This window comes from Lactuca virosa, chromosome 5 (assembly GCF_052849685.1).
Source record: "Lactuca virosa cultivar CGN04683 chromosome 5, Lactuca_virosa_CGN04683_v6, whole genome shotgun sequence".
In the NCBI taxonomy this organism is placed as follows: domain Eukaryota; kingdom Viridiplantae; phylum Streptophyta; class Magnoliopsida; order Asterales; family Asteraceae; genus Lactuca; species Lactuca virosa.
The window spans coordinates 308879334-308951422 of NC_136430.1; the positions used below are offsets into that span (position 1 = coordinate 308879334).

The window sequence follows — 72089 nt, forward strand, 5'->3', positions numbered from 1 at the left end:
AATCTATTTAATATCTATTTTGCTGGAACTTTTAAATAATAAATATTATTATAATTATTATTATTATTATTATTATTATTATTATTATTATTGTTGTTGTTGTTGTTGTTGTTGTTGTTGTTGTTGTTGTCTATTATTACTACTACTATTACTGCTATTATTATTATTATTATTATTATTATGAACTTATACATACATTTTGAAATACGTTTTGAGATGTGTAAATATGTTTTTAAAGATAAAAATACGATTTAAAATAATAAATATATTTTTAAAGGTATTTATATATTTAAAAAGCGTATTTATATATTTAAAAAGTATGTAAACATATACCAACGTATTTATATATTTGAAAGCGTATGTATACCTTCAAATACACATTTAAACGTATAAAACTTTTTTATACATATAAACATGCATCGAGACGTTTTTATATGTATTCAAATAATAATAATAATAATAATAATCATAATAATAATAATAATAATAATAAATGTAACGCCTGCAAAATCGAGCTAGGCATTTAAGATATAATATAAGTTTCATATTAAGAAAAATAGGAAAAATCAATTGAATCGTCTGTAACTAATAAAAATAAGTGTGCGCCAAAACATATATATATATATATATATATATATATATATATATATATATATATATATATATATATATATTATTTAGAAAGTACACGTCGTTCCAAGCCCGAAAATATAAATTTTGTAGAAATCCGACTCTATATGAATTAGATATGATTTTAATAAGATATAAAAGTCACTCGCGCACAAGGAATGTGTGACGTTAAAAGCTACGAAGAGAATGGTTAACTTTTAGATAAAGTCACCAAAATGAAAATCGTAGTAATCTTTAAGATACGAATTTTGAGAAAAAGAATGCCAAAAACGGAGTCTGTACGAAAAAGTTATGATTTTAGCAAAATCATTTAATCTTATAAAAATATGGACGAAAAATAAAGTCAGAAATAGCTGATGGAGTCTAAAGGAAAGTTGTAGATCTCGTCGAGAGCTTTCCAGAATTATAAAGAACTTCAAAAACGGAATTCATATGAAGAAGTTATGGAATTTACAAAATCTGCGATATGCGTGCCAGGTGCGCGACGCGCGCTTCTAGAAGGTGAAAACACGGACCACGGAGAGGCTGACACGTGGAACAAAGTGGTTAGGGATACATAGCCTTAAAATGCGCGATGTGCACCCCTTTTGCACGTCGTGCACCCCAAAATGGCTATAAATAGGAGGCCAGGCCTCATTCCCTTCCACACCTCCCAAGATCTTCTCTCTCAAGTTGCTTTCGATTTTAGCTCGTTTCCCCTTAGTTTTAGTCTTCAGCAAAGCCCTATGAAGCCTGAAGTAGTAGTAGCTAGCGAGTAGAAGCTCTGACAGTGAAATTTCATAACTTTTGTTAGGAAGAACCTCTGTAAGTTAAGTTACACTCTAGTCTTTTCAGTGTAACTTATATTTATAGTCATAAGTCATTATTATGAACCTATAAATAAGATTTATCAGTAATTCCATGTCAATATACTGATCGATCTACTTGCATGAGAGGTGTCTAGAATGGTCACATTATCTTGGTTGTTGGATTTTAAAAAAGCTGTTATGCTGAAATGGTCCTGCCTCCCAACTGTACTGCCTGGTTGATCCTTACTTGATAGATCTTGATGTAGACATTGGGATTAATGAAGAATCTAGACTATAATTATTATGGTCACCAGGATTACGAAACTAGACTAAGGCTTAGTACTCTATGCATCTAGGTCTTTTCAAAGTACGAAACGAAACTCCGTCAGAATCGTTAGTCATCCACTTTATCAAGTGAGTTCATAATTACTTTCAAACTTACACATAGATACAAGTATTATAATTTCTTAAATGTTATGTGCACTATTTTTGTTGTGTTTAATATATTTGTACAATATGATATGATTGTTACGTGATCTAATCATATACTTAATAATATAACTGGGTAGTAAAGGGTTGTGCGTAATAATAAATGAGAGGCTATGCTAGGGTCGTTTAAGTTAGTGGTTGTGATAGGTTAAGTGAGAGTTGTGAAAATTAGTAAGTCGTGACCTGTCATGCATATCCAAAGTATTATTATACTGTCGTGTCTATCCAAATACTATTGTACTGTCGTGCCTAGCCAAGTACTATTGTATTATCGTGTCTATCCAAATACTATTGTATTGACATGCCTATCCAAGTACTTTTGTATTTTCGTGATTATCCAAGTATTATTGTATTATCGTGCCATCCAAGTACTTTTGTATTGTCGTGCTTACCCAAAATGTTATCATATTGCCCGATAGAGATCCTTTAGGAAAGATCTCTTGAGATCACCATACTAGGATTAGAAAGTGAGGATAACAAGAATGGGGTAATGGGATTATTTGAATGCTGAAAAATATATAATTAAATATTATAATATTGAAGGTTGAAAACCCTATATATCTCACTAGGTTTCCCAACTTAATCCACTCAGTTACTTTGTATCACATGTATCGATGCGAAGATACATTACACTGAGAGATTAAAGGAGATGTAGATCATTAGTGTAAATTAATATAAGTTCTGCTTATGCTTATGTTTTGTATCAGTTATGAAATCACAAGTTTTTAAAGAATATCAATATCGAATGTTTCTTCGGAAATGTTTAATGTTAATATTATCTCACATTGAAATAATATTTTTAGGACCAATTTCGCACCAAAACAAATACTTTATTTTAAAATAAGCATAAATAAAAATTTTAAAATGACCGAAAAATTGGGGATCTCACAATAATAATAATAGTAGTAGTAGTACTAATACTAAAAAAAACTAAAATAAAATAATAATAATAATAAAATAATAATAATAATAATAACAATAATAATAATAATAATAATAATAATAATAAGATGAAGGTCACCTGCACCATTAGCACGGGTTTGAATGGTTAGTATATCAAAGCAAAAAGGTTTTTTTGGATCCATTGAATAGAAAGATTGGATCTAATATGTAAATAATGGATTAAAATCTATTAATTACGAAATGATAACAATGGAAACATAGTGTTACCCCCCAAAAGTTTCAAACTTTTTCAAACTTTAAAATGCTATGGTTTTAACAAAATCATTATGGGTAATAAACCACATTTAACAAAAATCGGTCCCACAAAACATTTATGATTAAAACATTGGGTGTTACCATTAAGCATCATACAAACCATAACAAGAAAATAAGAATTACATCAATAAAATACATAAGGAACTTAACAAGTTCCACTCCATTCTCTATCTCATAACTTCTACTTCCACCTATCATCCTCTTTCCTTAACTGTAACCTGAGATACATGGCATTAAAAGTGATACGTAAGACAATAATGTATCGTGAGCTACGTGGGTTTCTGACCCAAAACATTTATCATATTTTCATCAAAAAAAATTCATCTTTGCCAAACATAGTTTTAGACAATAAAATATTTTCCATCTCTTTCAAGGAAAACTCTTTTTATACACATCGTAAACATCATTTCATATCTTATCATTTCATTTCTTTTCATTTCATTTAAAAAGACATCTTTCCACATTTCATTCTCTTTTATCATTAAGGGCTAATTCCGGTATTAAATCGTTGTCAATTTCTACTTAGGGTCTACGTTCAATAAAGGAACCACTCCCAAGTCTAGACCAATGTGGAAAGAACAAATCAATCCACCAAGGCATCATTTCCATTGGGACATCTATCTCTCGAAGGGGAGGCATCTCCCCGATAGATTCCTCTAGTGCCTCTTTTGAGGTATCATGGCCCGGCCAGTTTTCATTTCATTACTTTCCAATTCTTTTCATTACTTTCCATTTCTTTTTATTAATTTCCATTTCTTGTCATTAATTTCCATGCTTTAGACATTTCATTCATTAATATCAAAAACTTATTTCAAAAGTAAACAATCTATATTTCAAAATCTTTCAAACACATTTTCAAAACATTCAATCTTCCAAAACGTTCTTTACTTTCAAAAATATTATTCCCTTCGAGGCATTCTTTCAAAATATCTTTTCCAAAAACATTTGACAATCTCTAAACATTTTATATATCAAACATTAGTGTTTCTTTATCATAAAATCATTTTTCCATGTACTCCAAAGTGGGAAAAATGCCAACACGTACTCACATCAATCACAAATAGGTTAGCTAGTGCTCTTTTAGTTCCTTTCCATAGACCAATCCTCTTCAAACACTAACTACACCATATATGGACATAAGTCATTAAAATGACCAAAATACCCCTCCAAGGTTTAAATACTAAATTTTATTGCTTCATACTATTCCTCATGAAAAATCATGAACGTGGGCGAAAACCGCACGTAAAACCGAGTCTATATGCAAAAGATATGAAGAAGACAAGTATCTTCACAGTTAGAGATTTTCACGGCCGTGGAAATTAAGGTATGCATTTCCACGGGCCGTGGTTACATGCTTGGACACACCCAAGACTCTATTTTTCTCAAAATAACACCCTACTTTTCATAGTTATTAAATACCCTTTTCCAAATCACTTTGTACCATTTATTTAGGTCCGCACACATGATTAGGAGGTGTTTTACCATCCAAACACACCCCACTTAATCCATTAAGTGCTAATTGAAACCATTAAGCATATGATGATCCTTAAATTCAAATGAAAGTCTAACTAGACCAATTTTCGAGTATACATTCTAAAATTCACATAGTTTGTTTCTAACTCATTGAAACTCATATGAAAGTTGTCAAGTACATGAAACCACATTTAATCTCATTGTAAATACATAAACTAACCATGGAATCCTCAATTCCATTCCATGTTTCCCAAATTTCCCTTTAGGCTAAAATGATCACTAGAACCATTTATATATCAAGAGATACTTCATGTTTATGTTTCAATTCCATCTCTAAAGTGTCAATTCATATCCATGAATTTCATTCACCTCTTAGATGTCAATTAACATGTAGTTATCCCTAAATTTTCCAAAATGCCCTTATGACCAATTATTCCATACATTCATTTAAAGAACATTCAAAACTTCATGTTTTTAATCCAAATCATTCAAAAATATCCATTCATGACTATGAACTTCCTTTACTCATCCAATACTTCAACTACAATGGATTCCATTGATTTCATCATGGTGTCCCCAAATCCATTTTAATCCAAGCTTATACATGATTCTACCATCATGGATGAGTTTGAGCACTTCTATTGGATTTGTTGTTGTCAAACATCATCTTGGTCATAGAATCTAATCCAATTTCATCATCAATTGCAATAACCCAAATTTTGAGGTTTCTAGGGTTCATGAGGGTTTTCACCCAAATTCTCAAACTCATCAATGGGATGATTGGATTGAGATTGGGAACATCAAAAGAACTCAAGGGAGGTTAGAAACCAAAACCCTAATCAATGAATCAAACTAATTTCGACATTGGGGTTTTCCCCAAACCTTGAATTCAAAATATAGAGTTAGAGGATGAGAAATTATACCTCTCATGCTTGATGTTGCTTCATATCTTCAATTCCTAGCTTGATTCCTCAAAAACCACTCTAAATCTTCTTTTGCTTCATAGAAATTGCCATTTCCCTCTTCCCTTCTCTCAATCACGTTATTCACAAGCAAATAGGAGAAAAGACCCATTAACTAGCTTTGAACTCTCCCAACTTGCCACTTTTGATTCTTCTTTGCAAAAGCTCTTTCAAAATAACTCCAAAATAAATTAGAAGCTTCAATTAATCTCCAAAGTGGTCCCTCTCCATCCTAATCTTTTACAAGATTAGTCCAAGTTATTAAGTTGGTCAAATATCTAGTCATACCTAAGTTTCAAATGGTTGTCACAAATGTCCCTTTAACTTTTAAGATGTTAAAATTTTGACTTCAAACTTTCTAAACTTCATATCAACTAATGATATGTTTACTCATTGATGCTTTAAATATATACATCATCTTTTTTTATTCGCTTTATTTATTTAAGAACGAATCTTAAATTTTAGGATGTTACAATTATATACCCCTTAAAATAATTTCGTCCATAATTACTTTATGAGTCATCTTATTATGATTTAATCCTATCACTTTTCAACTTCCTTGGTGTCCATATCACCATGGTCATTTTGTCACAATTTCAATCAGTCGTAATAATTAGTAATACATCATTAGGGGTTATTAACCCTCTTGGACATTTTTACCCTTTTTGTCCCTTTTTGAACTTTTAACAACATAATGCAATAAGGTTATCCAACCTTAAGTCAACATTTGTCTCTTTCCTTACTTAGGTATTCTATATTTCCTAAGCATGTACCTTCGTGCTTAAGCACATCACCAATATTCCATTGATTACTAATTTCATTAGTAAGTCATTACCCTAATTTAGCTTCAGATATATCTTTTCTTATTGTCCTTTTTAACCTCCTATGGTGTCAAAGTTTCAAATATAAAGTAGTATACCTAACTTTGGTTGAACACTTGCCAAAATATGATTTACATCCTCTACCTACTGACATCTCATATGACATACATGACAGAACATATTATGGTACACATACCATTTCATTTTTATTACCATAATCGTAGTCAAATCGTTGTTAGATTTTATACGTAGAGTTTAATCACTCTTTATGCCCTCTCATTTCTATACTTTCTTTTATATATGTATTGATTTCCAAGTCATAATATTGACACTTGACTTTGAATATATATTGCCAGTTCATCTATACTAATGATTTTCTCTTTCTATATTCACCCATATGATAACTTAACCATATATATCGCTCTAAATCTTATACTTTTGTACCAACATGTACTATACTGTAACGCCCGCAGATTCGGGCTAGTCACTTTAGAGACAATAAGCGTCAAAAATGACTTTTTATAGGAGATTATTTAGAATGAACAATCTTAACCAAGTTATATTATATGTCACAAGGGTTCCATACATATAAAGAACGCTGAAATCCGAATTATAACGAAGAAGTTATGGTTCGTCGAAGTTTTACGGCGAAACCGGCACGACACCGCGTAACGTAAAAAGTGAATTTTTGATAAACTAATTTTTAGCCTTAGATATCTAAATGAAAGTTGTAATATGCGTTAAACCAAGAGTGTGCATAAAAAGAACGTCAAAATCTGACTTCGTATGAGGAAGTTATGATTTTTCTATGATTTGGCATAGCAGTGCACAGCCCGAAATTCAAATTTTAGATCGATCGATTTTTGGCCAACGCAACCCAAATAAGAATTGAAGATCTCATTAATAGTAGCGCAACGGTAAAAAGACAGACGAAAACGGACTTCAGGTGAAGAAGTTATGAATTTTTAACGGACTTTTCCTGTCCCGGCCTGTTAAAAATATAACTTTAAAAATAAAGTCAAAATTAGCCGACGGAGTCTAAATGAAAGTTGTAGTGTACGTCTCCACCTACGCGTGTATATAAAGAGCGTCAAAAACGAAGTTCGTATGAACGAGTTACAAATTATAATAGCATATTTATGTATTAAAATAAAGTATAAATCATATATACGTACACATATATATATACAAATGTATATATCATTAGAAAGGTATCGACGATACGGTCATTATAAGACTAGTGTTGAGTACTTTCGACATTAGTTTAGTACACATATCGTTAAATCTATTTAAAATAGTATTATGAAGGGATGTTTAGTCGTTTATGTAACTATAAGGTCATTAAGTAATTATGGATGGTAGTTTTTGTAAATTCAATTACTATAAATAAGAGCCTTGGGCTCTCATATTTCTTGCACCATTCTCTTGATTCAAGAGTCTTTCTCTTCTTATCCCCCGAGCATTTCGGTCCCTCGTGATTCGACTTCTCTTTTTGTAGTTTTAGTATAGTAAGGTGAGCGTTGAAGCGTTGCACGAATCTTTCTTAGAAAGATTCAGTGACGAAGTTCTGCCCCTGCAGAGCCCGACTCCTAGCTAAAACCCCCTTGTAAGTAAGTTATGCTTACCCTATTTTAATATAGCTTATATTTAAAATTAGTATTGTTATTATGAACTTATAATAAATATTTGGGCTATTATTATGACTTATATAAGTGTCGTTATAATATCTTTTTAACTACTCGCGGTACGGGGAATCTGGTTTAAAGGGTCGCATAGGGTTGTTGGATTTCAGAAGTGCTATATGCCAAAATGGTCCTGCCCTCCGGTGTTTTATGTCTAGCCCCTGTCTGTACATAGTGGTTGGAAAATATTGTTTAAACGCTTATATAATAATAATAATAATAATAATAATAATAATAATAATAATAATAAGACTAATAATTAGTCACGGTAAATATTAGACTAAAATCTAGTGGTAATAATACTAGGTTTCGTCGAAGGAAATTATATTGTTAAGAAGCGAAGCGTTGTCCGAGTTTGGAATCATCACTTTAACAAGTGAATGCATAGTTACTTTCATCTTACACATATATATGAAGTATTTTATATAAATTACGTACTATGTGTGCATATTATTTGAATACTTGCTTTCTATGCTGGATGAATGATTTTATACATGTTTTAAATGATTTAAACAGTATATGTATTTTATATCTACCAATATGATGGGTAAAACATGGGTAAATGAACCATGAGAGATAAAAGATGGTATGAGTAAACATTGGCAGCTATAGACTTAGTGCCTAATAAATAACATCGGCAGCTATGGACTTAGTGCCTATTGGATAAACGCTGGTAGCTATGGACTTAGTACCTGCTAGATAAACGTTGTTAGCTATGGACTTAGTACTTGTTAGATAAATGTTGGTAGCTATGGACTTAGTACCTATTAGATAAACACTGGTAGCTATGGATTTAGTACCCGATGAATGAACTTTAGCAGCTATGGAGTTAGTGCTTTACGAACGAGCATTGGCAGCTATGGACTTAGTGCCTGTCATATAAACCCTGGAAGCAATGGACTTCGGAATGAACGAATGTAGGATAAATGACTCTTAGGGTAGACCTTGAGAGTAAGGAAGATAATGGAGATGGGTAATTGGGTTGATTGTTTGATGTTTAAACATAATAAGTATATTATTGTGGGTTGAAAACCCTATGTACTCACCAGGTTTCCCAACCTGACCCACTCAAACTTATTTGTATCACAGGTGTCGATATGAAGCTACTTTACACTGAGAGATTTAAAAGAGATGTAGATCACTAGTGTAAATGAATGTAAGTTCTGTTTATGCTTATGTTTCTGTATTGACGATGACATCCTAAGGTTTTGAAAATGAATAAAAATACATTTCTTTGGAAATGATTTGATAACATATTTATCATGTTTTTCTGGGAACAAATTCCGCAACATTTTTATTAAAAGAGGTACTCTGATTTTTATAAAGCATAAACAAAATCGGTCTTTTCTGTCCGTAAAAATGGGGATGTCACATAGACCATCCATGTTACCAAAGGGCCAATGGCCTAGCGGTATGGAGTGACCATCTCATATGAGAGGTCGGGGGTTCAAGTCTCGGTGGAGACATAGGTGGTTATTTAGGAGTAGATTAGTTAGTTTGCCGTTTCAAAAAAAACATATACCATCCATGTTCATTCACTTTATCTGTCGAGTCAAACCCAAAATCTTATTTCATGGGTTAACTCGCTTCTTAGGCTTGCAATCCTAAGCACACTATGACAAGAAGATCCAAAGCACATGGTGTTGTTTCAACTCTTCAAAAATCTTGTTCGGTCCAAACTGTCTTGTCACTTGTAACTTGATTCTTTCCAACTATCTACCCCTTAAAAGAAATGAAGGCATTTCTTTTAAGGTTAAATCACAAGATGATCATCATCGTGTAGCAAGATGTTTTTTTATTTTCTTTTGGAAATCTTGTTACCTCACATTTACTCCATGTGGTATTTTAATTTCACATTTTCTTTACACCATTAATAATCTATAGCTTCTGTCTAAATCATCGTCATTCATGTGTCCTTCAATAAATATGTTCGAGTAGTCAGATCTTCCATTCATTACTTAGCCAGTTTAACTTCTCAAGTATCATGATACTTTACTTCTTTCTATTTCTTGTTCCTTACTTGTGATTGCACAACCAGGTTTTATATTAATGGGTTTTCGCATCCTCTGGTCACAGTCAAGTAACTCATAATGCTCTAAGTCAAATTCATATCTTCTATGTGAACTTATAACATAAGATCTCACTATCATAAGTCTACCCACTCTTCGCGTGGTTGGTGAATCCAGATTAGCAGCAATACCCAAACGTGCTACTCAATTGTACTTGAACGTGCTCGGTCCGTATCATCAGGTTTCACAACTTAGGAGCTATAAATCTTGTATCTTTGGTTCGTTCATTTCACCTATATTTCCAAGCGTCACATGTTGTCCTTACTAAGCCCCCAGAGTACTATGAGATCTTGTAACATCGCATCATCACATTTCCATATCCTTCTTACCATCTACCCCTTAAAAGTAATGATCGCATTTCTTTTAAGGTCCAAATTACCCTTTAATTCTCACGTAGTAGTAGTTCTTCTTTCTAACTTATTCATGGAAATTTCAAAAGTTTCCTTTGCTCAAAATCTTCTTCTTGACATCCTTTTTCAATAAACTTCATGTGTTTATTCTTTTCCACACATTGTTAGTACTATAAAATTCTTGATATTCAATTTTCATTCTTCTATATTCCATCATGTGAAATCGTCTTCCTACTTCTCGATCACATAACACCTTCCAGATACTGCTCCTTCATCATCAAACTATTACACATCGGAGTCTTATTTCTTCTATCGCCCTCATCACATTCTATGTGTAATTTTAACTTCTCATCACAATTTATAGGACTTGTAAGTAGGGCTTACAAATTTCCTCCTGCTAAATTGTTTATCACAGTAGTCTAGTACCTTAGGGTAAGGTACTCTCATATACTCGTCATCATCACTTTGGTTTCTATTATTTGCATGCTTCGAGGCAGTCTTCATCTTGGTTGTCTTCCTTTCAGGATCGAGAAATACGCCCACGTATCTTACATTATTCTTCTTTCCTTGTAGTGATTTTACTCCCCAGTCTAGTGCATTAGCTTAATGCACCACTATTGGCCTTTTACTAGTGTACTGGTGTCACCAGGTCACCCTTCTTCCACAGCTACTATCACACTTGAAACTTGATAATATTGTCATCTATTTGTCAACTCCTTAGGATCCCAAAAGATTTCATTAAGTCAACAGTAACACCCCAAAATTTTCAAACTTTTTCAAAATTTAAAATGTTATGGTTTTAACAAAATCATTACGAGTAATAACCCACATTTAACAAAAACCGATCCCACAAAACATTTATGATGAAAACATTGGGTGCTACCATTAATCATCATACAAACCATAACACTCTATCTCATAACTTTTACTTCCACCTATCATCCTCCCTCCTTAACTGTAACCTGAGATACATGGCATTAAAAGAGATACGTAAGACAATAATGTTTCGTGAGCTACGTGGGTTTGTCACCCAAAACATTTTTCATATCTTCATCAAAAACATTTCATCTTTGCTAAACATAGTTTTAGACAATAAAATATTTTCCATCACTTTCAATGAAAACTCTTTTCATACACATCGTAAACATCATTTCATATCTTATCATTTCATTTCAAAAGATATTTTTCCATATTTCATTCTCTTTTATCATTAAGGGCTAATTCTGGTATTAAATCGTTGCCATTTTTATACGTAGGGTCTACATCCAATAAAGGAACCACTCCCAAGACTAGACCGAGGTGGAAAGAACAAATCAATCCACCAAGGCATCATTTCCATTAGGACATTTATCTCTTGAAGGGGAGGCGTCGCCCCGATAGATTCCTCTAGTGCCTCTTTTGAGGTATCATGGCCCGGGCAGTTTTTATTTCATTAATTTCCATTTCCTTTCATCAATTTCCATTTCTTGTCATTACTTTCCATTCTTTACACATTTCATTCCATAGTATTAAAAACTTATTTCAAAAGAAAAGCATCTATCTTTCAAACACATTTTCAAAACATTCGATCTTCCAAAACGTTCTTTACTTTCAAAAACATTCTTGCCTTCGAGGCATTCTTTCAAAATATCCTATCCAAAAGCATTTGACACTTCCATTTCAAAACATTTCATATATAAAACATTAGTGTTTCTTTATCATAAAATCATTTTTCCATGTACCCCAAAGTGGGAAAAATGTCAACACGTACTCGCCTCAATCACACATAGGTTAGCTAGTGATCTTCTAGTTCCTTTCCCTAGACCAACCCTCTTCAAACACTACCTACACCATATATGGACATAAGTCATTAAAATGACCAAAATATCCCTCAAAGGTTCAAATACTAAATTTTATTGCTTCATATTATTTCTCATGAAAAATTATGAACGTAGGCGAAAACCGCGTGTAAAACCGAGTTTGTATGCAAAAGTTATGAAGAAAACAAGTATCTTCACAGTCAGAGATTTCCACGGCCATGGAAATTAAGGCATGCATTTCCACAGGCCATGTTTTCATGCATGGACACACCCAAGACTCGATTTTTCTCAAAATAACACCCTGCTTTGCATAGTTATTAAATACCCTTTTCCAAATCACTTTGTACCATTTATTTAGGTCCTCACGCATGATTAGGAGGTGTTTTACCATCCAAACACACCCCACTTAATCCATTAAGTGCTCATTGAAACCATTAAGGATATGATGATCCTTAAGTTCAAATGAAAGTCTAACTAGTCCAATTTTCAATTGTACATTCTAAAATTCACATAGTTTGTTCCTAACTCAATGAACACTCATATGAAAGTTGTCAAGTACATTAAACCACACTTAATCTCATTGTAAATACATAAACTAACCATGGAATCCTCAATTCCATTCCATGTTTCCCAAATTGCCCTGTAGGCTAAAACAATCACTAGAACCACTTATAGATCAATATATCTTTCATGTTTATGTTCCAATTCCATCTCTATAGTGTCAATTCATATCCACGAATTTCATTCACCTCTTAGATGTCAATTAACATGTAGTTATCCCTAGATTTCCGAAAATGCCCTTATAACCAATTATTCCATACATTTATCTAAAGAACATTCAAACCTTCATGTCTTTGAATCCAAATCATTCAAAAAGTATCCATTCATGAGTATGAACTTCCTTTACTCATCCAATACTTCAACTACAATGGATTCCATTGATTTCATCATGTTATCCCCAAATCCATTTCAATCCAAGATTATACATGATTCTATCATCATGGATGAGTTTGAGCACTTCAATTGGATTTATTGTTGTCAAACAACATCTGGGTCATAGAATCTAATCCAGTTTCATCATCAATTTCAATAACCCCAATTTTCGGGTTTCTAGGGTTCATGAGGGTTTTCACCCAAATCCTCAAATCCATCAATGGGATGATTGGATTGAGATTGGGATCATCAAAACAACTCAAGGGAGGTTAGAAACCAAAACCCTAATCAATGAATCAAAATACTTTCGACATTGGAGTTTTCCCTAAACCTTGAATTCGAAATATAGAGTTAGAGGATGAAAACATATACCTCTCAAGCTTGGTGTTGGTTCATATCTTCAATTCCTAGCTTGACTCCTCAACAACCACTCTAAATCTTTCTTTTCTTCATAGAAATCGCCATTTCCCTCTTCCCTTCTGTCAATCACGTTATTCACAAGCAAATAGGAGAGAAGACCCATTAACTAGCTTTGAACATTCCGAACTTGCCACTTTCGGTCCATCTTTGCAAAAGCTCTTTCAAAATAACTTAGAAGCTTCAATTAATCACCAAAATGGTCCCTCTCCATCCTAATATTTTACAAGATTAGTCCAAGTTATTAAGTTGGTCAAATCTCTAGTCAAACCTAAGTTTCACCTGGTTATCACAAATGGCCCTTTTAACTTTTAAGATGTTAAAATTTTCACTTCAAACTTTCTAAACTTCATATCAACTAATGATATCTTTACTCATTGATGTTTTAAATATATACATCATCGTTCTTTTATTCACTTTATTTATATAAGAACCAATCTTAATTTTTAGGATGTTACACATAGATAGATTTGATACAACATTGTTATAATTTGATAAACTTTTCAAAATATCAAATGCTATAAGCACATAATACCATGTTATCTACTAAGAGTTGCATTGAGAAAACTGCAGCCTTCGGTCCAAAAGTTGGATGGAGGAAATAGATTGCATGTCTGCATATATACACCAAACATTAAAGAAAATTGATACTTAATTCTCTTTAACCAATGGTTTGATAAAAATACATGTACTTGCTAATATTGCCTATGTGAAGATTATGTTGACTTTTGCTACCAAGTATTTGTTGTTATTTCCTAATTCATCCTAGATCTGGTTGCTTTAGTTCCACAAAGTTGATTTACAAAGCCAAAAGATGGTGTCTTGTACACTATAGCTCTTTCAGCAGCAGACTTTGAAGTGTTGAAGCACTTTCCACAAAAACAACTGTTGTATATTGATGTAAGTTCATTTGCCACCATAACCAAAACCAATAGTTAGATATAATTCCACAGGTACAACCAATTTTAATAACTATTTGATTAATTAATGGAATTTCATTAATATTTGTTGGTTTTTTTTAATTTTTTTTTTGTCTATTTGTTAGATATATAAATTAGAGAATGTTATAATAACCTTACTTCCAGATAAGTCAATTCAGCTCGGGCTAGATAAGTCAATTCGGCTCAGGCCACACTTAGTTAAATTATTAATCAACACTCAGTTCAAAAGGTTAAATACAAATAAATAAAAGTAGGATACTATAAAAACCAAATCAAAAGAAGTATATTTCCATTTCTTGCAATTACATAATCAAGTGAGAATTTTTTTTGTTCGTATGCTACTTAAAGTATAGGCTGTTAGCAGAACCCATAAGTTTCCTATTAAAAAGTAACCACAAAGAATTTGGAAGTTGAAATTCAAAGTTTAAATTCATGTTGCTCCTTAAGCATAATAACAATGTAGTTTGGCAATAAGGCAAAGGAATGGGTGACCTCGTTGATTTGTCGTTCCTAACGTATAATATCCAGATGGTCATAGCCGAAAAGTAACCCTAATCTACAAAAATGAGGGAGAAGACGAACCACTTTGTGAGCCACTTTTGTATTCCTTTTTCCTTAGTTAAGTTTAAAATGGGAAAAAAAAAAGAAATTAGCGTTTAAAACCTTGTTAATAGCCTTATTTGAATGCTTCTGCATATTTCAAACATTTAAAATTAATCACAACACAAACCTTTTGCGGATTTAATTAATATTTTGAGTCATTTACGTCATTCATTGAGATGTCAAATGCTCTTGGTTTATAATGATACACGCCACAAATTAGCCAAACATTAATTCAGACAATCACTCGAACACTTGAGGTGCCTGTTCTAGAACCTGCAAAAAAGAAACAAAAATCTAAGGTTTTGACATCCATAAACTAAAATATAACAAATAAATCCATCTATCTGAGAAATTCATCACAATAAAGTACACATGGATCTTAGAGTCATGAGGATGTAGGGGTAGCCAGGGTAGTATATTGAGACCAGTTCAGTCACGAACTATTGATGAACTCAAGTTATGTACCAGCAACTTCATTCCCCAATTTCTCAGCAACCCACCATCATGCTTGACCTGAAACAACATAAAAATTACATTTCTATCAACTCTAATAACAAATGTGAGAAAAAATATGATTTGTCAGTATCATAAAGAAGAGAATTTGTGCAACATACTTACGCCTGCCCTGTTCTTACATCTTTAGCTTACTTCGTGCGAAGTAAACAAAAATACTTTAAGAAGTAATCTAATCTAATATACCTGAGTAAAGCTGATAAGGAACTCACGTAACCAGTAGAAGTCATGTAACATCCATAAAAATTATGAAAATTTTAAACTTTTAAAACCAACCCAAAAATCATAAATTGTTTACAACATAGTTTTCAAAACATGTTCCATATCAGAGTTTCCCAAAATCATAAGTCAAACGCAAGGATGTGTACGGTCACGCCTTCACATTACCGCGATTGTCTGAAGTACCTGAAACATAACCCAAAACTATAAGCCCAAAGCTTAGTGAGTTCCCCCAAACTACCAACACAACACATAATCATAATAACAACAGCAAACAACATGCATATGGAGCCTTTCAGTCTGAACCGGCCTACAGTTTATCTAGTACGCTCACATAACCTTCAGCATGACTGATACGCCTCACCAGGCTTTCAGCCTATTTGGAATGTTTTACGGGCCTTCGGCCTGACGGGTATGCCTCTCAGGTCTGCAGTCTATCCGGGACGCCCTGGGTCTCTCAGCCTTCAGCACATAGCAGGGCCGCCTCAACCCAACATACCATCACATATCAACATATACCATATCAAACCCTAGCTAGCATATACAGACAGTCATACAGATCTAACAGATCACTAAGCATAGCATCATCCTATATATCAGGATACAGATCTAACAGATCACTACAGCATACAATCATGCGATAAACCAAGATAACAATCCAAATGGGCCGGCCTTGGTGCCTTCGACCCAAAAGTACAGTGAGGGAAAACTCACCTCGCAAATCCGTAAAGGAAGTAGAAAAGAATATCGGTCCCCAAGTCCACTCTACATGTCACCTATACACAGGGAGAAACCCGATCCTTAGGCTTCATAACAAAATACCCAAAATGCCCCTAAGGTCAAACTAGGTTAAAAGTCAACGAAAAGTCAACCTAGCTGAGTACGCCAAGCGTACTCAGCTCCTACGCCCCGCGTACTCATCCCTTGACCAAAAACGGGCAGTTGACCACGTACGCCCAGTGTAACCCATGGTACGCCCAGTGTATGCAGCGGCCATGCAAAACCTCCATTAAGTGCTTAATTCAACAAGTCCAAACGTCCAATTCTAGATCTAAGCCTAAAAATGTGTTCCAAACCATGAAGTTTCCAACTTTATGGTTATGCATGCTTTAATAAGCCCCAATACCATAACCCTAGTTTGTCTTAACCACTTAAGACTCTATAACTAGCATGCAAGCACCAAGATAGCATTTTTATGAATTGATGCACCTCAAATCTTCTAAAAGGACAGGTCCTTTGGTCTTAGAGTAGCTCATACTCATCAAGTCCAAGAAAATAGACTAAAAACTCATAAAACTTCTCATGGCAAGGTCTTAAGGAAATACAAGTCAAAATCAAAGCTTTATACCTTCTGAAGCTTCCCAAGGAGGCAAGATCCCAGATCCACAAGCTTGCTTCCACACCAAGGCTCCTCAATATATCTTCTTTCTTCCTTCAACACACCAAGAACACACACTTTAGCTCAAAACACACACTTAAAGGATTAGGGTTTGCAAAAATGTCTCAAGGAGAGTGGAGGTTGAAGAGGTGAGGGAAAATGAGGCTATAAGGATGGTTATATAGGGGCTCAACCCTAAAATTTAGGGTTTCCAAACCTGGCGAGTACGCCCCGCGTCCGCTGATGTACGCCCAGCGTACTAGGGGGCCCCCTAGAACGCTAAGCGTACGCACGTACGCATGGCGTACTCCCATTCTTCCAAATTTATAGTTTTGCCACTAGGGCTTCCAACAGACACATTCTTCTACTTAGGGATTGGAATGCAACATAATTAAATTATAGGGTTAAAATTAGGAATACCTCGCCATCAGGATGTTACAAGTCACGCGCAACGATCCTTTTCCTTCATTCCCTCCTAACCAGGTCTGTATCAAGCGTAGTATTGCACAGGGAGAAGGGAATAAGGGAATGACGAAAACCATATATTAAACCTTGACCAAAGTTAGGAACAGTAGTATTCTATATCAATGCTTCAAGTTCTTGTTTATGTAAACCATAGACAGAATTTGAAACACATGATGATATATGGAAAACAAACCCAAACGATTTTCAATATCAATATTTTATTCAACACCTTATGAAAATGAATACATACAATGCCAGCAAACCTTAAGAAGATCTTTCCCAATTCTCTCTAATTGCTTTTTCTACACCCTGAAAAATACATACCAAAAAAAAGCAAAGTATACCCTTGTTAAACTATAAGGTAACATTAGGTGCTTGAGGAATAAGCAAAACCACTGAAACAGTTTGTAAGAGCAATATCTTATGCATATCTGTCGAAATACACATTGCTCAACCAAGCTCAAATTATGTTATGTTCCTCCAATGACGAGGATGAAAATACCCAAAAGAATTTTGTGCCTCTCAACTATATTTCTCGTATGGATTCAATATAACAGAAAAAACCGGGGTGCATACAAACTTGTACTTCATCGTGGTTGTCTTGGTGCTAAAAGGGCTTAAAATTTGAATCGACGTCTTCCTCTTCTTCAGACTATATGGTTGTTACTGGAGTTGACAATCAATTTTGTGTATGAGCTCAACCAAAGGCAACAAACAGGAGGTGAAATTGGGGGAGGTAAAACCTAATCGAAGTGGTTCATGTGATGGCGGTAGCGAGAATCAGATTGAACGTACCGATCTAGCCGGTTGAACAGCCTCTCCCGCCGGCATCACCATCTCCCCTCCATGTCGATTGGATTTTGTGATGTTCTTGTAGGTGTGAGTGATCGATACATTTCTGGGTTGCTTACCTACCCCTCGCTTTCAACACACACCATCAGCCGGATAACCCAGGAGGCATAATGAAAGCGACAAATAGAGACCTTCCTCTTTTACACCGTCGATTCGAGGTTTGATTTTCATCTCTTTAACACACTTCCGATTATTTTTCGCTACTGAAACTATTTAAGTCTTGGGTTAAATCAGAGAGAATGATCGAGAGAGGGGTGTGGTGGAATTGAAATGAGAGAAGGTTCGAGATCTATCTGAATTAAAGATGGGGCTGTAGAAGAGGCAGGGAGTAAATTTGCCAAATCCTGAAAAACCTGTGGCAAAAGTCTAATGAAGTTAAACATTAGTGTTTCTCATTCCTAAAGTTGAGAAATCTTTAAAATCTAGATCAAACTTGACAAAGTGTACAAACTATTGTGTCCAATTTCTAAAGAAGGGAAAATGTATTGTTCCTAAGGCTTTTATGCTTTTATATATATATATATATATATATATATATATATATATATATATATATATTATTTAAAAATTCCAGCAAAATAGATATTAAATAGATTAAGTTAGATATTAAAACACAAAACTCTGCCAGCTTGTTGGTTAAAGTTCTTCCCTTGGGAGTGGGAGACCCAGGTTTGAGTCCCTCAACCCCCATTTCGGCCGTTTTTCCGCTTATAGACAAGTCAGCAACGCTACGTGACGTGGCATCCAACTCAACAAAGGTTCGTCCAATCAGCTAAGGGTGACCTTCTGAAGGTAAAAACTGGTTAACCATGACAAAAAAGAGCCAATCTCATATCGTATGGTATCCAATTTTTAGCAAAGAAAGATTTAAAATCAATGTTGGAATTCCCATTGTTATTTCACTACATTTTGTTTCCCACCAACTGTGAAACCAAAGGTTAACCAACCAAATAGTAACACATTTGTCATGGATTGGCATAGATATTTAACATCAAAATAGCCACGAAGTTTTTTAGCAAAGGATTGTGATGGGTACTTTTGGCAACTAATGACTTTAGCGACAGGTTAACAACAGATGTATAGTTTCGGGGTTTAGCAACGAATAGTGGCGAAAGGCTTTGCAATGAACTATCATAGAACACCATAACATATAATGTATTCTTTCACTCGATACAAACTATTGGGCCTATATGAATAAGCAAACATGTGATACAAACTATTAGGTCTATGTGAACATGTGATACAAACTATTAGGTCTATGTGAATAAGCAAACATATGTTTTGTTAGTAATCATTCATTCCCAAAATCTACAAGTGTAATAAAACTCATCGTCTTTTCATAGTGGTTAATCTTTTTTAAAAATAATTAAATTATATATTTATATTACAATAATATAAATTTTTACCCATAAAGCTATAAGGTCCTCAAAAATCTATAGTGATCATACCAAGTACTCTATCATATAAATTTCTCGTGTCATTTTTCAACTCCTCTAGGAAATAGTAATACTTCACTTTCTCACTTTTTTATATAAATTTATTTTATACCAGAGTTTCAAATATGTGTAAACATTATATCACACTATAAGAAATTTGAAAGAAATTAATAACTATGAATTTTAATATTATTTTCTATATTTTTTCAATATATTTTAGGGATTATGCCCATAATAGATATACTTTGGAGGTGCTTTCCAAACAATAGACATAAAAAAAATTAAATAAATAAATAAAATCACATATAGACATTGATTCCGACATTCCGTAGGGCTACATCTGAGGGCTTCTTGAAATAAACTTATGTCCCAAGAAATACATGTAGCAAAAAAATAAAATAAAAAAGTTGAAGTATATTTTTGCAGAGCTCCTTCCGAGGAATCGATATGTTAATTTTATGCATATTCTCCTCTTTAATTTACCATATTGTCATTCCACGGAACGTATCCTAATTCTACGGAGCCCGTTGAGGCACGTCCACGGAATGTATGTCTATTTGTGGAAACAAGTTTTTTTTGTGTTTATATTTTGAAAAATACCCCAAAAAATATCTAATTGGGTCATAATCCCTAGATTTTAATTATACTTTATAAAAACTAGTAAGAAAGGAAAGAAGCATATGATTAGATGGTACCTAATAGTGATAGTCACCGCACAAAAAACATCATAAGGTATGATGTTCACCATGCTATCCATACCGCCACGTCAACCCACTGCATAGTACAGTGAGTGAGTCTTGTGCACCTTTCAGTCTAATAAAACTCATCTTTATTTAGGGTAGTTTGTTAGGTGTCACACTTGTCACGATCCACGTAGGTGTCACGTCATATTTTCCGCATTTTAGTCAAAACTTGTCATTTACATGACGCGGGTTGTCATACTTGTCATGCTATTTTTTTTAATCAATATGGAAAATAAATATTTCAAACAATTTTTTTAAAAACTTAAATTTCATTAAACATAAAATAAAAATACATCACGCCAAAAAAAATATTGAAATTCAAATTACAAACCTAGAAATGTAAAAAAACGAAACCATGAAAATTAAAAAAGCGAAAGCTATATGTTATATTTTTTTGCAAAATGCTCTTTGGCTTTTATCGCCATTTCCAGTTCGCGTCCAGATAGCTCGTTTGTGGACCTTGTTTCTCTTGTTCAAGTTCCAAGTATCGCTCCAAGGACGATTTCAGATTGTCCATTTTTTTTGTTAGTTGATCGATGTCGTCGAAACTAGTTGTCGCCGCTTTCCCCTTTCGCTTGGCTCGGTCTCTTCCCATGGGACAAGTGGCTGTTGGAACCTCAATAGGCTCTTCTTCATTGAGGTCAATCCCGACATGTTCATCGGATGATTAACTATGTGTCGTTTCGGATGTGTTGGTTCTTTTTGAAGAACCACCGGTATAAGTTTCGGAAGAACCTACATCTTGCCATTTTTTGACAATTTTACAATGTTCCAAACATGTAGACATTTGAATGGCACCCCTTTCTGAGTCCGACATATTTCAAGAGACTTTTGCAAAATGGTTTCGTCGTTTGTGTCACTTTGTCATTGCCGTTTCACACTCAAAAACACATTGTTAAACTCTGTCACCACTTTGTTGACATTTCGCCACTTAGAATAAATTTGGTCTTTTTTCCGATAATCACCATGATTCATCTCGTTGAGAAAACGCCACGTGATTTTCCGGAAGAAAGTTGGACAATCTTAGTTGTTTCCGATCACCGGATCTTCAGAAACATTCACCCAAGCACGAGCTAACGCTTTTTCTTCAGCTGGTGTCTTGGAACCGCCCTTCCACTTTTTTTGGTTGTCGGCGATTCTCTTCCGGCTCTGATTTCGTTTCGGGGACAACTTCGGGTTCTGCTTGACTTGGAAATAGGGCTTGGGTTTCGAAATTCATTGGCGAGTTGGGAATATCATCAAATAGATTGAAGTCATTGCCCATTTGGGATGAGAAATTCATTTGTGGTTGGTTTTGAAATTGGAGTTGCCTTTGAATTTGTGGTTGATTTTGGAATTGAGGTTGGTTTTGGTATTGTGTTTAACGTTAATGGGTAGTAAGCTCCACCAAAGTGTAAATTTGGTGGAGAATAAATATGCCCATCGTTGATTTTGAACAAAGTGTGGAGAAGAATGTGAAATGTTTGAGTTTTGGGTGGTTTTTTTGGTATTTTTTTGAGGTCTTGTGTTAGAAGGGGAAGCCATTTTTTTGACAAAATTTGTATTGGTTGAGTGAAAATATGAAGATGGTTAAGTGGGATAAATTATAAGATATACTGTTATTTATATAGGGTAAAAAGTGAGGATTTTTTGAAATTTTTTTTTGAAAAAAACGGTCACAAAGGACCCTCCAACGTTGAAATCATCAAACCCAATGCCCTCTCTCTCATCGGTAACATTTAGCCGAAATACTGAGCCGAGCTCGGCATGCCGAGAGGTCGGCCCGGTGTGCGCCGAGATAGTCGAGCCGGTTGCCGAGGCCATACCGTATAGCCTTATATAACTTATATTTTATTGTAATATATACATATAGTTAAGTATTTATTATGAATGGGATTTTCAAGTCATGTAAGATTCAGTTGCACATGATTTTAAAGTTCTATTTATATAAATATTTATTTTTAGTTGAGTAAATTACAAAAATGGTTATATGGTTTGGTCGAATTCTTAATTTTGGCCTCTAAATTTAAAATTTGAAAGATTATATCCTTTTGATTTGTGAATATTGCACTGTCCTTGTTCCATATAAAAAGACTAAATTACCCTTTATTTCTTTTTTCTTTTTCTTTCTACAATTATATATATATATATATATATATATATATATATATATATATATATATATATATATATATATATAATTGTTTTTTATCTTTATTTTAATATAATTAATATAGATTATTTACAAAATTATTTTTATCTTTTTAAATCAAATATCTAAATTATATAAAATCATATTTTTATTTATTTATTGCTTTGTTTATCTATCTTTGTTTTTATGGTTTAAAAAACTTTTAATATTTTTGACATTTTATTTGAATATATTATTTAATATATTTTTTTTTTGACGTTCTGCTCGTTTAAATTATATAATGATTTTTTTAACCCTTTTTTGGAATAAACAAATTAAAACAATAACCCGGATAACTATCAGTCTTCCAATAAAACTATTTAATGTTCATTTCTTTTTCTTATATATATATATATATATATATATATATATATATATATATATATATATATATTATAGATTTTATTTGAACTTCATTTTAATAGAATTAATATAGATTATTTATCAAATTGCTTTTATTTTTTTAAATCAGTTATCTAAGTTATATACAATCACATTTTTATTTATTCTTAGATTTATTTATTTATCTTTACTTTTGTGATTTAAAAATCTTTTAATATTTTTGACTTTTTATTTAAATATATACATTGATGTTTTTTTTAACGTTTTGTTCGTTTACATTATATAACGATTTTTTTTATGTTTTGTTTGAATAAACAAATTAAAATAATAAACCAGATAACTAAAAATTGTTCAATATAATTATTTAATGTTTTTATGTGGTTTTTGTTTACATCATTCACTTATATGTTAGTGTTTGTTCTTTTATTCAACTTTATTCAATTTTATGTGTTTTTCGTTCACATCATTCGTTCATATGTAAGTGTTTTTTAATTTATTGCCTAAATAATTATATTTTTTCGTATGACTATTTCTTAAAAAAACTAAGTAAATATATATAAAGAACTATAGAAATCTTATCTCTAATGTTGATGTTTTGAAAGAACTATAGAAATCTTATTATTTCATGGTAAATTCTAACCACCAAAGTACTCTGATTAGTACTACTTCGCTAACTTCACTTTGCTCATCCTTATTTCTAATGTTGCTCGTATAAAGAACTATAGAAATCTTATCTCTAATGTTGATGTTTTGAAACACTACAGAGTTTGAAAAAATGATAAGAGCAAAAATGTGACCACATTTGACTGGAAGGTGAGTTTTTTACTTTTTACTATTACATCTTTTGGTTTTGATTCTACTGGTATGTGAAATTTGTGGATGTTTTTAACACCATCTTTTCATTTAATCGACTCTTTTTTTACTTCTATTTATGTATTATTTTAGCATCAAACTTTAATTTGTCTTTGCATTTTCTTTTTTCATTTTTCATTTTTTCAGTGTATAATGTGTGTAATTAGCAAAAACAGAAAAAAGTATATTGTTGTTGGTAAGGGTTGATTTGTTCTTTGAAGGTTTAAAAAGAGAAAAAAAAAGGAATGAAGAAGGATATGAACGACTTGCTTCTTAAATGCAGAAAATGAGGCAAAATAAAAGGAGTAAAAAAGTACTCGGAAGGTCTTTTATAACATGGTTTTCTAAAGTTTTTTTCCCTTAAAATAGTTTTAAAAAGATTTTTTCTTATTAAAACATTGTACTTTCAAAGTACATTGCTATAATTGGGTTTACTTTTAAAACAGCCACCAAAAACACTGAAACACACATCTACAAGTTTAAATGCAGTGGGTTAGGTTGAGGCATATGACAGATAAAAAAATGAAACAAAAATGACCAAAATATGTCCAACACTTACTGTACAGGTGGTGTATTGCAAAATAAATGAAAAAGAACGAATTGTTTCTCCTATGTTTACCTTTACAGTAGGTGTAGTCAAAACAACTCTAAAAATTGATTTTTTTATCAACTTCACATTTTAAGTCCCTATATATAGGTTATATGTACTAAGATGACACAACTTAAATTCATCTTACATTTCAACCCGACTAACATGTACCTTAATAACAATCTACTTTAAAAGTATGATGTTTTTGATATAAACTTCATTCTTTTTCTCTCAAAACTTTAAAACTCTATTGTATGTATTTTCTGTGTTTATTTATGTTTGTCCTATTAAAACATGGCACTTTGAAATTTCTTGAAATATTAATGTATTTTCATAGGTTTGTTGGTGTGTCATTGTTGGATATTACCTCTATAAAAATTTAGTGGTGCAAAGTGAATTTGATACTTGATTCTTAACTTAGATCATATAAATAAATTGTGCCTATATTGATATTTGATTGTAACATTTTTTGCCTTTTTCATGAATTTAGAGGTGGTTATGTGGCATAATGAATGGATGCTTAGTGGGTATGTTTCGAATATTTGTTTGATTAAGATATATTTACTTTGGTTTTTGTTGGAATTTTAATTAAGTTTCTTTTTTTAAAAGAAAATCTAATTGTTTGTTTTTATTTGTGTGTTCTTAGACTTTAATAACGGGGTTTTAATCATCTTTGTAACTTATCATCTCCTTTTTTCATATTAACTTGGTAAAAACAAACTAAGTTGGAAAAAAATTTGTGTGACCATAGAGATGGATATAGTTATCTTATAAAAATTACGAGCAAATGTTTTCAATCATTTATAATATTTTATGTTGGTGAGAGGGTCAGATAACATATAGCTTCTTTTATTACTTAGAGCTTATTATAAATATATAATTTTATTCTAACAAGTCTTATATATTATTTTAATAATGTAATTATAACATAAAATGTAAAATTTAAAACATAATTATTGTATATCAAATCATCTTTTACATGTTAAATAATGGTAAACAAAAAAAGATTTTTATTATAAATACGAAATAACATCTTTTAAAAAAGGATTTTACATGGTTTTGGCTTTTTTTTTATATATATGATGCAAATATAGATTTTGTGATACTAAATTCTAACCACAAACCTCATTCAAAAAAATGTTATTTCCAGCTTTTAAATTAACAGAAATTTTCAATAAATAGAATTACAATACTTTTATCAAAAAATGAAGTACAATGTTATTAACTAAATTATGGTTATTTATAATTAACACTATTTTTTTTTTGTTATTTAAATTTATCAACCGGATAGTATACGGGTTATAATCTACGGAGTGATTAATAAACAAGAATGTTACAAGAGGATATCCAAATATGAAAACGGATTAAAAACTGAAAATAAAACGTTGAGCGGCTGGAGACAATTATTATTCTTTTTTAAAAGATCTCAAAAACTTCCTACTGGAAATACCCTATTAAGAACATTACTAGACATCTAGAATCTAGAATACACATGAATTTCTAACATAAGACAACATTGACATAAAACTATATAGTTCAATGAACACGTGAAAACCAACGAAATTCAATAAAGCACAAAAAAAAAAAAAAAAAAAAAGTAAAGCAAGTCCAATCATATGTGCCATTCAACTACTATCCCAAATCAACCAAAAGAAGATGAAAACCCTGATTTTTACATCTCAAAAACACATCAAAAAAGACAGCAGACAAAAACAACCAAAAGACAAGTGATCTCAATCCCTACAAAAGACATTCAATGTAAAAATCAATAAAAACCATAATACCTAAAATCCTACAAACTACACCAATTCCAATTTCTACGATCCAGATTTATCACCAATGCTGGATTTTGGTGTGTTAGAATTAATAGACAGATTCCGTGTAAGATTTATAAGAGACGATGTCGGATCCTTCAACCCATTGCTTTCTCCTGATTTTAAATTCTAAAAAAACAAAAAAATACAACTTTATATAATAAACAAAAGTACATTGCTATTTCTTCAGTATTAAATTATTTACCTCTGTTTGAAAAGCAGCTTTACTAATCCGTTTTGCTTTAAGTATCTTCTCCCTGTTCTCATAAAAGCTCAAATCATCTAACAGAGACGTTTTTGCCGAATAGCTTTTGAAAATTTCAAGCATCTCCAAACCTTGTTTTAAACCAACCTAAACAAAATATAAACAAGATTCATTAATAAAAAAACAAGTAGAATGTCAAGATATTTTTTAAAATTACCTCTTGAGTGTCTCTAGTGTATGTAACAGGTCTATTGTCATTGTTTTCAAGAATTATGTGTCTCAAAAGCGTGTTAGGAACATCCTTCACAACATGCCATTTAACTGGAAAAAAACCATTCCATTTATCAAGCTGCCAAAAATCCATATTCTTCTCATAATCAACTGATCCAATCATTTCAGCAACACCAACAAATTGGCCACTACCATTAACCTGAAAAATAAATTTGTAAATTTAACAATAATTGGAAATGAAATAAATGATTAAAAGTAAAGTCACTTACAGAAAAGAAAAGAAAAACATTGGTTTTTCCTTCGGCATCACGATAAGCAGCATCTAACTTCTTGTTTCCATTTGGTGTACTTGACCAAACATCATATTTAATGCTTTTGTGAACATCATCTTCACTGTACGATTTGATGACATAAAATTTTGCATGATCATACTTTGTCTGAAACTCTTCAAGATTGTACTTATCGCGTCTCAATGAGAACCCAACTTTTTCTTCCTCAATATGTGAATTTAAGCTTTGTGCCCTTGGGCCACGGGTAAGTTCTTCAGATTCTCCATTGTTGTATGACTTTTCGCGTGGTTTGTATCTTTCGTTTTCATTCCAAAGTCTACCACCAGAAGAATAGTTTGAAAATAGGGCTTGATTTGGGTAAGAAAATGATGAGAAGTTTCCAGATTGTTGATACCCTTTTTGAAGACCCCCAGATTGGTAAGCAGAATTCAACTGACACAAAATCATATAAAAATATAAAAACATTTCAAGTCCCTTTCTTTCTATTACACAATTACACAACTTTTTTAGCTCTAATATCAACACATACCTTGTTGAAAGACCTGAAATGCTGTGACTGAAGGATCGACTTAGGAACTGAAGGTGTGGAATGTTGGCTTGGCTTCATGTCCAAAGGGTAGTTATGGGATTTTCCAGTGTAAAAATTCATGGTTCTTTTGGTGTTGAAATCATTTGATTTCATCCCATTTGATCCAGTAACAGATTTTGCACCGAAAGATGTTGAATTTTCAGGATATGTTGAATTCCATGAGTAACATGGCATGGCTTCTGATGAAGAAAAGTAGGGTTGTTGTTGTTGTTGTTGTTGTTGTTTATGTTGTTGTCCATCAACACCCATATAAGCTCCAGTAGCATAAGGATTATAGCTTGGCATATAGTAAAGAAGTGAACCATTATCAGAGTAAACAGCCCCATTGGAACTCATTTGACTAGATCCATCTAGTTGACTATATGTTCCATTGTGTCCTAGTATAAATAAACAATCAAACCAAATAAATAATTTTCTGAAAATTAAACCATACAATATAAAGATATATATGTATAAGTGTAACCATGAAACTTCTTACCTGGATACTGATAATCATAACAGCTAGTAGATGAATAGTGATCACCCTGATCAGCAGCTGCTTTGTTTCCATTGCCAACACCACCTTTTGCAGAAGATTCATGAACTCCTGATGATGAAGAGGACACACCTGAAACCATGACATCTTTTCTTGAACCCTAAAACAAGAATTCAAATAATATTTCAGAGAAATACAATAATATTAACAAAAAAAAACAATGAAATGAAGTTTGAAAAAACTGTATTACCAGATTTTGATCGTCTCTTTTGGCTAATGGGTCAGCTGTTTAAGAGAGTTAAGTAAAATCATAGAATCAAAAGACAAAAACAAGTTAAAACCACAACTTATGAGGATGGAAACTATGATACATTCTCAACCATATTGGGAATATAAATTTGTGATTCCTACTTAAATTCAATGTGCCATATCTAGGTTTTTGAATGATTTCAAACTGCTAAAGAAATCTAAAGCTAGAGTCTTATAAATAAATAACCAGACATGATCATGATCATGAACAAAGTTATTCCCCACAATAATAATTTTCGAAGATCAAAACCACAGATATACATAAAAAGCAACAAATAAAACAGATTACAAGTCCTAAACTGCGACATGCATACGATATAGTACTAATAAAGGGAATATAGAAAGGATACATTGCATAATTTTCTTGTCGCCCGGCATATTAATCTTTGAAGATTATTATTATCACCTGAAAATCACTAATTTTGGAAGTGTTAAACGAATAAATTTCAAAATCGTATGAAAATTTGGAGTAAAAAGTGAAGTTCTTTATGCTAAAAGATGTGTCAATTTCAAAGAAAAAAAATATATATGCGATTCTATGTAGATAGAAAGAACAAGATTCTTGAAACACGAAGCAAATTGAAAGTACAATTCAAAAACGGTGGCCAATTTCTACAATTGTTAACAAAGAAGAACATACACGGCATGTACTCGTAAGAATAACATCAACATCAACGACAAAATTGGTAAGAATTTAAAAAAAGAAAAATACAAAATATCATCTTTTTTCCTGAATCAACACAGTTCAAATAAATTAACTTGCAGAGAAGTATATGTAAAAATAATCCCATTTGAAAAACATTGTACTTGATTCAACACAACAAATGCATTTGGCTTCAGTTGGACGATAATTATCGTTTGTAGAAAGTGGCAAAAACAAAAATCGATCGTCCATAGAAAGAACTTTACTAAAACCTGATTATCCAACACAAAATTAAGTTTCTAAAAAATAATACTTCTCTTTTGAAGGAAAAACAATAGCATGGAGAAAAGAGGTCAAAAACTTGAACGGAAAATGACATAGAGAATGATCACCGGCAGAAGGCGGCAGAAAAACCGCCGGTGGTTGGACGGAAAACCGCGGTGAAAAAGATGGAGGCGGTGGAGGGGAGAATTGCGGTGTTTTGCGTTGGAAGGGTAGAAGAGTGTGGGCGGGTTTGAAGAGGGGATTGCTAAACCCCTAAATTTAGATCCAACGGCCAATACTTTTTTGTGAAATTTAAGAGGGAGGTTATCTGGACGGTTGGATGTTAGTGGGTGTTTCGGTTTCCTGAAGGTGCATAGGATGTGAGAAAAGCTTTTTGAATTCTTGGATGACTTACAATTTACAAGAACATCCCCTCGTCTTGTTAATATTTCCATTCTCTCACCATTAATCTTTATTGCTGTGATTACTAGATTACTAGGTTCAATTTAGTTTTTTTTTTTTTGAAACGGCGGAGTTTATATTTAAACGGGAGTACACATGAACGTTAGACACGGGTCGGGTCATAATCCGGGCTGCCCGGAATCGCCGCCCTTTCCCCCACACGGCCACACCTAATTTCACCACTTTGGTCCGAGTAAGGCTCGAACCCACCACCTCCACGAGAAAACCCCACAAGGGGAAAAACCTGGGTGCATCACCCAGTTGAGCTAGAGATCATTTGCAGGTGTTCAATTTAGTTAACTCTCACAAGTTATTTACTTCAATCATTTTTTATAAAGGTTATGTCTCTCGTTGTATCAATATTTTAAAAAAAAAAAGTACTTTAACCTTTTATATATATGTAATAGGGTCAGTCTAATGGTTTCCAGAAGTCACACTTACAGGACAGTTATCGAAAACATCACGTCGTTCGTCCTTGTGTTTCTAAATGTTACGTGTTTGGCTCATTTGGATAACTTTGTTAATAACTAACCGTTAGTTGTATGTTAAAAGACATTTATACCCTTATTTTTATTTTTATTTCTAAATTTTCTTATATTACCATTTAAATAAATTCACATTAAACAATTAGGATTAATGTGAAAATAAGGATACGTTTTATACGGCAGACCAACATCGTCTTTCCTTTCCTATCTCACACCTCACCAATCAACACAAACAAAGAATTCCCATCGTCATCATGACTCACCTTCATCAGCCTCGCATCTGCTAACCATCATAATTCACCTCCGGCGCCCTCTCCACCACAAGTATTTTTTCTAACCCCATTTCAATCTCGCCGGTCAAACCATATACAAAAAGACAAATGTTACAGATCTCGAAGTTTCTTCCTTTTGTTCCTCTTATTCTGGTCCCACAAAGACATTGAAGATGAAAATGATTCACCCCTCACTTCTATTTGGATGTTAAAGAAGAGTAGCAACCATGAAAACGGTTTTGTTCTATATATTTTGGAATGATGGTGATTTTGATTTTGATTTTGATTTTGCTTTTCATTCATTCCCAATTTTGATTTTCAATATTTCTTTTAAATTGTTTCTAGGTCCCTTTTTTATTTTTTATTTCGAATTTGATTTTGTTTATCCCATATTTGTTATGTTCTTCAACATTAGTGCATGTTAGTGAACATGAAAGGTTTAAGAAGACACATATTACTTTAAAGGATCATTGTCATTGGATGATCTGAAAATTGTTCAATATTAAATATGTGAAAAATTACAGGGTTTGGCTCAAATGGGTCTAAAATTTTAGGATAAATGATATACTCTTTTGGTTTCTTTTTCTTATGGTTTCTTATTTATTTATTTTTTCAATACTAGGGAATTGGTGTTCATATTGGAAGGATTTGCTCAAGTTGAGTCTTCATTCATTTGGTAAGTTTCTTTTATGGTTCTGCTAACTTTGGTGGTGGTGTGTTTGATAGATGGTGAATTTTTGTCGTTGGTACTTAATTGGGAATGGTTGGACTTTTTTTCACTCAAATTGTTAGGGTTTTTGATGAGACATAGAGATGGTGTCGATAGGCAAACAATGTGGTGATTGGATAAGATGTGGAGGTGTAGAAAATGGTTTTCATAGTGGTGGGTGGTGGCAAATCTTGTGATGGTGGGTTGGCAGTAAGATGAAGGCGAAGGAGATGGAGGTGCAAAAAGGGTTAGAGTTTTTTTTAAAGAAACATGTAAAAAATGACAAAATAAATAAATAAGAGTAAATTGGTAATTTCATAATTATTTAACCTTGTTTTTAACAAAGATAGTCAAAACGACCAACCATGCAAGCTTTTGCAACCACATGGACCAATGAAGTGACATTTTTTATATTGTCCTTAAAATGATACTTTCTAGAAATCAAATGAACAAATTTTGAAATTTTACCTAATAATGTCCATAAGAGATAATAAAATAAAGACAAAACTTCAAAAATGGTCCCTGTGGTTTTCGAAAAATCAAGTTTAATCCCTAAGTTCAAAAAACCTCACAGATGGTCCATGTGGTTTCAAAACTTTTAACAAATGGTCCTTTTCGCTAACTCCGTTAGTTTTTGGCCGTTAAGTGAAGGGTATTTTTGTCATTTCACTGCCACAGGGACCATTTATGAAGATTTGCCTTATTTAAAAAAAAAATTATTATTTAATATTAAAGGGTCTCACCTCTCTCTCTCTCTCTCTCTCTCTCCCCTCCCCCCCCCCTTGAAAGTCAACACCATAAATGCAGAAAAATGATAACTCTTCTTTCTTCCTGATCAAATGAGATATTGCATAATTAATTAGAGCATTTGTTTGGTTGCTCTTAAACTAAACCCAGGACGACCCATGAAATACCACATCCCCACCATTGATTCGATCAAACATCACCACCTCACCTCCTTTTTCTCTCCTTCTCATGAACCTACTGTCAAGAAACGACACCACCACGAAGGGTTGTCAAAAGACATCGTTGCCTTCATTAAAGAACCAACACCGGTGGCTTTAACTACCGTGAATCACCACCATCTGCCATTGTTATTGACTATTAACCCCCTCCGTCCCTCTCCTATTCAGATAATCAACCACCACCACCATTTCTGTTGCAAGAAAGGCCGAAAACCGCCATCCACCACCTTCACCGGAGAGAAAACCACCTACAACCACCGCCATTGCTGATTCTGACCACCACCGAGTTCCTCCACTCGTATCTACGTCCATTTAAAACAGAAGAAAAGCAGCAGAAGGCCGTTGGAGCAGCCCCCTGCCGCACGCCACCGAGTTCCCCCTCCTCCCCCACTCTTGGTAAGCTTTGTGAACTCAGCCTAACCCCATCCTTGTACTTTGAATCGATTCCAGGAGAATGAGTAGACAGATTTGTTTCTTGTTGATGTACAAACCCCTCTTTTGTCACTTTATTCCCAACCCCGGTCACCTTCTTGGTTCTCTTAGCCACCATCTTCATGCTTCTCACAGGCGGCTTCATGCCCTATTTGCCAAATTATATCTTCAATTTTTTTGGGTTTCGATGCTTACCTTGTGGGATTCCGGTTTTGCAATTTTGGATCGTCCCTAGTGGTGCTTCTTCATTGGCCGAGACCGGTTTCTTAGGATGTGATTCGGTGGACAAATATGGAGTTTTCGATTTTGGGTTTTTCTTATTTGTGGGTGTGTATGGGGAAGACGATGAGTAGAAAAAGTTGAACCCAAATGTTGTGAATTGGAAATTTAATTAAGAATCATAGATGGTAGAGTTGGGTGTGAGATATATGGAGTGATTCGAGGGATTTCGGGGGATTTGAATGAGTGAGGTTTGGTAACATGATTGTTGCAGCTTCCATTGTTGTAGCTTATTTTTTAGGAGAGAGAGAGAGAGAGATAGAGAGAGAGAGAGAGAGAGAGAGATGTGGGACCCTTTAATATTAAATTATTATTATTATTATTATTAAAATAAGGCAAATCTTCATAAATGGTCCCTGTGGCAGTGAAATGACAGAAATACCCTTCACTTAACGGCCAAAAACTAACGAAGTTAGCGAAAAGGACCATTTGTTAAAAGTTTTGAAACCACAGGGACCATCTGTGAGGTTTTTTGAACTTAGGGATTAAACTTGATATTTTCGAAAACCACAGGGACCATTTTTGAAGTTTTGTCTAAAATAAAAGTTATATTCCTATATGTGTCCCATGCAATTAACAAAAAGCACATATACTTATAAAATAAAAAATGTAATAACTTTTATACTCAAATAAACTTCGTCTTAATACAAATCAAAACCTATAAAAATCACCAAAGCGATGCATTTGTACATTTTTTTTAAGAAAAACGTCTATCATTTTACGATAATAAAAACTGTATCATCCCCAAAATCACAATAAAAATTTTCGTATTTAAAAATAAGAGAAACCATTGTTTCAAACAAACCCATATCCAAAATCAAATATCAAATACAAATATCCCCAAGATCAGTGTATCATAAAATCTCCAAAAACATATCATCGAATGATGTGTACGATCACGCCTTCATCTTGCCACGATCATCCTCAGTACCTGAAACGATAAACTGGAACTGTAAGCTAAAGCTTAATGAGTCCCCCCCCCCAAAGTACCACCATACAACATATAACAGCATGCATATTGGGTCCATAACTAACAAACTGGTTTGCCCCCTGAGTCCACAACATAAGTCTGGCTTGCCTTCCGGCCCACAGCTAATGTTTGGCTTACTCCCGAGCCCACAACATAAGTCTGGCATGCCTTATGTCTGGCTTGCTCCCATGTTTGGTGGCTTCCGCACAAAGCAACATTGCCTCAACCAAACCATACAATGTCGACATATACATAACAGATAAATGACTAGTAACAAATAAGCATATAATCAATCAACAGACTCACATGCATATCTACAGATCACTATCGCATAACAATATCCTATATACCAGGATACATAACCTAGTAGGCCAACATTCGTGCCTTCGACCCACAAGTACATTGAGGAAAACTCACATCTCGGTATTAAAAGATCGTTGAACAAGACAATGCTCTGAATATCACCTCTACCGGTCACCTATTCATCAAATAGTGACAAATCTCAAATACAAATCAAAATACCCAAAATACCCTTAGGTCAAACTTGGCCAAACCCTTCAAAGTCAAAAAGTCAATCGGGTCAACTCAATTGAGTACGTTGGGCATACTCAGCTGGTACGCTTAGCATACTCAATCCTTGACCAGAAACATGGTGTTAACCTCGTACGCCCAACGTACACTTCAGACCTTATTTCTATCTATTAAGAGCTTAATCCTTTAAGCTTTTTCGTCCAAATTCCAGATCTAGTCCTCAAATGTTGTCCTTAACCATAAAGTTTCCAACTTTATGGTCTTGCATGGCTATTAAGTGCTCAACATCAAAAACCCTAACTTCTTAACTCATTAAGACATCCTAAATCATGCATGGGAGGAAACTAATGTCCAAGATCACATTTTTATGCTTCTAAACACTCCAAAATGTATGAAAGGACAACTTATATGAATTAGAGTAACCCATACTCATAATACAAAGCTTATGAGACCAAAATGGACACAGACTCATAGCTAAACAAGATCTAAGCATAGTTTTATCAAGTTAAGAGCTTTTTACCTTCAAAGGGTGTCAAATGGTGATGTGATTCTGGATCCAAAGTTGTAACATCCCGAGTTTTCAGGTATTTTCGAATCCTTCCCTTAACATTTTTAAAATGTCATTTTGGTCCTTGATGTTGGTTGGAATTAGCCCTGAGAAGCCCTTGTGGCAAATTGGAAGTTCTTGGGAGCTTGAGTTGTACGTTGGGCGTACATGTGGGTACGCTAAGCGTACTAGGGCACGCCCTAGTACGTTGGGGCGTACACATATATACGCAGGGCGTACGCGTGTCCGGGTGAAACCCTAATTTTTAGGGTTTGAGGAGTAATTAAGCACCATTATGGGTCATTTTGACTCGCTCTTTAAGCCTCTAAGTCCCTTAGCCGTACTGAGAGAACCCTAACCCCCATAGTGAGCATCTTGAGCTTATAGTGTGGTTTTTGTGTGCCAAAAGGAGAATTTAGTGCATCAAAGGAGTCAAGGAAGGAAGCAAGCTTGTAGATCTGGGATTATCATCTTCTTGGGAAGCTTCAGAAGGTATAAAGCTTCTACCTTTATGCTTGGATTGTTTAGATATTGTTTTGGTTGCTTTTTGGTATTCTTCTTGTCCCAAGAGTCCCAATATTGTGCATGCTTAGTTTTGGTCATGTTGAGCTGTCCTTTCAGACCCTAGGATGGGTCCTAAGGCATAAAAACGAGGTCCCTTGAGCTAGTTTGGTCCCTTGTTCTTTATAGGAGGTATTAATGGATTAAGACCATGCATTAAGCCCTTTTTGGTCGACCAAAGTCTTAAAGTTTGAGACTTTATGGTTCTAGAGTGCTTTTGAGTCATAGATTTGAAGTTTGAGCTTAAGTGCTTAATCCATTAAGCACTTATAAGGATTTTAAGGCCTGCGAGGGTACGCCCCGTGTTAGGGCGTGTCAGACCCAACAAATAAAGGCGTAAGCTGTGAAACTTGTTGCTCTAAGTTCTTTATGCTTGCTTTTGTTTCTTGTTGGAAAGCCTGTGTACTAGTTGCCAAACTCTTCACTATGTCCTCTAAGGACATACTTGATGAACCCGCTTGTTGAGGAGGCTGTTGTGGTTGCCTTGGCTGAAAGTTCTGTGGTGGAAAAGGTGGTCTTTGTTGGTATTGATGTGGTTGACTTGGTTGATAACTTCCCTGTTGATTTCCTCCCCAACCTTGATTGTTGTTCCATCTTTGATCACCCCGTGGCTGCTCATATCCCCTTTGGTTTGACCCGGAATATCCACCTAAAGCATTTGCTTCCGCATAATCCTCGTCTTGAAGTTATGGGCACATATCGGTTGGATGCCCCACTTGAGTGCAAATACCGCACGGGCGGGGTGTGGGCTGCACACCTTTGTCTTTGGCTAGCATCATTACAACTTTTGTAAGCTCGGACAATTGAGCTTCAATTTGAGGTGTTTTCACTTCCTTTACACATCGGGGTGCATCTGTATACCATTCTTCATCATGGCTTGAATGTTTAGAATCTTCAGCCATGTTCTTGATTAAGTTGCGGATTTCGGTTGGAGTCTTGTCGGGTAAAGATCCGCCACTAGAGGCATTTAGAAGTCTTCTTTCCATTGGAGTCATGCCTTCAATGAAGTATTGGAGGAGCTGGTATTCGGTGATTCCATGCTTTGGACATCGGGCACAAAGTTTTTTGAATCTCTCCCAATATGTGTGAAAAGCTTCTCTCTTGTGTTGCTTGATTCCAATGATTTCCCTCCGTAGGGCTGAAGCTTTCATCTCTGGGAAGTATTTGTCCAAAAAGAGGCGTGCAAGATCTACCCAAGTAGTAACCGTCCCCGGTGGGAGGTCATAGAGCCAGTCTTTTGTTGCGTCTTGCATCGCGAAGGGGAATGCCCTTAGCTTAATTTGATCCTCCGTGACATTGTGTGGCTTCATGCCCATGCACACAACATGGAACTCAGTGAGGAACTTGTGAGGATCTTCATTTTCCAGGCCTCTAAAGGTTGGAAGTAAGTGGATGAGCCCGGATTTCAGTTCTAGGTTGGTGGCTGTCGGATATGTGATGCAAAGAGGTTGTTGAGTAACCTCTTGCCTCGACCATTGATGGAGAGTTTGCTCGGGTGGTGGATTTGGAGGTGGATTCCCTCCATGGTTATCTCACATGGTGTGAGTAGTAGTTGAAGTTTCTGTGGGTGTAGTGTTTGGGATATTATAAGTAGGTGAAGATGGTGGAGTGGTAACTTTGGGTGAGGATGGTTGTGGTGAGAGTGAGAGACTTTCTGTTTCGGATGTAGATACACTTGAGAGGGGTATGTCCTCCCAAATGTTGATCACTGGAGGGTTAGAAGATGAAGAAGTCTCGGAGCCCGGTTGCTTCTTACGAAGCTTGGCTTGCTTCCTTAACCTCTTTGCATTCTTCTCTATCTCTGAGTCAATTGGCAATGGCGTACCTGTTCGAAAAGATCTTGGCATAAACAATTAGTAACACCACGTCCCCGGCAACGGCGCCAATTTGTTAGGGCGTGTCAGACCCAACAAATAAAGGGGTACGATATACTCCAAAAGAATCCCATTATATTGCACTAAAAGGTAGTACAAGGCAAGCAGGGTCGATCCACAGAGACACGGGATAATTAGTCTATGCCTCTTTGCGCAAGGTACTATGATCACCAACAGTAAAGAGGGGGGCTTAGAATGAAATAATTAAAACAAACAATTAAAAACACAAGTAATCAACTAAAAGAGTTAATTAAATTCAGAAATGGTAAGGACTCCAACCTCATGTATGACAACTTAGCAATGTGATTCCAAGATAACATGATATTTGCTCAATTCTATCTAAGTTGGTACTTGAAAGTGTTAACAAGCTCTAACACTTCCCATTCACCACATTAATTAACCAAAACAAGCTCTTTGATTAACCCTAACCTTACTAACCTAATCTAAACACGCTCTTAGAATTAGATTGAAAGATTGCATTAAACTTTATGTGAATGTTCCCAACAACACCCAATACTCCTCACAAGCTCGGGAGCGTAAGAGTGTGTGAATAAGATTTACACTAAATTCATTCAATGGAAATCAGTTTAGTGCTTGTTACTTGTTCAATTTCACAAAACAATTACGGATTTTGTAAAAGAGATAACTTGAATGACCTAACCCTAATTCAAATGGCCAATAAGAATCACAATTAGAATCAAACATTCGATTAAATCAAAATCAAATTCACTAGATAGAAATTAAAAGCAAACATCAAGTCATATGATTGAAATCACAACTAAGAAGTCAAGACATGAAGTTGGAGAAACTAGGGTTCTAGCCACACATGGCTAGAACAAGATCATAAGAATAAAAGATGGAAATAATGTGCAATTACAACTTACAAATAAGAGAAATAATGTTTCCAAATGATTACTGATCAATCCCTTGCAATTACCTTCAAAATCCCCTCTCAAAATGTGCTCTGATATGTTCTGTCTATCTCAAAATGACCCTCAACCCGTAATAAGAAAGATAGGAAAAACTGCCAAAAGTTGGTTTTTGGGTCGAACACGGCCCGTGTTAAAATAGGCTAAACTGACACGGCCCGTGTTCAGCAGCCAACACGGCCCGTGTTGAATTGCACTAAACTGACACAGCCTGTGTTCAGCATGGTCAACAGCTCCCATTTTGGTCAGCACGACCCGTGTTGATTTTGCAGTGTAAATCCAACACGGCCCGTGTACCCCTCTGACTCCGAATCCAAACTTGATTTTTCCAACTTTTTCGTTCTTCGCCCGATCATCCCGAAATCTTCACCAATGCTTCCCGGCACCTCCCAAAGCGCATTCCAAACTCCTTTTTACCTTAAAAAGACATGAAAGTGTGCAAATAAGGTTGTTCTAGAGACTAACATGAATATGATGAAATGCAAGAAAAAGGAAGAGCAATTATGCTAAATAGATGTATGAAATGGGACTAAAAGGTGTGCAAAAAGGTGAACAAAATGCACCTAACAAATCTCCCCAAGTTTAGACCTTTCTTGTCCTCAAGAAAGAACAAGAACCGGACAAACATGACGATTTCTAGATAGCAAAAAGAAACATAGAGCAAAAAGGGAAAGAAAGATCCTAAAGGCTAGGAATGAATGCATGCAATGAAAACCATGAAAAAGAAAAATATGTACAAAAGAACTAAAGACACAAAATGAACCAAAGAGAAATTTAAGAACACAAGTAATTTATCTATATAAGTACGATCAGACTTTACATCAATGTGGCTCCAATCATTAATACCTAGGCAACCATCCTGCTTCCTTCCACATATCACAGACTCCCAAAGTGAGGAAAACCCGAAACGGTGTAACCCAATAATCCAACCATAGTTTTATTTAAACTTCATACCTTAATTAGCTTTATGGGCGAAAATAACACAGTCCGGATCTCATGTCCTTAAGACTAGATGGCCAAGAATCAGAATCGACGCATCCTTAAGAACCCGTCACGGCGAATCAGCTTTCGCTGAAACAGTGAGCCCACCCGAAGGGGCCAAGCTCCTATGCTTTCACTTTTTCGAGAGCCACAAGTATCATATCACACAGTTCTTCATTCGCCATATTTGACTTTGAGGCGGCTTTTGATTTTGATTGAACTTGGATTTGTATCTTCATTTTGAACTTTGAATTCTTCAATCAACTTTTGAATTTCTGAAAGTTTCTTCGATTAAGTGCTTGAAATTTTTAATTTGGGTACTGGATATGATAGTTGTACCCATTCTTCCTTCTTGACCGTGTGGATCTGATACTTAAGTTCTCTGTTACCGCGAGGGTAACGCGTGTCAACAAATAGGTCCGCGTTCTGTGGGTCCAAAGTTGCCGAAAAAGATTCTTTTTAAACATTCAAAAGCAAATCATCCTAAAGCTGTTATTACCGCCCACAAAACGTTTCAGTATGAATTTTTTTTTTATTTTCTAAGGTTGGGGTCTCGAATTACAGTGTTTGGGTCCCCTAGTTATGACAGTTGATTCTACACTTCCGGTAACTATCCGGTCGCCTCGGGTATTTTGTTTTTCATTTGATTTCTCGTTTTCCCACTTCATGGAGCTATTGTATGTAAAGATTGTCTCATCTCGTATTAAATCTTTTTTTTAACGAAATGCATGAAAATGAAAATGCATGGAGATGTTTTATTTTTATTTTTTTTTTGTTTTTTTTAAGAAACTAGGAAAAAAAAATGGAAACTAAGAACATAAACGAAAAATTCTTTTTGGATTTTTTTTTTGAAATTTAATGCATGGAGGTGATCCTAATGTACAACTCTACCCCTCCCTAAGCTTGAATATAAGCATCGTCCACGATGCTTGGAGAGGGTGGAACAACCTAATCACCAGAAGGTGGTGGGGGATGGTAGTCGGGTCGGGTAAGAGTCCAAAATATTCACAAATGCACACCAATTGGATTTTTAAGCAAAATATGAACGATTAAAGATATGGAAAGAATTTACCAAATCGTTCTTGGAGCCTTGCAATTGTGGTGAGAACCTCCTCTTCATCTTCCCCAAGCTATCCATGAAATATTTTTGGAGACCGAAATTCATTTTCTAGGTATAAAAACATGTTGCAACACATTTGGAACATTAAAAACTAAAAACTTCAAAGAAACGAAAATGTTTTGAAGGAAAAGACAAAAATACCCCCGGGTTGCCTCCCGGTTAGTCGCCCTTGTTTTAAGTCGTTCGCTCGACTTGGCCCCTTAATATGCTTCGTTCTAAGTATGTGGGCCTCTCCAACACATCAGCCTTCTCGCCACCTCCTTCAATGGAACATTCAACCTTCCTTTGGCTTTCTTTTTACGCACAAACCAAAAAGGACTTAAACCCTTAATATCGGAGATTGTCCACTCAGTCCTTTTTTGGTATTTATTCAGCAGGGTTATCAACTCCTTCTTTTCCTTCTTCGATAGTTTATTTGAGTTGATGACTGGTTGAGTGCTCTCCTTCTTCACATGTATATTCTTTAAAGGGTCCGGTGGAGTTTTTGCTCCCGACTCTTGTGCTTGTTCCACCGGTGGAAGAAATTTGGCTTTAGTAGTAGGTAATTCTACTTCTCTTTCATCAATCTGCATGTGCTTATCATCCTTGAACTTCAAAATCTCCAGCACCTCCTCGTTTATACCGCACTCCTTTGCAAGTTCTTTGGCTTTGTCCCTGTCTAATTTTTGTGAAAAGACTAACTCCATAAAATCATGGTTAGTCGAGTTTAAGCTCTTTTCAGCCAATGGTTGGATCATATTCACAAAATTAACAGATTGAACATCAGAAGGAACCTTTTTTTGCTTCATCAACATTGAAGTTGATAACTTCACCATCAAATTCCATACTTAAAGTTCCATTGTAGACATTAATTTTTGTTTTAGAAGTTTTAAGAAAAGATCTACCCAAAAGTATGGAACTTGAACTTGGAGAGTCATCATCTCCCATATCTAAGACATAAAAATCGGCCGGGAAAACAAATTCATCAACTTGCGCTAACACGTCCTCTAATACACCTTTTGGATGTACCAAAGACCGGTCGGCAAGTTGGATGATCACACCAGTTTTGCTCAATGTTCCTACACCAATTGATTTAAAAATAGAATATGGTAGGACATTTATGGATGCACCTAGATCGAGCATGGCTCGCGGTACATAAAGATTCCCCAATTCGCATGGCACGGTAAAGACGTCGGGATCATTGCACTTCGGGGGAATCCTCTTTTGCAAAACCGCATATACATTTTCCCCGACCTTTACAATTTGGTTTCCTTTCAATTTCTTTTTAGATACACAAAGATTCTTAAGGAACCTTGCATATCTAGGTACCTGCTTGATGGCCTCGAGGAGTGGGATGTTAATGTGAACTTTCTGGAACATTTGCATAATCTCACTCTCCTCCCGTTCTTTCTTCGTGCTATTTAATCGTTCGGGGAATGGAGCAGGTGTGGCTTTAGGCTCAGTGATGAAGGGCTTCTTTGCGGTTGTTTTATCTTCCTTCTTCTCTTGTTTGGTTGCCTCTTCGACCACTATTTCTTCTCCCTCTTGATCAACCAACACTTTTGGACCATTGTAACTATTTCCGTCTCTCAATGTGATGGCACACACATTATGTCTTGGGTTCGTTTCAGTTTGGGCGGGCAACTTTCCTTGAGATCCTAGTTTGCTTACGGAAGTCGTAAGCTGTGAAACTTGTTGCTCTAAGTTCTTTATGCTTGCTTTTGTTTCTTGTTGGAAAGCCTGTGTACTGGTTGCCAAACTCTTCACTATGTCCTCTAAGGACATACTTGATGAACCCGCTTGTTGAGGAGGCTGTTGTGGTTGCCTTGGCTGAAAGTTCTGTGGTGGAAAAGGTGGTCTTTGTTGGTATTGATGTGGTTGACTTGGTTGATAACTTCCCTGTTGATTTCCTCCCCAACCTTGATTGTTGTTCCATCTTTGATCACCCCGTGGCTGCTCATATCCCCTTTGGTTTGACCCGGAATATCCACCTAAAGCATTTGCTTCCGCATAATCCTCGTCTTGAAGTTGTGGGCACATATCGGTTGGATGCCCCACTTGAGTGCAAATACCGCACGGGCGGGGTGTGGGCTGCACACCTTTGTCTTTGGCTAGCATCATTACAACTTTTGTAAGCTCAGACAATTGAGCTTCAATTTGAGGTGTTTTCACTTCCTTTACACATCGGGGTGCATCTGTATACCATTCTTCATCATGACTTGAATGTTTAGAATCTTCAGCCATGTTCTTGATTAAGTTGCGGATTTCGGTTGGAGTCTAGTCGGGTAAAGATCCGTCACTAGAGGCATTTAGAAGTCTTCTTTCTATTGGAGTCATGCCTTCAATGAAGTATTGGAGGAGCTGGTATTCGGTGATTCCATGCTTTGGACATCGGGCACAAAGTTTTTTGAATCTCTCCCAATATGTGTGAAAAGCTTCTCTCTTGTGTTGCTTGATTCCAATGATTTCCCTCCGTAGGGCTGAAGCTTTCATCTCTGGGAAGTATTTGTCCAAAAATAGGCGTGCAAGATCTACCCAAGTAGTAACCGTCCCCGGTGGGAGGTCATACAGCCAGTCTTTCCTGCGTCTTGCACCACGAAGGGGAATGCCCTTAGCTTAATTTGATCCTCCGTGACATTGTGTGGCTTCATGCCCACACACACAACATGGAACTCAGTGAGGAACTTGTGAGGATCTTCATTTTCCAGGCCTCTAAAGGTTGGAAGTAAGTGGATGAGCCCGGATTTCAGTTCTAGGTTGGTGGCTGTCGGATATGTGATGCAAAGAGGTTGTTGAGTAACCTCTTGCCTCGACCATTGATGGAGAGTTTGCTCGGGTGGTGGATTTGAAGGTGGATTCCCTCCATGGTTATCTCACATGGTGTGAGTAGTGGTTGAAGTTTCTGTGGGTGTAGTGTTTGGGATATTATAAGTAGGTGAAGATGGTGGAGTGGTAACTTTGGGTGAGGATGGTTGTGGTGAGAGTGAGAGACTTTCTGTTTCGGATGTAGATACACTTGAGAGGGGTATGTCCTCCTAAATGTTGATCACTGGAGGGTTAGAAGATGAAGAAGTCTCGGAGCCCGGTTGCTTCTTACGAAGCTTGGCTTGCTTCCTTAACCTCTTTGCATTCTTCTCTATCTCTGAGTCAATTGGCAATGGCGTACCTGTTCGAAAAGATCTTGGCATAAACAATTAGTAACACCACGTCCCCGGCAACGGCGCCAATTTGTTAGGGCGTGTCAGACCCAACAAATAAAGGGGTACGATATACTCCAAAAGAATCCCATTATATTGCACTAAAAGGTAGTACAAGGCAAGCAGGGTCGATCCACAGAGACACGGGATAATTAGTCTATACCTCTTTGCGCAAGGTACTATGATCACCAACAGTAAAGAGGGGGGCTTAGAATGAAATAATTAAAACAAACAATTAAAAACACAAGTAATCAACTAAAAGAGTGAATTAAATTCAGAAATGGTAAGGACTCCAACCTCATGTATGACAACTTAGCAATGTGATTCCAAGATAACATGATATTTGCTCAATTCTATCTAAGTTGGTACTTGAAAGTGTTAACAAGCTCTAACACTTCCCATTCACCACATTAATTAACCAAAACAAGCTCTTTGATTAACCCTAACCTTACTAACCTAATCTAAACACGCTCTTAGAATTAGATTGAAAGATTGCATTAAACTTTATGTGAATGTTCCCAACAACACCCAATACTCCTCACAAGCTCGGGAGCGTAAGAGTGTGTGAATAAGATTTACACTAAATTCATTCAATGGAAATCAGTTTAATGCTTGTTACTTGTTCAATTTCACAAAACAATTACGGATTTTGTAAAAGAGATAACTTGAATGACCTAACCCTAATTCAAATGGCCAATAAGAATCACAATTAGAATCAAACATTCGATTAAATCAAAATCAAATTCACTAGATAGAAATTAAAAGCAAACATCAAGTCATATGATTGAAATCACAACTAAGAAGTCAAGACATGAAGTTGGAGAAACTAGGGTTCTAGCCACACATGGCTAGAACAAGATCACAAGAATAAAAGATGGAAATAATGTGCAATTACAACTTACAAATAAGAGAAATAATGTTTCCAAATGATTACTGATCAATCCCTTGCAATTACCTTCAAAATCCCCTCTCAAAATGTGCTCTGATATGTTCTGTCTATCTCAAAATGACCCTCAACCCGTAATATGAAAGATAGGAAAAACTGCCAAAAGTTGGTTTTTGGGTCGAACACGGCCCGTGTTAGAATAGGCTAAACTGACACGGCCCGTGTTCAGCAGCCAACACGGCCCGTGTTGATTTGCACTAAACTGACACGGCCCGTGTTCAACATGGTCAACAGCTCCCATTTTGGTCAACACGGCCCGTGTTGATTTTGCAGTGTAAATCCAACATGGCCCGTGTACCCCTCTGACTCCGAATCCAAACTTGATTTTTCCAACTTTTTCGTTCTTCGCCCGATCATCCCGAAATCTTCACCAATGCTTCCCGGCACCTCCCAAAGCGCATTCCAAACTCCGTTTTACCTTAAAAAGACATGAAAGTGTGCAAATAAGGTTGTTCTAGAGACTAACATGAATATGATGAAATGCAAGAAAAAGGAAGAACAATTATGCTAAATAGATGTATGAAATGGGACTAAAAGGTGTGCAAAAAGGTGCACAAAATGCACCTAACACCCCGCGTAAGTTGTTGTGCGCCCCACGTACTGAGTCAACCACCCCGATGGTGGTTAATGCGAGGCGGAGTACGCCTAGCGTACCGAAGGGGTACACCCCGCGTACGCCTTCTGGGTGGGTTCAGACTTTGGGCTTCGGGTATTGGGCCATCTGTTGGGCTTAGATGTTTGGGCCCTAATGGACCATCTAGATAAATGTGTTTTGGGATAAATTGAGGATCGGACCTTTGCATGAGGCCCAATAAGGGGTTTGGGCCCAATTTGGAAAATTGGGCCAATCATGGGCCTTGAAGTAAGTTGGGCCTTTTGGATCAAAGATTTGGACTTGGGCCTTGGCCAATTAGGAAAAAGTGGTAAATGGACAATTACCCTATGTTTGGGCCTTAGTCAAGAATGGTATCCCAATTGTTAATTGGGTGTTTGTATATTGTGATAGTTCGGGATTTTTTGTGAGTCAGTAGTCGGAGGTTTCTGTGTAGTTCGACATTGTGAGGTGAGTCTTCCTCACTATATTTTTGGGTCGACGGCACCAAGGCCGGCCCATTGGTATGATAACCTGACATTGATGATATGTTGAGTATGATATAGATATACATGCTAGTCTTGATATGCTAGTCTGGTAGATCTGTAGGACTACCTGTGAAACTTCATGTTTATCTGTATATGATATTATCTGTTATATGTCGACATATTGTGTGGATGGGTTGAGGTAGTACTGCTTTGTGTTGTAGCCAACAAACCCTGGAGTATGCCAAATATGAGTTGAGGGTCAGGGAGGGCATGCCAGAATCATACTCAGGACTCATGAGCATTCCAGATACGAGCTGAGGGTCGGGCATTGTAACGCCTGTGTTTCTAGGCTAGGCATTAATATTGACATAATGGTCTAGGTTAACCTTTGTAACTCATTTGGAAGAAATGAAAGGGAATTATGTGAATATTATGTGTTTTATGCTTAATTATTAGGGTTTAATTAATTAAGAATAAAAATGAGCGTCAAAAATAAATATTAGATAAAGCCGATATCTATTAAGAAACTTGTAGTGGGCGTGACAAGGATTACGGATATATAAAGAATGCCGAAATCCGAGTTATAACGAAGAAGTTATGACCTGTCGAAGTTTCGCGACAAAACCGGCACGGGGCCGAATGTCGTAAAAAATGAGTTTACGATAAACTACTTTTTGGCCTTAGTGATCTAAACGAAACTCGTAGATTTCGTTAAATCGAGAGTAAGTATAAAAAGAACGCCCAAATCTGACTTCGTATGAGGAAGTTATGATTTTTCGAAGTTTCAGCTTAGCAGTAGACAGCTAAAAACTCGAATTTTAGATCGAGTGATTTTTAGCCGACACGACCTAAACGAGAATCGAAGGTCTGGTGATTAGTAGCACAACGGTAAAAAATCTGACGAAAACGGACGTCGGATGAAGAAGTTATGAATTTTTAACGGATTTCCTGTCCCGGTCTGTTAAAAATAACAATATAAAAATTAAAGTCAAAATTAGCCGACGAAGTCTAAACAAAAGTTGTAGAGCGTAATTTTACCTACGCGTGCATATAAAGAACGTAAAAAACGGAGCTCGTATGCGAAAGTTATGGATTTTAGAAGTTTTGGCGCGAAAATCGAGGAATAATGCCAAAATCGGGAATTTTCGCACACGTGGACTTCGGCCACGTGTCTTCGCCTCGCATGTGCCATCTGTCCGGAATGTTGCTGAGTCATCCGACGTGTGCCCTCTTTTCCTTGTGTCCGAACCCTCGCAGAAGCCACGAGCTTCCCTCATCGGACCTAGACTTCGGTCCAATCAGATCATGCCAGCGAGGGCCTCGCATGCGCAGCCACGTGCTAGCCTATGTCCTGCGAGCTTCAGATCTTTGCCACCTGGAGGCTTCTCAGCCGTCCGATCAGAAGCTTCCCCCTATAAATAGAGGGTTGCGAGACTTCCCGGGTAATTTTGGGATTTTGCCCTTTTTCACCCCTAAACTCATATTTTTAGCATTTTGACCTCCCCCGATGCCCCGAGATCATTTCCAACGCCCGGAACACGTCCCGGAGTGCCCGAAGGCCCGGAAAATTTATCTTTTCGGTTTCGAAGCCCGACCCTCGCAGAGCCCGGTTTCTCAATAAAACTCCCGGTTTTATTAGAAACGATCGTTTTAGGAAACGAATTGCTGCCCGATTTTCATTAAATCAAGTGAGTGTATAGTCACTTTCACCTTACACATAGATATGAAGTATTTACCTTAAAATACATGCTATGTGTAAATATATTAATTGTTTATTTGAGGTGAGTGTTGAATTGATGTTTTATACAAGTTTTAAATTGTATATATATTTTTATCTACAAATATGTTGGGTAAAACATGGGTAGATGAATTAGATGATGTGTGATGAAATAAAAGTGATGAGAGGTATCGATGTTTAAGATGATCTAGTCATCTAGCAGAGTATAGACAACGGCCACTGACTATTTTAGATAGCCCAGTGGAACGTTAGTAGACGTGTAATCGGTACGTATGTTTGAACTATATGTTCATTAGGTATTTTTGAACTATGTGTTCATCCATTAGTTCTTCCTTTTGACACTATTACGTGTTGGGGTACGGGAGCGTACGGGAGTACTTTATCAGTATTTTCCCTATACTTTTATTTGGAAGAGCTTTGGAGTCTTTGTTCTTTTATGAAGTGATCGGACGAGCTTCATGAGTTAGTGATATAGATCATGAGTTAAATAGTGGGTGTGTGATGAAAGGTGAGTTGGATGGATGAGACTATCAGTGATATAGATCATGAGTTGAGAGTGAGTGGTGAAATATGGGAAAAGCTTTTACCCAAATGTTGGCGTGAGTGGTGCAATATGAGAAAAGCCCTTACCCAACGTTGACCCCCGTCATTCAGCAGAGTAGGGATGACAACCATGTACTGTTCTAGACGGTCTGCGGAACACTAGCAGGCTCGCAACCTGTAGGTGTTAATGGACTTGAGTGTTCATTCGCTGTACTCTAAAACCCCCGTCATTCAGCAGAGTATGGATGACAACCATGGACTGTTTTGATGGTCTGTGGAACACTAGCAGGCTCATAACCTGTAGGTGTTAATGGACTTAAGTGTTCATTTGCTGTACTCTATTCCCCTCATGAGTGCCTTTAGGGCATGTAAGGCTGGGGAAACCCCTTAAGTATGTTCATCAGCTGTATGGAAAACCCATTGACATGTATTGCGGGGAAAACTCCCGTGGGAAATACCGTCGATAAATAAGAGCTATGGACTTAGTATAAGGAAAACCCATTGACATGTATTGCGGGGGGGAAAACTCTCGTGGGAAATATCGTCAATGAATAAGAGCTATGGACTAGCACATGGCGACGATGTGACTTCGTGCCTATTTAACATAAATTGCTGAAGGAAAGCAATGTTGTCACCTTGTTGGTTGTTTTATGTTAGGATGTCTTGTTTGACATAACTTGCTGAGGGAAAGCAATGTTGTCACCCCGATGTTTGTTTTATTTGACATAACTTGCTAAGGAACCCCCAAAGCAATGTTGTCACCCTTAGTGATAATCCTTAGGCTAGGTCCCTTGTGATAGTTGTTTTAGGGACGTAAAGTGAGGATAATGGGAATGGTAATTAGGGTTATTTTTGGTTGGTGAAATTAATAAATTTATTATTGACTGAGAACTTAATAAGTTTATTATTTATTGTGGGTTGAAAACCCTATATGCTCACCAGGCTCCCAAGCCTGACCCACTCAGTTTATTTGTATCACAGGTATCGATACGAAGTTGCTTTACACTGAGAGATTAAAAGAGAAGTAGATCACTAGTGTAAATGAATGTAAGTTTTGTTTATGCTTATGTTTTTGTATTGACAATGACATCCCAATGGTTTAAGTGAATAAAATTCATTTCTTCGGAAATGATTTGATAACATAGTTATCATGTTTATCTGGGAACAAATTCCGCAACACTTTTAATCAAATGATTACTCTGAAATTATTTTAAAAGCATAAATTAAATCGGTCTTTTATGGCCGTGAAATTGGGGATGTCACAGTTGGTATCAGAGCATTAGTTTAAGCGAACTAAGAAATTGTAGGATTTCTAGACTTAAACTAAGAATGCTATGCGATGATTGTGAGTTGAGTGTGTCTATTATATTTTAGGTAGTACACCTAAATTGACACGAGCACTAGTTTATTTTAGGAAGGATGCCTAAAATGCTTTTATGTGCTAAATGTTTTGTGTTATAGCTATAATGATGCTATTATTTGTTCGGATCTATGGTCTGTTGCCGACCGGATCTGGAAACCTTATGTGTGTAGGATTCTAAGCGTATGATTACAAGATTATAACTAACATGTAAACGTTTCGAAGTGATAAGGATATTTATACGTTTATCGTAAATAAAGTTTTCCTATCTTAAATTCTCGTCTGGTACACCGAACGTCTGCTTGGGTGTACAAAACGTTATGATAAAGACTCGTAGAGAATTGAATAGATGGAGGAAATGAAAAGCTTATGATAGTGAATGATACCTATCAAAAGATATCATAAGAGTGGTATCTTGCCTTTAGAATATGTCTAATAAAATAACGGAACGTTTAGAGGGGTACGGTACGTCTGAAGTACACCTCCGATTGGCAGGATGATGAATGGTTGGTGAATTTCTTGAAGTTGTTCCATCGTCGGGAATTTCCGTCACCAACCAAGTTGAAGTAGAATTGATGACTGAAGATACGCATGGAAGAAGTCCTAGTAGAGCCTAGGAAAATTCTATGATTAATTGGACACATTTGTATGTGTTAAATTGTTTTGTGATTTTAGGACTTGGGGACTGCGAGACAGTACTTGGGACGAGTATGAGTAGGTGTGAATAGTAGTAGAGATCTATACTGCTGGAAGCACATGACTCACACTTGGATCAGAGAAAGTCACAAGGTTACCAAGGAACTCGTAATTGATTCTGTCTTATTCTAGTCTGTCGTTACCATCGTTTCGGTAATGACTAAGAAGATGATTGTTATTCCGACCCTAGTGGTCATATCAAATTGAGTCCGACTACGATGAGTTTGTTATGTGGTTCAGAGAACCAAGTTCGATGTAGCAGTTGACTTAAGCCGAATTGAAGTAAAGGCTGATCAAAGCGATCAATAGAAGTATCACGTTCGTTGTTAAAGAAGTTGGGTTAGGTTGTATTCTGACCCAAAGGGATGAAGTGATAGCGTATGCATTGAGGCAACGGCGCTGGCTAGAGTTACTCAAGGACTACGACTGTGAGATACTTTACCACCCTAGTAAAGCAAGTATTGTTGCTAATGCTCTCAGTCCGAAGGTGAATCTTGAAAGGAAGAGACCAAGAGCGTTGAAAATTGAAGTTGTCTCTACAAATGGGAAGTATAAAAGAAAGCTCAGGAGGAAGCTTTAGAGAAAAATGACCGAAAGGAGGAACGTTTGGGATAAAACGTTAGTGTTTGATACAAACGGTCAAGGACTGAAGGTATTCAAAGATAAGATTTGGGTACCTAAGATGGGAGGAGTAAGAGATCTTCTGATGGAAGAAGCTCACAAGACCATGTACTCGATTCATCCCGGCAGTATAAGAATGTATAGGGACCTAAAACCCTATTACTGATGGCCGGCGATGAAGCTCGATGTTTTTAAGTATGTGGCCGAGTGTGTAACATGTGCTAGGGTTAAGGCACAACATCAGAAACCGTATGGGAGTTTAGAACCTTTGCCTGTACCCATGGGTAAATGGGAAGGTATCACTATGGATTTTGTGACTAAACTGCCCAGAACAAGGAACGGTCACGACATGATTTGGGTGGTCGTTGATCGCTTCACTAAGAGTGCACATTTCATAGCAGCCAACGAGAAATGGTCTATGGATAAACTTGCGAATTCTTATGTGAAGGAAAGTATGAGGCTTCACGGTGTTTCGTTAACGATTGTATCCGATTGTGACAGCCGTTTTACCTCAAGATTTTGGAGGAGTCTATAAGAGGAATTGGGTACCAAGTTGTGTTTGAATACAACTTACCATCAACAAACCGATGGTCAGAGCGAACGAACAATTCAAACATTGGAGGATATGCTAAGAGCATGTACCCTGGAATTCCAAGGTAACTGGGGTAAACACTTACCTCTAGTAGAATTTTCCTATAATGATAGTTTCCACTCGAACATCTAGATGGCACCTTATCACGCTTTGTATGGGGAAAAGTGTCGAATGTCGTCATGTTGGCTGGAAGCTGAGGAAAAGCAGTTTATGGGACTTGAAATAGTCCATCAGACTCCTGAGAAGTTGAAAGTGATTAGGGAAAGGAGGTTAGCTGCTCAAAAGAGCTATTCTAACAAGAAAAGACAACCGATATCATTCGAAGTTGGAGATTCGGTTTTACTTAAAGTCTCGCCGTGGAAGGGACTTATAAGATTTGGTAGAAGGGGAAAGTTGAGTCCAAGGTTTATTGGACCATTTAAAGTTCTTCTGAGAATCGGGAATCAAGCTTACAAGCTAGAAAACCGGGAAGAACTAGAGGGTATTCATAACACCTTTCGTCTGTGTTATTTAAGAAAATTTACGGGAGATGTGCCCGACATAATTCCCATTTCTAAATTAAGGTTGGATGAAAACAAGAGGTTGATTAAAGAACCTGAGGCAATCGTTGACCGTAAGACTAGGAATTTGTGATATAAAAATGGTCGATTTAGTGCTTGTGCGTTGGAAACATACGAATGGGCCCAATCTCACCTGGGAAACGGAGAGTGACATGAAGAGTCGCTACCCGTATTTGTTTGCTGATGTGTGATTCCGGGGACGGAATCATTCTAAGGGGGAGAGAGTTGTAACGCCCGTGTTTCTAGGCTAGGCATTAATATTGACATAATGGTATAGGTTAACCTTTGTAACTCATTTGGAAGAAATGAAAGGGAATTATGTGAATATTATGTGTTTTATGCTTAATTATTAGGGTTTAATTAATTAAGAATAAAAATGAGCGTCAAAAATAAATATTAGATAAAGCCGATATCTATTAAGAAACTTGTAGTGGGCGTGACAAGGATTACAGATATATAAAGAATGCCGAAATCCGAGTTATAACGAAGAAGTTATGACCTGTCGAAGTTTCGCGACAAAACCGGCACGGGGCCGAATGTCGTAAAACGTGAGTTTTCGATAAACTACTTTTTGGCCTTAGTGATCTAAACGAAACTCGTAGATTTCGTTAAATCGAGAGTAAGTATAAAAAGAACGCCCAAATCTGACTTCGTATGAGGAAGTTATGATTTTTCGAAGTTTCAGCTTAGAAGTAGACAGCTAAAAACTCGAATTTTAGATCGAGTGATTTTTAGCCGACACGACCTAAACGAGAATCGAAGGTCTGGTGATTAGTAGCACAACGGTAAAAAGTCTGACGAAAACGGACGTCGGATGAAGAAGTTATGAATTTTTAACGGATTTCCTGTCCCGGTCTGTTAAAAATAATAATATAAAAATTAAAGTCAAAATTAGCCGACGAAGTCTAAACAAAAGTTGTAGAGCGTAATTTTACCTACGCGTGCATATAAAGAACGTAAAAAACGGAGCTCGTATGCGAAAGTTATGGATTTTAGAAGTTTTGGCGCGAAAATCGAGGAATAATGCCAAAATCGGGAATTTTCGCACACGTGGACTTCGGCCACGTGTCTTCGCCTCGCATGTGCCATCTGTCCGGAATGTTGCTGAGTCATCCGACGTGTGCCCTCTTTTCCTTGTGTCCGAACCCTCGCAGAAGCCACGAGCTTCCCTCATCGGACCCAGACTTCGGTCCAATCAGATCATGCCAGCGAGGGCCTCGCATGCGCAGCCACGTGCGAGCCTATGTCCTGCGAGCTTCGGATCTTTGCCACCTGGAGGCTTCTCAGCCGTCCGATCAGAAGCTTCCCCCCTATAAATAGAGGGTTGCGAGACTTCCCGGGTAATTTTGGGATTTTGCCCTTTTTCACCCCTAAACTCATATTTTTAGCATTTTGACCTCCCCCGATGCCCCGAGATCATTTCCAACGCCCGGAACACGTCCCGGAGTGCCCGAAGGCCCGGAAAATTTATCTTTTCGGTTTCGAAGCCCGACCCTCGCAGAGCCCGGTTTCTCAATAAAACTCCCGGTTTTATTAGAAACGATCATTTTAGGAAACGAATTGCTGCCCGATTTTCATTAAATCAAGTGAGTGTATAGTCACTTTCACCTTACACATAGATATGAAGTATTTACCTTAAAATATGTGCTATGTGTAAATATATTAATTGTTTATTTGAGGTGACTGTTGAATTGATGTTTTATACAAGTTTTAAACTGTATATATATTTTTATCTACAAATATGTTGGGTAAAACATGGGTAGATGAATTAGATGATGTGTGATGAAATAAAAGTGATGAGAGGTATCGATTTTTAAGATGATCTAGTCATCTAGCAGAGTATAGACAACGGCCACAGACTATTTTAGATAGCCCAGTGGAACATTAGTAGACTTGTAATCGGTACGTATGTTTGAACTATATGTTCATTAGGTATTTTTGAACTATGTGTTCATCCATTAGTTCTTCCTTTTGACACTATTACGTGTTGGGGTACGGGAGCGTACGGGAGTACTTTATCAGTATTTTCCCTATACTTTTATTTGGAAGAGCTTTGGAGTCTTTGTTCTTTTATGAAGTGATCGGACGAGCTTCATGAGTTAGTGATATAGATCATGAGTTAAATAGTGGGTGTGTGATGAAAGGTGAGTTGGATGGATGAGATGATCAGTGATATAGATCATGAGTTGAGAGTGAGTGGTGAAATATGGGAAAAGCTTTTACCCAAATATTGGCGTGAGTGGTGCAATATGAGAAAAGCCCTTACCCAACGTTGACCCCCGTCATTCAGCAGAGTAGGGATGACAACCATGGACTGTTCTAGACGGTCTGCGGAACACTAGCAGGCTCGCAACCTGTAGGTGTTAATGGACTTGAGTGTTCATTCGCTGTACTCTAAAACCCCCGTCATTCAGCAGAGTATGGATGACAACCATGGACTGTTTTGATGGTCTGTGGAACACTAGCAGGCTCATAACCTGTAGGTGTTAATGGACTTAAGTGTTCATTCGCTGTACTCTATTCCCCTCATGAGTGCCTTTAGGGCATGTAAGGCTGGGGAAACCCCTTAAGTATGTTCATCAGTTGTATGGAAAACCCATTGACATGTATTGCGGGGAAAACTCCCGTGGGAAATACCGTCGATAAATAAGAGCTATGGACTTAGTATAAGGAAAACCCATTGACATGTATTGCGGGGGGGGGGGGGGGGGGGGGAAACTCCCGTGGGAAATACCGTCAATGAATAAGAGCTATGGACTAGCACATGGCGACGATGTGACTTCGTGCCTATTTGACATAAATTGCTGAAGGAAAGCAATGTTGTCACCTTGTTGGTTGTTTTATGTTAGGATGTCTTGTTTGACATAACTTGCTGAGGGAAAGCAATGTTGTCACCCCGATGTTTGTTTTATTTGACATAACTTGCTAAGGAACCCCCAAAGCAATGTTGTCACCCTTAGTGATAATCCTTAGGCTAGGTCCCTTGTGATAGTTGTTTTAGGGACGTAAAGTGAGGATAATGGGAATGGGTAATTAGGGTTATTTTTGGTTGGTGAAATTAATAAATTTATTATTGACTGAGAACTTAATAAGTTTATTATTTATTGTGGGTTGAAAACCCTATATGCTCACCAGGCTCCCAAGCCTGACCCACTCAGTTTATTTGTATCACAGGTATCGATAAGAAGTTGTTTTACACTGAGAGATTAAAAGAGAAGTAGATCACTACTGTAAATGAATGTAAGTTTTGTTTATGCTTATGTTTTTGTATTGACAATGACATCCCAATGGTTTAAGTGAATAAAATTCATTTATTCGGAAATGATTTGATAACATAGTTATCATGTTTATCTGGGAACAAATTCCGCAACACTTTTAATCAAATGATTACTCTGAAATTATTTTAAAAGCATAAATTAAATCGGTCTTTTATGGCCGTGAAATTGGGGATGTCACAGGCATGGCATGCCAGACTCGTACTGAGGGCTTAGCGGTATTCAGTCTATTGACTGATCAGGCCGGGGAGCAAGCCAGACATAAGTTGTGGGCCCGTGGGGCAAGCCATACTTATGTTGTGGGCCCAGGGGTAATCCAATATGTAGAGTTGTTGAAACATCCCAAAAATACAAACCATAAATTTCTTTTTAAAAACACTTATAAAACCATAAATGTCATCATCATCATATAAAATCATAAACCAAGTATTTCAAAATATCGTAGCATTTGTTATCATATCAAGATCTCATAACAAATATTAGAGTAAATCTCCCAGGCTAGAAAACTGTGGTGTGTGCCATGCGATCATCCCGAGCCCTTCCCTTTGCTAGCTGAAGTACCTGAAACCAAACTGAAAACTGTAAGCACGAAGCTTAGTGAGCTCCCCCAAACTACCACATACACACATAACATATAACACATAACATAAACTTTGGGACCCCAACCAGCTGCATCGGGACAAACCCGACATCGGCTTACCCGACATCGGACTCCTGCCCGACATCGGGCTCACCCGGGCATCAGACCACGTCTGGCATCGGGCTCACCCCGACATCGGGCCTGGTATCGGGCTTCCCCCAGAACATACACAACATATCACATATCATAAACATATAACATAAACATATGAACTGCATCGGGCTTACCCCGACATCAGACCGAAGCCCGGAACACAATATAATTTAACATACATCGGGCTTGCCCCCGCATCGGGCTTACCCTGGAACACAAAACATATAACAAATACACTAACATACATTGGGCTTTCCCTAGAACACATAACATATAACATGCATGAATCACAAAGACATCAAGTATACATATACTCTCCTCAGGACCGCCCCGACATCGGACCGAAGCCCGAAACTACTATCAACTAAACGGGCCGGCATTGTGTCCTTAGACCCGTTCCTACTGGAGAGAAACTCACCTCTCAAACTGGATGCTGAACTCGTGTGTGAGGAATCTCTGTTGGCTGCTCCCACGACTCCCCGACTATCTCTATACAATAATACTTAGTCAGAAAACTGAGAATCTCTCTAAGGGTAAAATGACCATTTTACCCCTACTCTAACTTTGGACCATTTCCTAGGCCCGATTCCAACCAATCCTTATAAGTCCACTCATGGCCCACTAAGGCCCACTAATGACCCAATTTTCTAAATTGGGCCCAACTTCTCAAATGGGCCTTCCTTAAGCCCAATCATGTCCTTGGTCCCAAATCTGACTTCTGATGGCCCACTAAGGCCCAATAACTGATAAGTCCAATAGTTGGCCCAAACCAAGGCCCAAAAGGTAAAAGCCCAATACTGTCGAGTACGCGGGGCGTACTCCTCTGTACGCATGGTGTACCTGCTGCATGGCTTGTACGCTGCGCGTACTGGCCGGTACACCCTGCGTACTACCCTGTTAAGCTACTTTTCCCATTAAGCACTTAATACTCAACTCCATAGGCTATAACTACAGATCCAAGTCCCTTTTAATGTCCTAATCCATAAATTCGATCACTTGGTGGCTTGCAACCCACCAAATGAGCCCAAACATAGAATAATAGCAACTAACTCCATGGAAATTGCTAGATCTCATGCATGGTTCCATAAAAGCCTCAAAGATTGAAACTTTACTGCTAAAGGAATGCTTTGAGCTCCAAGGGTGGCAACCCTAAGCTCAAAAACGAAATTGCATGATAAAGATCAAACCTTTGGACCTAAAAAGGTCCAAAACTCCATAATCCTAGATCTAAGCTTCTAAGAGGAAAGTTAGGAGCTTTATACCTCCTTTGAGTGCCACAGGATGAAATAGTCTCAGATCCTTGAGCTTAAGATACTTAAGTTCTTATTCTCCAACTCCTCTTCACTTCTTCCAAACATTTTTTACCAAAAACAAGCTCAAGAAGTCAAACACACACAACAATGGAGTATGAGGCGTATTAGGGTTTTCTGAGGGTGAGGGGCTGGTAAGGAGGCCAGGGGGTGGCTATAATGGGGTATTTATATGTCTTAAACCCTAAAAAATTAGGGTTTTGGCATCTTCTCACGTACGCGCAGCGTACGTGCGCGCCCCCCGAATCCAATGCACGCCTCTACGCTCCGCGTACACCAAGGCTACGCCCATCGTACGTCATATGGGCGGCCCAAATCTTTTTTCCCATTTGCTTAGTCCAATCCAATAGTCCCTTTTAATCTGTATTTGGCCCATCAATAATTTAAGAAATAATTAATAAATATACCTAAAAAAAAACGGTCGTTGCAGCTGTGGACCCATTACATGCTATTATTATACTTTGTGCTATTTGTTATGTATCGGTATTTTGGGGGAAACTCACTAAGATTTGGGCTTAGAGTTTTGGATTGTGTTTCAGGTACCTCAGTGGATCGCGGGAAGGCGAAGGCGTGATCGTGCACCTCCTCATGTTTTTGCTTTACGATTTTAGGATTTCTGTGATGTGGAACTTATTTTGAAAACAATTTGTAAACAATGTTGGTTTTGGTTTGTTTTAAAAGTTTAAAATTTTCAAGAATTTTATGACTGTTACAAAAGTGTTCCACTCTTCCAAGATGGTCTCCTCTTCTTTCTTCATCCTTAAAGATCAACAAAACACACACAAGTGGCTCAAAATGCTCTCAAATGGATTAGGGTTTGCAAAGGGGTCGAAATGGTTGGAGTCTGATGGAAGGAAGAAGCCTTGAGATTTAAGGATGTTTACTCAAGATGCTCTCAAATGGATTAGGGTTTGCAAAGGGGTCGAAATGGGTCAGAGTCTGATGGAAGGAAGAAGCCTTGAAAGTTAAGGATGTTTAAATAGGGTCCAAACCCTAAAAATTAGGGTTTGGCCCCTGCCACGTACGCCCAGCGTAAGCAAGCCTCTTCCAAAAATTTACAAAAAAAAAGCCATTGGGACGAAAATGCAAACAATTCTCATATCAAGGGTCAAAATGTAAAATAGCTGGAAACCGAGAAGTTACAATTCTCCCCCACTTGAATTAGACTTCGTCCTTAAAGTTCGTTGATGCGAACAACTCAAGGTAATGCTCCCATATCTCTGCATCGGGTTCCCAAATACATTTGGGAACCCTTACGATGTTGCCACTAAACCTTGACCAAGGACACCACCTTGTTGCGCAAGGTCTTCGTCTTCTGATCCAAAATCGTCGATGGTCTTTCCACATAGTTCAGTCGATCATCAACCTGAATATCATCCAAAGGGACAATCTCTGAATTGTCAGCCACACACTTTCGAAGTTGAGAAACATGGAAGGTGTGGTAAATTTGACTGAGCTCCTCAGACAAATCCAGCCTGTAAGCTACCTTGTCAACTCTGGCATTCACTCAAAATGGCCCGATATACTGGGGCCCCAACTTGCCCCTTTTTCCTGAAGTGTATTACACCTTTACAGGGTGATACCTTCAGCAATACCATGTCGCCGACCTGGAACTCCAACTCAGATCGACGCGTATCAACATAACTCTTACGTCGAGTCTAAGTTGTCTGCAATCCTTGCCTGATCTGCTGAATAAGCTCTGTCATTTGGAGAACCACCTCAGTATTTCCCATGACCTTGTGACCAACCTCCCCCAACAAACTGGGGTACGACACTTTCTCCCATAGAGAAGCTTGAATGGCAGCGCACCAATACTGGAGTGGTAGTTGTTGTTGTTGTAAGAAAACTCATCTAGGGGAAGGTAGGAGTCCCAACTCCCACCGAAATCGATCACACAGGCTCGCAAAATATCCTCAAGCATCTGAATGGTCCTCTCACTCTGGCCATCAGTCTGCGGATGATAAGCAGTGCTAAAATGTAACCTCGTGCTCAGTTCCTCATGAAACCCCTAACAGAACCGCGAAGTGAATGGAACATCCCGATCTGATACAATAGAAAATGGAACACCATGTCGAGCAACAATCTCGCGCACATACACATCGGCCAATTTCTCGGTCGAGGAGCTCTACCGGATAGTCAAAAAGTGGGCACTCTTGGTCAGACAGTCCACTATCACCCATATCGCATCAAACCCCTTAGCCATCCGAGGTAGCTTGGTGATAAAAGCCATGGTGATCTGCTCCCATTTCCACATGGGAACCTCCAAAGGTTGAAGCTTGTCGTACGGCCTCTGGTGCTCGGCCTTGACCATCCCATAAGTCAAGCACTTATCGACAAACCATGATATTTCTCTCTTCATGCACGACCACCAATAACTAAGTCGCAAATCTCGATACATCTTTTAGCTCCAGGTTGTATAAAAATCAGGACTTGTGTGCCTCCTTCAGCACAGTTTTCCCGATCCCACCAAAATCTGGTACCCAAACCTGACCGCATCGGGTCAACAATCCATGGCTGTCGGGTTGCCCCTGATGTAAGACCTCGATTTTTAAATATTATTTTTTAACCCTTGAAGTGAGATATGTTTGCAAAGGGTCCCATGTGGCAAGTTAGGAAAAGAGGTGTGCCTGCTTGAGTACGTTGGGCGTACTCTGGCCACGCTAAACCCTAATTATTTAGGGTTTGAGCACTATATATTCATCTTTATGGCTCAAGACCCCTTCCCCTCCTCAGCCTCCATCTGGAAAATCATTCCTTAGCCAACCTTAACCCTCTCAAGTGCATTTTTGAGCTTTTGTGTATATTTTGGTGTCCTTGAAGGAACAAGTTGTAAGAGAAGATCATCCTTGAAGAGTGGAACACTTTGGATCTAGGATCCTACAATCTTTTGACACCCTTTGGAGATATAAAGTTCTGAGCTTGATGTTGATTTCATTTAGATCTTGTTAGCCTTAGATTTATGGTTATTTTGGTCCCATGAACTTGGTATTATGAGTATGAGATACTCTAATCCTTTTGAGTTGTCCTTTCAGACGTTTGGGAGTGTCTTGAAGCATAAAGATATGTTCTTGGCCCCTCCCCCATGCAAGTTATTAAGAACTTTAGTGCTTAAGAAAAGTTAGGGTCTTGTTGTTGGGCTTGATTTAGACATGTAGAACCATAAAGTTGGAAACTTTATGGTTTGGAGTGTCATTTGGGACTAGAACTGAGAATTTGGCGAAGTGGCTTAAGGGATTAAGTCCTTAAAAGTGAGGTTGGTAAGACGTCACATATGTTGGGCATACCTGGTCGTACGTTGGGGGGTGTATGTGCCGAGTACGCTGGGCTTACTCAATCTGAGTTGACTTTTTGACTGTTGACTTTTTTACCAAGTTTGACTTTAGGTTAAACTTGAGGGTTTTGCTTGGTAATTAAGATTTTATTTGGTTCTAATGTTAGTGGATCCGTGAAAGAAAGCAATGTAGCAGGGAGCGTATCATAGTGTTCACAGGTTTCTTCATTTTAGGTGAGTTTCGCCTCATTGTACCATGGGTCAAATTTACCAATGTCGGCCCACTAGTTTTGGTTATATGTTAATAGAGGGATGCATTAGGGGTTGTATATAGCCATGTAGGATAGACTGAGGACTCTTGGTCTAGGCTCTCTTACATGTTCCTTGTTTGGTTGTGGTTCTAGAGTAGGATCACTTGTCCGGATGTCTATCTCACCTCTGATTATAAATGACATGCATTCCTTGGATTATTGTTATTTAGTATGTTGCTATGTTGAAGTGATCTGCTAGATCTGCATCTTGGTATAGAGTATGTGGCTATGTTATAGTGATATGCTAGATCTGTATGCTGGTATCAAGTATGATGTTATGTTGTAGTGATTTGTTTGATTTGTATCCTGGTATCAAATAAGTTGCGTTGTCGTAGTGATCTGTAGTTTTGTATGTTATATGTACTTGTTGGTTATCATCTAATGGAGTGCCCTAGGAACTATATGTAGTCATGTCGGATAGCTTGAGAACTCTTGATATATGCTTTCTTGCCTGTTCCCTGTTTGGTTGTGGATCTAGAGTAGGATCGTCTGTTCAGGTGGCTATCTCACCTCTGGTTACTTATGGTTACACGTTTCATGGAGGTTAGCTGGTAGCGGGCAGTTTGTTGTGAGAAGACTGGTGGGCGGTAGAGAGTCGTATGATTGATGTTTACTTGTATTATGTGCCTACTTGATCCTGGTTGTTTATATGTCAACATATGTTAGTAGTAGGTTGAGGAGGTCCTGCTTTGTGTTGTAGGCCAAGATACCCGGTGCGGGCCTGCTGTAAGCCGTAGGCACGGAGGCTATGGAAGAGTGGTTGGGTTGAGGCGGCAGGACAACAAACCCAGGGTATTCCATCCTGATGGCTGAGTGGACCTGATGTATGCTTGTATGTTTATCGTATGGGGTATTTTGGGGGAAACTCACTAAGCTTTATGCTTACCCAGTTGTTTATTGTTTCAGGTATCATCAGTGACCATGGCAAGGCGAAGGCGAGACTGTACACCCTCATCAGAAACATTGAGGATCTCGCATTTTTTTATGATACTCTGATTTTTAATAATAAATGTAATTTGGAATAAACGGTTTTCTTAATAATGGATTTATAAATCGGGAAGTTTTAGCTTAATAAAAATGAAAAATTTTGGTTGTGAAAAATGGGACGTTACAAGTTGGTATCAGAGCCCTGGTTTGAGTGAATTGGAGGAACACTTGTGTGAATCCAGTCTCAAACTAGGATCCGAGTGTTTTTGCAAATGTTTTTGAAAGAAATAATTTATATTAAAAGGGTTGGGTCAAGGACATGGGATCTGTCTCTTGTCATGTTCTTGTTTGATTGTTGTCTTGGGATCAGGAACATGGACCTTGACTTAACTTTGGTTTTTCAGGAAGGTGCGGTGTGTACAATCAGCCAGAGCCTGAGCAGGAGAGTGGTTCCCAAAATACCCATACTTGTTATGTCTGCTGAGTTTGATTTTGCTGATATATGGATTGTTAGAAAAGCATGCTAGTGGATAAGGTTCTTTAGAAACCATTGAATAGAAATGTTTGATTATGTGATGCCTTATGATATAGGAAGTTTCTTGCCTAATATATGTTACTTGATTTTGAGATTGTTGTGTGTATGTTGATTGGTTGTATATGGTCGGGATTGAATAGCCTTAGAATGATCGACTTGGCCTTACTTCCTGTTCCTTGTTTAGTTGTGGACTTAGGGCATAGTCGATTATGCGACAGTCTATCTGATCTCGTATTGTGTACAACAAGCATGCACAAAAGCAACCAGTGGTGCGGGAGTGAGGGTAATCTTAAAAAGAGTGCCTAGGAAGTTAGTTGTAGCTCGTAGGAGAAGTTGGTGTTAGCACACCTAGGACTGGTCTAGTGTAGTGACTTAGAGCCTTGGGATGAATTTTGAATCAACTACGGATAGGTGTGGAAGGTAGTATGGGCCTGTACTACTGAAAGCACAGGATCCGTATGAGATTCAGGAATAATTTTGAGGCTACTAAGGAACTAATAGGGATAGGGCGTGGTGTGTTGAGCAATGTGTTGTGATATCTAATCTTTCCTTGGTATATTTTTCAGTATGGTGGATATTGGAAGTTCAGGATTAGAAGCTGGAAACACTGGGAGAGCAGGTTTGAGTGAGAAGGAGATTCATGGGATTATTGTTGCAGAAGTGGTTGGGGGCTATTAGGGAGGTTACTCCGGAGTTGTTTGAGTTGGTCAAGACTGCCATGATTGAGCTATTTGATGATCGCTATGTTGCACTTTTTGAGGTCGTTGTTGTTGCAGTTACCGCAGCTGTGGCTGTCATTGGGGTTCGAGGAGAGAGAACTTTCCAGTACCGGGACTTTGACAATACGAAGTCCCCAGAGTTTGATGGGGTCTCGGACCCGATTGTGGCGATGAGATGGTTGTCTAATGTGGAGGGATTTTTCTTCACGTGTTCATGTCCAGATGACCAGAAGGTCAAGTGTGCCCTGAACCTTCTCAGGTTGGGGTCAAATGATTAGTAGGGAGTGGTGGCTGGTTCTTACACTCCTGAGCAGAGGGTCACGATGACTTGGGAGTAGTTCTCAGAAATGTTTCGTGCTAGATATGTTGCCCTAGTAGAGAGGGAGAGGTTGGCCCAAGAGTACCTGGATCTGAGACAGACGACCGAGTCGGTGATGGATATCACCAAGATGTTCACTGAGAGGGCTTTATTTAATCCTGAGTTTGTTGCTTCAGAGCAGGCTCAGATGACTTGGTATTTTGTCATGCTCAAGACTGATATTCCACAGTCCGTGTCCACCCAACACTATGGTTCTCTCGCTGAGCTTCAGGATGCCGCTAGGAGGCGAGAGATTGAGATAGAGACACATGCGAGGGAGTAGTGTCAGGATTTGGATCAGTCCCAGCCTGCAGCTAAGTGGTTCAAGTCCCCCGACTAGAGTTCAGGGTCAGTTGGAGAGAGGCGAAGATATTTTGTATGTTGCAGGTGTGACGTGGAGGGCCATTTTGTTAGAGATTATAGGCAGAGTGCGCAAGTTTGTTTCCATTGCGGCCAGGAAGGCCACATCAAAGCTCTTTGTCTTTTTCTCGTTTTCGGTGAGGTGCTGGATCCTACACCCTTAGCTTGGCAGCAGCCTAACGGTCATCATGGGATGGCCGAAGTCCCTGGTATCGAGAGTTGAGTTGGCAGGTCTTATTTTTAGTAATTGTGGTGGTACTGGTATTTAACTATAATTTCTGTTTGCGTTTCAAAGTTCAGTTGTAATCTTGGATGATCAGTTAAATGGAAGTATATTAGTTGGCCTTGTTTAATTTAATTTCTTGTATAAATGGATTAATTATCCTTACTCTCGATTGTATGCTAGTTGGAATTTGTGAATGTGGTGTGAGTTCAGATTTTCATGAACATGTGGATATCGATAGTTGGGATCGAGTAGTGGGGTTCAAGATAATATGAGTATCTAAGGATTGGAAATTCGTTAGACTCTAGTATATCTCAAGTAGGGGAGAGTGGTACCTCGTAGCAGGAAAACCTCATGCCAAGGTTCGGCTCTCAGTTGAATTTTTCCAGGTTCAAGACTTTCGTGCAATTGTTGAATCTTTCGGTTTCACGTCAAGGTCATTTTCAGCTATTGGATTTCCCTCCTAGTCATATCAGTTTTAGTTATGGCATCATAAGTATGGTGTGTTTGTGCGTAAAACCCTAGGATGCTAAGATCCTAGGTTGAGGGATGTGACGAGGGCTTCCTTGTCTGTTCTTGTTTGATTTGGGCTTGGAGGTATGAGTCACGGCCCGAAGACATGTTAGGATCAGTTAATTTTGTTGGCCCGAGTGTTGTTGTTGGTTAGAGGATCGGGGTAGGCCCGAGTTCCGTTGTCGGTTAGTGGATCAAGGTTAAGCTTGAGTGTTGTCAGTAGATAGCTAAGCAGGGTTGTCGGAGCCAAATAGGAGTGTGGTCTAGTTTGGTATGTGACCAGTTAGTTCTCGTCGCGATGGTGCACTTATGTGCGGGATTAGCATGACGACGTTTGGCCGAGGAGGTTCAGATCCGACCAAATATGTGGGCCCGATACGTATGGCAGTGCATTGAAGGGAATCTTAAGGCTCATTGATTAATTGGTTTGAACCATGTGGTTAGCCGAGGTTGTGTTAGTAGGTGAATAATCGTCCAGTTCAGCCGCAGTGGTTGGATGTTTTGATGGCAAAGGGCAAGAAGCCAGGGTTCGTTCGTCGTGAGGGGTGGTGTTTCCGGCAAATTTTGAGTTTAGACATCAATATGGTAGTTGTTTGGAAGTACAAAGGTGATTCTCAATGTGAGAACACGGATTTGATTGCGCAGAGACAAGGCTTAAAAACTCAAACCTTGAGTTAATGCTTAAGATCAATGTCTGCTTCTGATTAATAGTTGCAGTCAAGTCTGGCAAGACCAGTCGAGACTTGAAGATGAGAATCAACAAAGTACTTCAAGTATTAAATATAGAATAATGAGTATAATCAAGGTAAAGACAATAAATGAACAAGTAGAATGTTTGAAAGAGTTTGATTTGAGAGAAAGATGCAAGTGAAGTAAATTCAAATATATCTATCTTTGGAGCAACAATCCGTCACATTGTTCTTATCATTAAACACTCCTTATATAGAAAAAGGAGGAACACATTACAAACCGGAAAACATACTAAGGACCGGGTAATGTCACAACTGCTGACATTCTGATTGTCCAAGTAAACAAAAGACTAAGTCCTAAGTAACGTTACATCACAGAAAAAGACAAGAACAATTAATGCATAGACGGATAGACTGATTCGGACTTATACTACATTTCAGAACATCTTCACATCATACAATCTCTCTACTCCAGACACTAACTTCACTTCTGATCATATATTGACTTCTGACCACATTCTACTTCGGACATAAGACTGACTTCGGAACATGAAAGGTTAGAGATTGCTAGAGGTTCACTTTCAGGTTCCAACAATCTCCCCCTAAGTGAACTTAGCAATCCAGTCAGCTTAGCTTGCTTCTTCCTTGATGAAAACGTATACTATGTACAACCAATCTCTAACCTCAATGTATCATTGTAATTGACCCACAAACTTTGCCTTGACATGTTCAGGAGCATTAGACTTGGATGCTCGACTGATGAATTTTCAAAGAGCTTTGGTTGGAACTAGATGTTTGTCAAGGACTCGGAAGAAGTCCTTCTTGTTTGTCTTCTTTTTCTTGTAGACAAACCCTAGTACCGGCTCATCGATTGTCCCTTCAGCCAATAACTCAACTTCTGGTAGAACGAAGGCGATTTTGGCTAAGTAATTTTTGGTTCCGAACAGATGTGTCAGTTCATAGTCACACCGGAAGAATTCGACAACGTAGTCTTTGAGGAAGCTTAAGGCAGTGTGGTAAGCTCCCATGCTGAGACTGTCAATTTTATGACTTTGGAAGTGTGCATCAATGGTTAGGATGTCATTCGGGTTGATTGCAGGAAAGTCGGCATCAGAGATGGTGCTTTGAGTTGGAATTAGAACAACACACAGTTGAGTCCAAACTTGGTCAGAATCTTCCTTGCGAATCCGGAAATTTTGGTGATCCTTTTTCGAGACCAGACTTCTTTTTGAGGAAGTGCGTTCTTGGAATAGAAGGTCTTCAATCTTTCACGTTCAGTTCAGATGATCATTTAAGGATCATCTTCCGGATGGAGAGGAGCGAACTTTATGTAGTACTTGCTGTAAAGAGAGAGAGGCAGATCAAGTTGTTCCGAATCATTGTTAGGAACATCATAGTACATGAATGGTACTATATCTAAGTCGTGAATGATTCCTTATCGGTACAGAGGAGAGAGCCCTAGCGTCGGATTCAGATTGTCTTTGAGGGCTTGAATCCGGATGATATCCTCAAGTGCTTGACTGATTTCTTCTTCGGACCAACCAAATTTTTGCTTGGGTGGTGGTCCGGAGTGATGAGCTAGATGATCTTATGAGATAGGCTTCCTTCCCTTGTCTTGTTGTTTGTTGAGGATGGAAAGAATATTTTGCATATTTTCATCAACAACAAGTTTCAGAGGAGAGGAAGGTAGGGGCTCTTCCAGAATATCATCTGGTTTCAGGAGCGGAGAGCCTTCATCTATAGGAGCAATCTTGGGAGAGGGAATTGGAGGTAACATTGAAGGAGTGGCTCGAAAGGCATCAACCGTTAATTTGGTTTTTGCCTTGGCAACTTCTATGCTTATGTGAAGAACATCAGCCAGGGTAGATGGCCAAGAGATTGTTGACCAAATTCTTTACTCTTCATCCGTTAGCACTTTAGTAGGATATTTCCTTGGAGCTGGAAGTCCTACTACTCCGTTCTTGACATACACATCTTCTTCATCACTTTCATCATCATCATCATTATCAGCACCACCTGGAGAACCTGAAAGGATTTGTAAAGAGTCATCAAAGTTTTCATCTCGGAGTCTGAACTCTGAGACAGGTTTCCAGGGTTGAGATCTTGAACTGGGTCCTTCTCCCCCTCTTGCAACGGAAGGCCCGACAACTGGTGCAAGCATAGACAATTCCTTTAGGTCCGAAAACTTGTCAAACACCTTTTGAAAACTGGTGTTGAGCTGCAGAGTCAGGGCATCATAAGCATCAGTTGTGGGAGCCTGAGTTTTGAGATGATCAAACAACTTGGAGAGAATGGAGAGCATCTCGTCGAACTTATGATTTGGAACATCCACGATGTTCCAGCATGCCCTGAGCAGCTTGATGAGAACCTCATGCATGATGATATTCATCTCATCCTTTTTCTTAATCTCATTCTCCATCCTCTGAATTTGTTTCTCATGACGAACATGATTTTGCTTAATCAGCTCATTGGTGGCCCCAATCATGTCGTCATGGACCTTGAGCATTGTAGTGATGGTGTCAAGGTAGTGATCCAAGCTATCTTGTACTTCTTTTCCACTTCCTCTACAGTATGCTTCAACCGAAGAGAGATAAGTTGATCAAGCTGAGCTTCACGTTCAGCAACTGTTGGTCCGGACTTGTTGGTTTCAGACAGAGAATGGAGGATTGCATCAAGCTTGGAATCTAGTCTGGAAACCTTTGCATCAAGTTTGGTATTGAGTCCGACCATGGAAGACTCAATGTCATCAACTTTCTTCATAGTGTCTGAGACATTGTCTCGGAGTTCCAGAAGGGAAAACGGAGCGATGTAATTTCCTGCTGAAGATCCGGTGTCTGAAGTGGAAGTACGAGACTTGTTATTGTAATCTTCCTTGAATACTGACTGTTTGGATGAGCCAGGTAGGGTTGTATCGGCGTTGACATTCTTGGGATTTGATTCAGTTTCACCTTCAGGATTGACTTGGACTTGATCCTCTATATGAATTTCTTCGTCAACCGGTTCCGAAGAGGATGATGAGAGTCCGAAGTCGAAATCCGGCCATGATGAGGAAGGCTTGGTAGGAAAAGGAAATGAGGAGAACAACTGAGGAACAACAATTGAAGCACCTTCATCAGCGAACATGACTTCATCAGAATGTTCTTCATTTGGATCTGAGTGCATAACATCATGAAGTTGAACCGTTAGCGTTTCTCCGGAAGAAAACTCCAGATCTGTGATTTCTTCAGTAGGGGTAACGAATGGTAGGTTGCTTTGAATGGCCCTATTCCTCATAGATATGAGCGTGGCTTCGACTTGTGACCTGGTGAGTTCCGAATGCCTTGCATGAGCCCTGTCAACATAATCTTCCCAAAAAGGATCGTTAACACCTGGTCGTCCTGTACCCTTACCGGGTATCATACCAGTTGAGGCACCTAAGGCTGAAGGGACTACTCCAGCCTTAGAATGCTTGGGGTCCGAAATAGGAGTTTCGGACCGTGCTTGTGTAGAAAGAAATGGGATATCAAATGAGACTCGTGGGTTTGTTCCAGGGGGCAAGGAACTTTTGTCAACACCACAAGGTGAGAGTGGATTATTAGGAGACTCCCCGTGTGTGTGTGCTTGTGATATTGAAGCTCCGAAGGGTACTTCGGAAGAGTGGGTAGGTGGGGTAGAAGGATGGCCAGAGTCAGCCGGAATGTCCATGGCTCCTTCCTTTTGAGAGGAGGATCCGACTTTGGCTCTCTTTATGGCTTTTGGCTTTGAGGGAGATGATTTTCATTTGGCGGACTTCTTTTTCTTGCCTCCGGATGGTACTGCCTTGGCCATGTCTGAGATGGGCTCAACAGAGACATGGGTAGATTGTGTAGGGCTACACACAATCAAAGTCTCTATGTGTTGTTTTAAATAAATGGACTCGGACGGAATAATGGCTAGCATGTGTTCCAGTAATCGTCTAACAGGTCCGAAGGACGTTTGGTCTGAAAGGCGATAGGATTTGATAGTTTTGAAAGTAAGAAGTACCTCTTCCGGAATGGAGCTGATGGGGATGGGCTCATTTCGTTCTCTGTACAACTTTTGGATCGTCAGGGCCCAAAATCGAGGGCTTGAAATCTCGTGAGGCTTGCGGTTGATGGCAAACTTCCGGAAGTCCTGCCATAACACTTCGGTGAGATCCACAACATTGTTCTTCCCTGAGAAGATTCTATACACGACATACAACCAGTATTTGCTTAGAGAATCCGTTCCTCCATGTTTGCCTGATAATCCCCTTACGATGAAATGTATAAGAACAATCCAGAAACTTGATACCGCTGATTTCTTGAACTTTTTGTCACTGTACCCGATGTGATTCAAGAATGACTGAAACTCTTCAGTCGTGGGCTCTTCGACAGTGATGTTTACTGGGTTTTCCTTCACACCGATGGGTTTTAGGAATGTTGATTTGTGAACAGGCACAATTCTATCTCCAGTAATCTTTGTTTCAAGAACACCATTGTAAATCTTGACGCGTTCGAATGTTGTGTGAAGTAAACGAACTGGATTAGGTGGATCTGGTATCTTGGTGAGTGGCACAAAGATTGGGTGATGAGCAATGAATTCTACCATGACGCGAATCGATTCATCGTAGTCGTTTGGATAAAGAGAAAATAGTTGAGTTGTGTCTCTTAGGAAAGGTTCTGTTGTCATTGAAGAAGATGAAACTTTCGATGACTTCTTTTTGGGAGAAGATTTGATGGTTTTGGGAGCGAGTTTGGGTGGACGCCATTGTTGCAGGTTGAAAGCTTGAAGAACACGTTTAACTGAGAAAGAAAAGTTGGAATGAGAGTTTTGAGAGCGTAACGGGTAAAAGGGATTTCGATGGGTTTTTATAGGTTCAGGAAATAGATGGTTCGGGTTGAAAAGGAAATGATGAAACCCGTATTAGGAAACGGATCGCATTAAATGAGTTGCCATTTTTGGGGCTGAGTTCACCTGTTATAACTAAAGTACTCTTGATTTATTGAAAAGAATGGAAACCGTCGCCATATGACATGATGTTTTCTTTATGCAGACGTGTGAAAAAGTTGCGAGTTTCAAGGACCAAAAGATAATCATCAATAAAAGTAACTGTTAAGAAACGTTTCACCTTAAAACCTTTTGGACTTCATCATGTGTTGATTTCGAAACAATATGATTCCGGAATGTTTTGAAAAACAGTTTCTTACCATGAAGAATCCGGAATGAAGCTTTGGAGAGATCTGGGAACATGAAAAAGATTCGAGATAGGTTCATAAATGAATTTTTAAAACTTCTGGAGCAAAGAGTCCGGAGTGAAAATTTTATGAGGATTCGGAGTGAGTTTTGAAAAGTTCCGGAGTGAGTTTTGAAATGTTCCGGAGTGAGCTTTGAAAAGTTCCGGAGTGATTTTGAAATGTTTCGGAATGAGCTTTGAAAAGTTCTGGAGTGAGCTTTGAAGAGTTCCGGAGTCAAAGACTTCGATCTAGGACAAGGATTTAGAGTTCAATACCGTTCCGGACTTGAATTCCGGGATGATCTTATGAATTAAGTTCCGAGGTGAAATTAGTACCAATGTGACTATATTGGTCATGGACTTCAAATGATGAGATGAGTTGTACAACTTAAAACTCCAAGAGGTGGTTATATAAAAAGATGCATAAAATGACCCTATTTATTCCGATAGGCAATAGTTCCGAGATGAAAGAAAATTTTTGATTTTGAAACTAATTTTCTTTCTGATGTTTCCATCATAGAGTACAAACCTCTTGAAAGAACTGAGGATCAGGCATCATCATACCCATTTTGTTCAGAAAACCATTGAATTTGGTTTCGTCTAATGCCTTAGTAAAGACATCAGCAATTTCATCGTCAGATGGAACAAAAAGAAGTTCGATGTTACCATTTAAAACATGATCTTTAATGAAGTGGTACCGTATGTCGATGTGCTTCGTCATAGAGTGCTGAATTGGATTGTGTGAAATTGCAATGGTACTTTGAGAATCACAATAGATTGGGATTTGTTGAAACCGGTAACCATAATCCAAGAGCTGAGATTTCATCCAAAGAACTTGAGATGTGCAGATAGCAGCGGCAATGTATTCCGCTTCAGCTGTTGAGAGTGCAATGCAGTTCTGCTTCTTAGATGACCAGCTGACCAATCGACCACCTAAAAATTGGCAGCCACCAGATGTGCTTTTTCTGTCCAATTAAAGACCGCCATAGTTTGAATCAGAATATGCTTGAAGGAGGAAACTCTCATTTGCTGGATACCGGATTCCGAGATTCTTTGTACCTTTGAGGTATCAAAATATTTGTTTAACGGCCAAAAGATGAGACATATTTGGATTGACTTGAAATCTGGCACACAAACATGTTGAGAACATTATGTTCGGATGACTTGCTGTAAGGTATAGTAGGGATCCAATCGTTCCCCTGTACTTCTTTTCATCAACTGCAACACCGGATGGGTCTGAAAATATTGTGTCCGAAACCCATAGGTACCTTGGCAGAGGCATAGGTGTCCATCGAGTACTTTTTGAGAAGTTCTGAAATGTACTTCTCTTGGTGAATGAAAATTCCTCTGTTGGTCTGTTTGACTTGGAGACTTAGGAAGAAGCTTAGTTCCCGATTCATACTCATTTGGAATCGACTAACCATTAACTTAGCAAAGTCAGCAACCATTGATAAATCGGTGGATCCAAAAATGATGTCGTCAACATAAATTTGGACAAGGATGAGATGTTTTCCATTTGACATTCGGAACAGGGTAGGATCGAGAATGCCTCTTTGAAAACCTGAACGCTTGAGAAAGTTAGTGAGGGTCTTGTACTAGGTGCGAGGAGCTTGGTTGAGGCCATAAACAACTTTTCGGAGTTTGTAGCAGTAGTTCGGATATGAGAGATT

At 37.5% G+C, this 72089-nt stretch overlaps 1 protein-coding gene and 2 long non-coding RNA genes across 6 annotated transcripts; 1 reads left to right on the forward strand and 2 right to left on the reverse strand.

Moving 5' to 3' along the window:
- Positions 1-14936: 14936 nt before the first annotated feature.
- On the reverse strand, positions 14937-18819 carry LOC145116784 (uncharacterized). Of its 2 annotated transcripts, XR_013712305.1 has the most exons (5): positions 18001-18819; positions 17706-17770; positions 17256-17339; positions 16622-16683; positions 14937-16093 (listed from the first exon to the last, which is right to left on the reverse strand). It is a non-coding gene; the product is annotated as an uncharacterized LOC145116784 (long non-coding RNA). The 2 variants fall into 2 exon arrangements; XR_013712304.1 differs by lacking the exon at positions 18001-18819 and having other exon boundaries at positions 17706-17951.
- Positions 18820-26332: 7513 nt separating this feature from the next.
- LOC145115538 (uncharacterized) lies at positions 26333-29816 on the reverse strand. 3 transcript variants are annotated; one of them, XM_079051834.1, is made up of 9 exons: positions 29687-29816; positions 28998-29053; positions 28589-28623; positions 28342-28498; positions 27804-28240; positions 27254-27706; positions 26971-27183; positions 26754-26900; positions 26333-26677 (listed from the first exon to the last, which is right to left on the reverse strand). In XM_079051834.1, the coding sequence occupies exons 2-9, from the start codon at positions 29023-29025 to the stop codon at positions 26552-26554; spliced, it is 1596 nt and encodes a 531-aa protein (XP_078907960.1). In that variant the 5' UTR covers positions 29026-29053; positions 29687-29816; the 3' UTR covers positions 26333-26551. The 3 variants fall into 3 exon arrangements, with proteins under 3 accessions (XP_078907960.1, XP_078907958.1, XP_078907959.1); XM_079051832.1 differs by having other exon boundaries at positions 29683-29816; XM_079051833.1 differs by having other exon boundaries at positions 28998-29063; positions 29683-29816.
- A 921-nt stretch (positions 29817-30737) lies between these two features.
- LOC145114518 (uncharacterized) lies at positions 30738-31724 on the forward strand. Its single transcript, XR_013711059.1, has 3 exons — positions 30738-31009; positions 31396-31449; positions 31566-31724. It is a non-coding gene; the product is annotated as an uncharacterized LOC145114518 (long non-coding RNA).
- The last annotated feature ends 40365 nt before the right edge of the window (positions 31725-72089 follow it).

Excerpts from the sequence above, each read along its gene's own strand:
- LOC145115538 (XM_079051834.1), bottom strand. The coding sequence starts at position 29,025 with ATGCCGGGCGACAAGAAAATTATGCAAT. Across the intron at positions 27,184-27,253 it reads ATGTTTTTCTTTTCTTTTCT|GTTAATGGTAGTGGCCAATT; the intron begins GTAAGTGACTTT and ends TTTATTTTTCAG. Across the intron at positions 26,678-26,753 it reads AAGCTGCTTTTCAAACAGAG|AATTTAAAATCAGGAGAAAG; the intron begins GTAAATAATTTA and ends TTGTTTTTTTAG.